The sequence below is a fragment of the Pleurodeles waltl genome, chromosome 3_1 (genome assembly GCF_031143425.1).
Source record: "Pleurodeles waltl isolate 20211129_DDA chromosome 3_1, aPleWal1.hap1.20221129, whole genome shotgun sequence".
Lineage (NCBI taxonomy): Eukaryota > Metazoa > Chordata > Amphibia > Caudata > Salamandridae > Pleurodeles > Pleurodeles waltl.
Window position 1 is genome coordinate 1,988,115,189 of NC_090440.1, and position 64,067 is coordinate 1,988,179,255.

At 44.8% G+C, this 64,067-nt stretch overlaps 10 non-coding genes and 3 pseudogenes across 10 annotated transcripts; all 13 read right to left on the bottom strand.

Annotated features, from left to right (window-relative positions):
* Positions 1-2,086: 2,086 nt before the first annotated feature.
* Positions 2,087-2,304, bottom strand: LOC138286153 (small nucleolar RNA U3). The gene has a single exon (XR_011201845.1). It is a non-coding gene; the product is annotated as a small nucleolar RNA U3 (small nucleolar RNA).
* Positions 2,305-6,425: 4,121 nt separating this feature from the next.
* On the bottom strand, positions 6,426-6,643 carry LOC138286158 (small nucleolar RNA U3). Its single transcript, XR_011201850.1, has one exon. It is a non-coding gene; the product is annotated as a small nucleolar RNA U3 (small nucleolar RNA).
* A 4,119-nt stretch (positions 6,644-10,762) lies between these two features.
* On the bottom strand, positions 10,763-10,980 carry LOC138286159 (small nucleolar RNA U3). The gene has a single exon (XR_011201851.1). It is a non-coding gene; the product is annotated as a small nucleolar RNA U3 (small nucleolar RNA).
* Positions 10,981-15,099: 4,119 nt separating this feature from the next.
* Positions 15,100-15,317, bottom strand: LOC138286117 (small nucleolar RNA U3). Its single transcript, XR_011201811.1, has one exon. It is a non-coding gene; the product is annotated as a small nucleolar RNA U3 (small nucleolar RNA).
* A 4,121-nt stretch (positions 15,318-19,438) lies between these two features.
* On the bottom strand, positions 19,439-19,656 carry LOC138285994 (small nucleolar RNA U3). Its single transcript, XR_011201694.1, has one exon. It is a non-coding gene; the product is annotated as a small nucleolar RNA U3 (small nucleolar RNA).
* Positions 19,657-25,577: 5,921 nt separating this feature from the next.
* Positions 25,578-25,771, bottom strand: LOC138286199 (small nucleolar RNA U3; annotated as a pseudogene).
* A 4,121-nt stretch (positions 25,772-29,892) lies between these two features.
* LOC138286050 (small nucleolar RNA U3) lies at positions 29,893-30,110 on the bottom strand. Its single transcript, XR_011201746.1, has one exon. It is a non-coding gene; the product is annotated as a small nucleolar RNA U3 (small nucleolar RNA).
* A 5,047-nt stretch (positions 30,111-35,157) lies between these two features.
* Positions 35,158-35,375, bottom strand: LOC138286051 (small nucleolar RNA U3). The gene has a single exon (XR_011201747.1). It is a non-coding gene; the product is annotated as a small nucleolar RNA U3 (small nucleolar RNA).
* Positions 35,376-41,338: 5,963 nt separating this feature from the next.
* On the bottom strand, positions 41,339-41,532 carry LOC138286188 (small nucleolar RNA U3; annotated as a pseudogene).
* A 4,121-nt stretch (positions 41,533-45,653) lies between these two features.
* Positions 45,654-45,871, bottom strand: LOC138286052 (small nucleolar RNA U3). The gene has a single exon (XR_011201748.1). It is a non-coding gene; the product is annotated as a small nucleolar RNA U3 (small nucleolar RNA).
* A 5,037-nt stretch (positions 45,872-50,908) lies between these two features.
* LOC138286189 (small nucleolar RNA U3) lies at positions 50,909-51,102 on the bottom strand (annotated as a pseudogene).
* Positions 51,103-56,129: 5,027 nt separating this feature from the next.
* Positions 56,130-56,347, bottom strand: LOC138286160 (small nucleolar RNA U3). Its single transcript, XR_011201852.1, has one exon. It is a non-coding gene; the product is annotated as a small nucleolar RNA U3 (small nucleolar RNA).
* A 4,121-nt stretch (positions 56,348-60,468) lies between these two features.
* LOC138286053 (small nucleolar RNA U3) lies at positions 60,469-60,686 on the bottom strand. The gene has a single exon (XR_011201749.1). It is a non-coding gene; the product is annotated as a small nucleolar RNA U3 (small nucleolar RNA).
* Positions 60,687-64,067: the final 3,381 nt, after the last annotated feature.

Here is a 64,067-nt window from a genome sequence, read left to right on the forward strand (position 1 = left end):
CTGCAAAGCCCTTGGATCGCCTCCCTAATGCAGAGTAAGCCAGCGCACCGCTTTACAATGCCTTGCCTTAATCACTATCTACGGGACTATTCAAAGCCACGCCAAGTGGCTTTGCGTGATCTCCTAGATATGGTTAAAAGGTCTGACCGCTGTTGCGTCACTAGAAGTCACGCAACTGCAGTGCAAGCCTCTCTTAAATATGCCCCACTAGTTCCAGTTTCTTTCTTCAGAAACTTTTTATAACGCTATGCCACTCTGTTCCAGTGGCACAGGAAGATGTCACAACAGCATTTTTGCTGCCATCTGGCTTAGCTCTCAGATGGTAAGTGATACAGACTTTAAAAACTGCTGCTGTGGTCTATGCCGCTAACTAAAGTATTGCTTCAGCACGACAGGCTCAAGTTGAAGGCGAAAAACAGTCCACATCCCCTCTTCCAGCAGGCTAGAGGGTACCACAATTTAGTCTTACTTTGTTTTTTGTTTTTATATTTACTTATCTATTTATTTCATTATTTTAAAAAAGGACATTGCTGGGAAGGCAGTCGGGCTACGCTCCTGGCTCCTATAAAGCCAAGATTAGGCAAAGTTTTGAAGCACTCAACTGGCCTGCCGCCAGAGCGGAACCTTCTCCAATTCACGCTCTGCCGCCAACCCACCCACCTCGTTTCCCCGGCATTGGGGCATGTTTGAACTCCAAAATGGCGGCCTCCGGGGTTCCACACATTGCAGCTTTACCATTTTCAAGGTACAGGGATTATTCTACTGTTTAAAAGCTGCTGGCATTCCGATTTTCTTCATGAGGCTATCAATCTTGCAGTGTTCTAATATAGCATACGAGAACATTATTAGGGGCCCAAAGGGATCATTAAACGTCTTCTGTTGAGAGTTATTGACAAAAGCGAGGGGACAGGGCATTTAACTAATGTGACAGCAGAGGAACGACGCCTATGCTGACAGCTCAACATTTCGTTCAATGAGGTAAGAATGCTTTAAATTAAACAGGAAAGCCAAAAAAACGACATTTGCTAGAATATTAGACCAGATGGCTTATTCCAACCATTATTTGATTGTTGCAACTTCACTGTCCCCAATGAATCTTAAAAAATTCCAATGTCCTAAGACATCTAGCCCTTGATGTACTAGAGGTTGTGCGAGCGTTCCTGGGAAGCTGAATGATTTTCTGCTGCGCCTACAGGCTTTTATGGTAAGTAATCAGATGCAATCCTTTACGCTTACGTTACTTTGTGCTATGCGAGTCCCCGTGCAACACCTTAGCAAATGCCCAAGACGGCGTTCTTTGTCCTCATCGGTCTAAGATCCTCAACAGCCTTATACATTTTAGGACCTGTGACCAGGGTGTTACTCTTGGTTTTAGTCTAAAAAGACTAACTAGCATTAGAAAGCCCCTTTTTCCCACGTCAATTCGACAGGGCGATAAGCCACTGAGCGGCACTAATTGTGTGGAAGATGTCTAAACTCTAAAAATAGATCAAACATAGAGGCCCAGATTTATGAAACGCTTGCGTTATCACAGCGTAAGGCAACACCAGGGCATCAGTGAGGTTTACTAAACCACGCAAGGCCACCTTGCGTGGCATTGCATGTCTTAATAAATCTAGAGTAACCCATGGCAGCGCAAGTCGCTGCCTTGCGTTACTGTTTGCCGGGAAGGCGTTCCATGGGTAGGGAGTGGGTGATCTTAGGCATCCACCCATGCTCTTTCATGCATTCCCAGATTTACTAAGAGTAGTAAACCTGGGAACGCGTACGCCTTCCCAACTGAGGAGCAACAAGGAGAAATATCTTTGTTTCTCTACGTTTTATCCTCAAGTTGTCCTGCTGAGTTGCGTAAAAGGTGAGTAAATCTTCCCCTTCCCCGGGTCCATTTGAAAAGACCCTCCTTACTTAAATGTACCAAATTACGATTAGAAAGACCGTTTGAAAAGCTCAGTTTATAAAAGAAAGCCCCAAAAAAGCCCAAAAGAGGTGATTGCAAATACAAGTCAAGTGAGAATCTGGCAACCATCAAATATCCAAGAAAAGAAGTTTAAAATGCTGTACTCTCTTAAACTGAAACAAGAAGCTAACCACTCAGTTTGTGTTTCCTTCCTCCAGTTCTTCGTAAAAGAAGAGAGGAACGTTCATCAATAGCAGACAGCAGCTGCACAAATGCAACACTGTCCACTGGCTTCGCACTCAGAAGAAAACACTACAACTCTTCCTCGTGGTTAGCGAAGACCAGACACTTTCGAACACATTTCCTCAGTTAAAAACTATAGAAATGATCCCTGAAAGTATAGTCTTGCCTGAACCACTTCCAGCTCACACAGACAGAAAAAGTGGAAACCCTTCTTACCTACAGTAAGCACCTGTTGGGCATCAAGTCAAAAAACATATAAATATATAGATAAGACCACAAAATAGCATTCAGCAGATGCGCGTGCATTTCTGTGCAAGAAAGAGTTCTCCCTAGAACTCGGGTGACACAATGCTTTAAAAATTTGCATATCAGAAATCAGCCACCAATCAAATTCAGCCTGCCTTTTCCCGGCCCTGTCTCACACACAGACACACACACACACACAGGTTACCTGTTGGCTGCTCCTGAAACAGACAGAGGACTACAGTATGAAAGTTAAAGTTCAAACAGGTAAAGAAACGGCAGCCATACTTTCCTTTCCTGCTCTCGTTTACCGCAACAAACACATTTTAACTTGTTTAAAAAGTAAGAGAAACAGTTGGTAAACTCACAAAAAAGACAGTCTACCGTTACTTCCAGAGCTTTCGGCACTGCACTAAATGACAATTATTACCATTTCAAGATGGCTACGCATTATCAGACTGCACGAAGTGGGTGAATTTTACTGGAGATCGGACAGAATCACCAGAGCGCTTACTCTGTTCAAGTAAAGCAGCACACACTTGCCCTCTGAGTTCACATCATACTGTGCTGAAAGTGTAGGTGGTGAAAACACTGGGAATTATTCTTGTTCACAGCCTTCATTTTGAAGCTCAAGCCAAGACATGGATTTCTCTGGTAGTGTCATCCTCAGATATCTTGGTGAGATGTTCAACTTCCTGACGCAAATCGATTTACATGTTAAGAGGCAGAGCATTAATTAGCACTCATTTGGACTACTGCAATGCCTTACACAAGGGAAAATGGGGAAAACTTGAAACAAAACGGCAGGTTCCACAGGATTTTGCAGGAAGACAGTTTTCAATCAGAATATTTGGTTCAGATTATGACCTTTCAATGTGCCGAAAGCGTGATACTGATTGCTAGTGAATGAGAAACGACCTGGTAGGTTTGCAAGTATGGAAACAAAAGGTGTAGCAAGCAACCTACCTTTACATTTTGAAAAGTTGCACCACAGATCAAATGTATGGCAATGTCTTCAATCAGTCTCCCCAAACAAAGTAACTCTCCCCCAGTTCACGTGTAAGACCCTTACAAGGCGATGGCATTCCGCAGGAACCACGGGTTACAACGGAACCTACCACTTTCAGATGAGCTCTGAATACCTGGACATCAAAGAAAGCCTTCACATCAGCAACACCTTGTCCTACCAGCCGCTTTGAACATATGCAGCTTTTCCAGGCCCCATGACTTTTAGGCATCTCTGTATTATAGAAGTATCCAAAACACGGTTTATTTTTCTTGTACAGAAGATTCCGTTCACCGGGGAGTGAATCCTTGTCGGGACAATTTTGATCCTAGTATTCTTCAGAATAGGAACCGAACATTTCAGTGAATGTATCCGTCATCCAGCCCTTCCTCAAATGAAGAAAGGAACAGCCATCAACAAAAGACAGTTGTTTCATAAATACAACTCTGCCCTTCCTTTCCAGATCAGGGCTTTTCTGCAACAACTCTCTGACACTTACAAACACTGGGGCAGATTTACGACATTTTGGCGCAGGGCAGCACAGCAAGTCACATTGCTGTGCCCTGTGTCAAAGAAAACGGGCAATAATGTGTTATATGTATGCAATACTGTCCTTTTCCACTGCGCTGGAGCCATTTTGACTGCCTAGAGCCAGCGCCGGCAACCTTGCACCATGGTGCAAGGTTGTCTGCGTTGTAGGCAAAATTGTTTTTGTGAAGGAAGAGGCACCTTCCTACACAAAAACAATCTTGGGAGGCTTTTCCCTTTTCCTATGCGTGCTGCAAAACGCAGCACACATAGAAAGGGGAAACAACAAAGAGAAATAAAGATATTTCTCCTCACTGACCCTCCCCTGGGGAGGGGTAAGGTGTTGGTGCATTCCCAGATTTACATGGCTCTGTAAATTTGGGGATGCGTCTAACAACATGGGTGTTGCGTTGGAACACACACTGCAAAGCCCTTGGATCGCCTCCCTAATGCAGAGTAAGCCAGCGCACCGCTTTACAATGCCTTGCCTTAATCACTATCTACGGGACTATTCAAAGCCACGCCAAGTGGCTTTGCGTGATCTCCTAGATATGGTTAAAAGGTCTGACCGCTGTTGCGTCACTAGAAGTCACGCAACTGCAGTGCAAGCCTCTCTTAAATATGCCCCACTAGTTCCAGTTTCTTTCTTCAGAAACTTTTTATAACGCTATGCCACTCTGTTCCAGTGGCACAGGAAGATGTCACAACAGCATTTTTGCTGCCATCTGGCTTAGCTCTCAGATGGTAAGTGATACAGACTTTAAAAACTGCTGCTGTGGTCTATGCCGCTAACTAAAGTATTGCTTCAGCACGACAGGCTCAAGTTGAAGGCGAAAAACAGTCCACATCCCCTCTTCCAGCAGGCTAGAGGGTACCACAATTTAGTCTTACTTTGTTTTTTGTTTTTATATTTACTTATCTATTTATTTCATTATTTTAAAAAAGGACATTGCTGGGAAGGCAGTCGGGCTACGCTCCTGGCTCCTATAAAGCCAAGATTAGGCAAAGTTTTGAAGCACTCAACTGGCCTGCCGCCAGAGCGGAACCTTCTCCAATTCACGCTCTGCCGCCAACCCACCCACCTCGTTTCCCCGGCATTGGGGCATGTTTGAACTCCAAAATGGCGGCCTCCGGGGTTCCACACATTGCAGCTTTACCATTTTCAAGGTACAGGGATTATTCTACTGTTTAAAAGCTGCTGGCATTCCGATTTTCTTCATGAGGCTATCAATCTTGCAGTGTTCTAATATAGCATACGAGAACATTATTAGGGGCCCAAAGGGATCATTAAACGTCTTCTGTTGAGAGTTATTGACAAAAGCGAGGGGACAGGGCATTTAACTAATGTGACAGCAGAGGAACGACGCCTATGCTGACAGCTCAACATTTCGTTCAATGAGGTAAGAATGCTTTAAATTAAACAGGAAAGCCAAAAAAACAACATTTGCTAGAATATTAGACCAGATGGCTTATTCCAACCATTATTTGATTGTTGCAACTTCACTGTCCCCAATGAATCTTAAAAAATTCCAATGTCCTAAGACATCTAGCCCTTGATGTACTAGAGGTTGTGCGAGCGTTCCTGGGAAGCTGAATGATTTTCTGCTGCGCCTACAGGCTTTTATGGTAAGTAATCAGATGCAATCCTTTACGCTTACGTTACTTTGTGCTATGCGAGTCCCCGTGCAACACCTTAGCAAATGCCCAAGACGGCGTTCTTTGTCCTCATCGGTCTAAGATCCTCAACAGCCTTATACATTTTAGGACCTGTGACCAGGGTGTTACTCTTGGTTTTAGTCTAAAAAGACTTACTAGCATTAGAAAGCCCCTTTTTCCCACGTCAATTCGACAGGGCGATAAGCCACTGAGCGGCACTAATTGTGTGGAAGATGTCTAAACTCTAAAAATAGATCAAACATAGAGGCCCAGATTTATGAAACGCTTGCGTTATCACAGCGTAAGGCAACACCAGGGCATCAGTGAGGTTTACTAAACCACGCAAGGCCACCTTGCGTGGCATTGCATGTCTTAATAAATCTAGAGTAACCCATGGCAGCGCAAGTCGCTGCCTTGCGTTACTGTTTGCCGGGAAGGCGTTCCATGGGTAGGGAGTGGGTGATCTTAGGCATCCACCCATGCTCTTTCATGCATTCCCAGATTTACTAAGAGTAGTAAACCTGGGAACGCGTACGCCTTCCCAACTGAGGAGCAACAAGGAGAAATATCTTTGTTTCTCTACGTTTTATCCTCAAGTTGTCCTGCTGAGTTGCGTAAAAGGTGAGTAAATCTTCCCCTTCCCCGGGTCCATTTGAAAAGACCCTCTTTACTTAAATGTACCAAATTACGATTAGAAAGACCGTTTGAAAAGCTCAGTTTATAAAAGAAAGCCCCCAAAAAGCTCAAAAGAGGTGATTGCAAATACAAGTCAAGTGAGAATCTGGCAACCATCAAATATCCAAGAAAAGAAGTTTAAAATGCTGTACTCTCTTAAACTGAAACAAGAAGCTAACCACTCAGTTTGTGTTTCCTTCCTCCAGTTCTTCGTAAAAGAAGAGAGGAACGTTCATCAATAGCAGACAGCAGCTGCACAAATGTAACACTGTCCACTGGCTTCGCGCTCAGAAGAAAACACTACAACTCTTCCTCGTGGTTAGCGAAGACCAGACACTTTCGAACACATTTCCTCAGTTAAAAACTATAGAAATGATCCCTGAAAGTATAGTCTTGCCTGAACCACTTCCAGCTCACACAGGCAGAAAAAGTGGAAACCCTTCTTACCTACAGTAAGCACCTGTTGGGCATCAAGTCAAAAAACATATAAATATATAGATAAGACCACAAAATAGCATTCAGCAGATGCGCGTGCATTTCTGTGCAAGAAAGAGTTCTCCCTAGAACTCGGGTGACACAATGCTTTACAAATTTGCATATCAGAAATCAGCCACCAATCAAATTCAGCCTGCCTTTTCCCGGCCCTGTCTCACACACAGACACACACACACACACAGGTTACCTGTTGGCTGCTCCTGAAACAGACAGAGGACTACAGTATGAAAGTTAAAGTTCAAACAGGTAAAGAAACGGCAGCCATACTTTCCTTTCCTGCTCTCGTTTACCGCAACAAACACATTTTAACTTGTTTAAAAAGTAAGAGAAACAGTTGGTAAACTCACAAAAAAGACAGTCTACCGTTACTTCCAGAGCTTTCGGCACTGCACTAAATGACAATTATTACCATTTCAAGATGGCTACGCATTATCAGACTGCACGAAGTGGGTGAATTTTACTGGAGATCGGACAGAATCACCAGAGCGCTTACTCTGTTCAAGTAAAGCAGCACACACTTGCCCTCTGAGTTCACATCATACTGTGCTGAAAGTGTAGGTGGTGAAAACACTGGGAATTATTCTTGTTCACAGCCTTCATTTTGAAGCTCAAGCCAAGACATGGATTTCTCTGGTAGTTTCATCCTCAGATATCTTGGTGAGATGTTCAACTTCCTGACGCAAATCGATTTACATGTTAAGAGGCAGAGCATTAATTAGCACTCATTTGGACTACTGCAATGCCTTACACAAGGGAAAATGGGGAAAACTTGAAACAAAACGGCAGGTTCCACAGGATTTTGCAGGAAGACAGTTTTCAATCAGAATATTTGGTTCAGATTATGACCTTTCAATGTGCCGAAAGCGTGATACTGATTGCTAGTGAATGAGAAACGACCTGGTAGGTTTGCAAGTATGGAAACAAAAGGTGTAGCAAGCAACCTACCTTTACATTTTGAAAAGTTGCACCACAGATCAAATGTATGGCAATGTCTTCAATCAGTCTCCCCAAACAAAGTAACTCTCCCCCAGTTCACGTGTAAGACCCTTACAAGGCGATGGCATTCCGCAGGAACCACGGGTTACAACGGAACCTACCACTTTCAGATGAGCTCTGAATACCTGACATCAAAGAAAGCCTTCACATCAGCAACACCTTGTCCTACCAGCCGCTTTGAACATATGCAGCTTTTCCAGGCCCCATGACTTTTAGGCATCTCTGTATTATAGAAGTATCCAAAACACGGTTTATTTTTCTTGTACAGAAGATTCCGTTCACCGGGGAGTGAATCCTTGTCGGGACAATTTTGATCCTAGTATTCTTCAGAATAGGAACCGAACATTTCAGTGAATGTATCCGTCATCCAGCCCTTCCTCAAATGAAGAAAGGAACAGCCATCAACAAAAGACAGTTGTTTCATAAATACAACTCTGCCCTTCCTTTCCAGATCAGGGCTTTTCTGCAACAACTCTCTGACACTTACAAACACTGGGGCAGATTTACGATATTTGGCGCAGGGCAGCACAGCAAGTCACATTGCTGTGCCCTGTGTCAAAGAAAACGGGCAATAATGTGTTATATGTATGCAATACTGTCCTTTTCCACTGCGCTGGAGCCATTTTGACTGCCTAGAGCCAGCGCCGGCAACCTTGCACCATGGTGCAAGGTTGTCTGCGTTGTAGGCAAAATTGTTTTTGTGAAGGAAGAGGCACCTTCCTACACAAAAACAATCTTGGGAGGCTTTTCCCTTTTCCTATGCGTGCTGCAAAACGCAGCACACATAGAAAGGGGAAACAACAAAGAGAAATAAAGATATTTCTCCTCACTGACCCTCCCCTGGGGAGGGGTAAGGTGTTGGTGCATTCCCAGATTTACATGGCTCTGTAAATTTGGGGATGCGTCTAACAATATGGGTGTTGCGTTGGAACACACACTGCAAAGCCCTTGGATCGCCTCCCTAATGCAGAGTAAGCCAGCGCACCGCTTTACAATGCCTTGCCTTAATCACTATCTACGGGACTATTCAAAGCCACGCCAAGTGGCTTTGCGTGATCTCCTAGATATGGTTAAAAGGTCTGACCGCTGTTGCGTCACTAGAAGTCACGCAACTGCAGTGCAAGCCTCTCTTAAATATGCCCCACTAGTTCCAGTTTCTTTCTTCAGAAACTTTTTATAACGCTATGCCACTCTGTTCCAGTGGCACAGGAAGATGTCACAACAGCATTTTTGCTGCCATCTGGCTTAGCTCTCAGATGGTAAGTGATACAGACTTTAAAAACTGCTGCTGTGGTCTATGCCGCTAACTAAAGTATTGCTTCAGCACGACAGGCTCAAGTTGAAGGCGAAAAACAGTCCACATCCCCTCTTCCAGCAGGCTAGAGGGTACCACAATTTAGTCTTACTTTGTTTTTTGTTTTTATATTTACTTATCTATTTATTTCATTATTTTAAAAAAGGACATTGCTGGGAAGGCAGTCGGGCTACGCTCCTGGCTCCTATAAAGCCAAGATTAGGCAAAGTTTTGAAGCACTCAACTGGCCTGCCGCCAGAGCGGAACCTTCTCCAATTCACGCTCTGCCGCCAACCCACCCACCTCGTTTCCCCGGCATTGGGGCATGTTTGAACTCCAAAATGGCGGCCTCCGGGGTTCCACACATTGCAGCTTTACCATTTTCAAGGTACAGGGATTATTCTACTGTTTAAAAGCTGCTGGCATTCCGATTTTCTTCATGAGGCTATCAATCTTGCAGTGTTCTAATATAGCATACGAGAACATTATTAGGGGCCCAAAGGGATCATTAAACGTCTTCTGTTGAGAGTTATTGACAAAAGCGAGGGGACAGGGCATTTAACTAATGTGACAGCAGAGGAACGACGCCTATGCTGACAGCTCAACATTTCGTTCAATGAGGTAAGAATGCTTTAAATTAAACAGGAAAGCCAAAAAAACGACATTTGCTAGAATATTAGACCAGATGGCTTATTCCAACCATTATTTGATTGTTGCAACTTCACTGTCCCCAATGAATCTTAAAAAATTCCAATGTCCTAAGACATCTAGCCCTTGATGTACTAGAGGTTGTGCGAGCGTTCCTGGGAAGCTGAATGATTTTCTGCTGCGCCTACAGGCTTTTATGGTAAGTAATCAGATGCAATCCTTTACGCTTACGTTACTTTGTGCTATGCGAGTCCCCGTGCAACACCTTAGCAAATGCCCAAGACGGCGTTCTTTGTCCTCATCGGTCTAAGATCCTCAACAGCCTTATACATTTTAGGACCTGTGACCAGGGTGTTACTCTTGGTTTTAGTCTAAAAAGACTAACTAGCATTAGAAAGCCCCTTTTTCCCACGTCAATTCGACAGGGCGATAAGCCACTGAGCGGCACTAATTGTGTGGAAGATGTCTAAACTCTAAAAATAGATCAAACATAGAGGCCCAGATTTATGAAACGCTTGCGTTATCACAGCGTAAGGCAACACCAGGGCATCAGTGAGGTTTACTAAACCACGCAAGGCCACCTTGCGTGGCATTGCATGTCTTAATAAATCTAGAGTAACCCATGGCAGCGCAAGTCGCTGCCTTGCGTTACTGTTTGCCGGGAAGGCGTTCCATGGGTAGGGAGTGGGTGATCTTAGGCATCCACCCATGCTCTTTCATGCATTCCCAGATTTACTAAGAGTAGTAAACCTGGGAACGCGTACGCCTTCCCAACTGAGGAGCAACAAGGAGAAATATCTTTGTTTCTCTACGTTTTATCCTCAAGTTGTCCTGCTGAGTTGCGTAAAAGGTGAGTAAATCTTCCCCTTCCCCGGGTCCATTTGAAAAGACCCTCTTTACTTAAATGTACCAAATTACGATTAGAAAGACCGTTTGAAAAGCTCAGTTTATAAAAGAAAGCCCCCAAAAAGCTCAAAAGAGGTGATTGCAAATACAAGTCAAGTGAGAATCTGGCAACCATCAAATATCCAAGAAAAGAAGTTTAAAATGCTGTACTCTCTTAAACTGAAACAAGAAGCTAACCACTCAGTTTGTGTTTCCTTCCTCCAGTTCTTCGTAAAAGAAGAGAGGAACGTTCATCAATAGCAGACAGCAGCTGCACAAATGTAACACTGTCCACTGGCTTCGCGCTCAGAAGAAAACACTACAACTCTTCCTCGTGGTTAGCGAAGACCAGACACTTTCGAACACATTTCCTCAGTTAAAAACTATAGAAATGATCCCTGAAAGTATAGTCTTGCCTGAACCACTTCCAGCTCACACAGGCAGAAAAAGTGGAAACCCTTCTTACCTACAGTAAGCACCTGTTGGGCATCAAGTCAAAAAACATATAAATATATAGATAAGACCACAAAATAGCATTCAGCAGATGCGCGTGCATTTCTGTGCAAGAAAGAGTTCTCCCTAGAACTCGGGTGACACAATGCTTTAAAAATTTGCATATCAGAAATCAGCCACCAATCAAATTCAGCCTGCCTTTTCCCGGCCCTGTCTCACACACAGACACACACACACACACAGGTTACCTGTTGGCTGCTCCTGAAACAGACAGAGGACTACAGTATGAAAGTTAAAGTTCAAACAGGTAAAGAAACGGCAGCCATACTTTCCTTTCCTGCTCTCGTTTACCGCAACAAACACATTTTAACTTGTTTAAAAAGTAAGAGAAACAGTTGGTAAACTCACAAAAAAGACAGTCTACCGTTACTTCCAGAGCTTTCGGCACTGCACTAAATGACAATTATTACCATTTCAAGATGGCTACGCATTATCAGACTGCACGAAGTGGGTGAATTTTACTGGAGATCGGACAGAATCACCAGAGCGCTTACTCTGTTCAAGTAAAGCAGCACACACTTGCCCTCTGAGTTCACATCATACTGTGCTGAAAGTGTAGGTGGTGAAAACACTGGGAATTATTCTTGTTCACAGCCTTCATTTTGAAGCTCAAGCCAAGACATGGATTTCTCTGGTAGTTTCATCCTCAGATATCTTGGTGAGATGTTCAACTTCCTGACGCAAATCGATTTACATGTTAAGAGGCAGAGCATTAATTAGCACTCATTTGGACTACTGCAATGCCTTACACAAGGGAAAATGGGGAAAACTTGAAACAAAACGGCAGGTTCCACAGGATTTTGCAGGAAGACAGTTTTCAATCAGAATATTTGGTTCAGATTATGACCTTTCAATGTGCCGAAAGCGTGATACTGATTGCTAGTGAATGAGAAACGACCTGGTAGGTTTGCAAGTATGGAAACAAAAGGTGTAGCAAGCAACCTACCTTTACATTTTGAAAAGTTGCACCACAGATCAAATGTATGGCAATGTCTTCAATCAGTCTCCCCAAACAAAGTAACTCTCCCCCAGTTCACGTGTAAGACCCTTACAAGGCGATGGCATTCCGCAGGAACCACGGGTTACAACGGAACCTACCACTTTCAGATGAGCTCTGAATACCTGACATCAAAGAAAGCCTTCACATCAGCAACACCTTGTCCTACCAGCCGCTTTGAACATATGCAGCTTTTCCAGGCCCCATGACTTTTAGGCATCTCTGTATTATAGAAGTATCCAAAACACGGTTTATTTTTCTTGTACAGAAGATTCCGTTCACCGGGGAGTGAATCCTTGTCGGGACAATTTTGATCCTAGTATTCTTCAGAATAGGAACCGAACATTTCAGTGAATGTATCCGTCATCCAGCCCTTCCTCAAATGAAGAAAGGAACAGCCATCAACAAAAGACAGTTGTTTCATAAATACAACTCTGCCCTTCCTTTCCAGATCAGGGCTTTTCTGCAACAACTCTCTGACACTTACAAACACTGGGGCAGATTTACGATATTTGGCGCAGGGCAGCACAGCAAGTCACATTGCTGTGCCCTGTGTCAAAGAAAACGGGCAATAATGTGTTATATGTATGCAATACTGTCCTTTTCCACTGCGCTGGAGCCATTTTGACTGCCTAGAGCCAGCGCCGGCAACCTTGCACCATGGTGCAAGGTTGTCTGCGTTGTAGGCAAAATTGTTTTTGTGAAGGAAGAGGCACCTTCCTACACAAAAACAATCTTGGGAGGCTTTTCCCTTTTCCTATGCGTGCTGCAAAACGCAGCACACATAGAAAGGGGAAACAACAAAGAGAAATAAAGATATTTCTCCTCACTGACCCTCCCCTGGGGAGGGGTAAGGTGTTGGTGCATTCCCAGATTTACATGGCTCTGTAAATTTGGGGATGCGTCTAACAATATGGGTGTTGCGTTGGAACACACACTGCAAAGCCCTTGGATCGCCTCCCTAATGCAGAGTAAGCCAGCGCACCGCTTTACAATGCCTTGCCTTAATCACTATCTACGGGACTATTCAAAGCCACGCCAAGTGGCTTTGCGTGATCTCCTAGATATGGTTAAAAGGTCTGACCGCTGTTGCGTCACTAGAAGTCACGCAACTGCAGTGCAAGCCTCTCTTAAATATGCCCCACTAGTTCCAGTTTCTTTCTTCAGAAACTTTTTATAACGCTATGCCACTCTGTTCCAGTGGCACAGGAAGATGTCACAACAGCATTTTTGCTGCCATCTGGCTTAGCTCTCAGATGGTAAGTGATACAGACTTTAAAAACTGCTGCTGTGGTCTATGCCGCTAACTAAAGTATTGCTTCAGCACGACAGGCTCAAGTTGAAGGCGAAAAACAGTCCACATCCCCTCTTCCAGCAGGCTAGAGGGTACCACAATTTAGTCTTACTTTGTTTTTTGTTTTTATATTTACTTATCTATTTATTTCATTATTTTAAAAAAGGACATTGCTGGGAAGGCAGTCGGGCTACGCTCCTGGCTCCTATAAAGCCAAGATTAGGCAAAGTTTTGAAGCACTCAACTGGCCTGCCGCCAGAGCGGAACCTTCTCCAATTCACGCTCTGCCGCCAACCCACCCACCTCGTTTCCCCGGCATTGGGGCATGTTTGAACTCCAAAATGGCGGCCTCCGGGGTTCCACACATTGCAGCTTTACCATTTTCAAGGTACAGGGATTATTCTACTGTTTAAAAGCTGCTGGCATTCCGATTTTCTTCATGAGGCTATCAATCTTGCAGTGTTCTAATATAGCATACGAGAACATTATTAGGGGCCCAAAGGGATCATTAAACGTCTTCTGTTGAGAGTTATTGACAAAAGCGAGGGGACAGGGCATTTAACTAATGTGACAGCAGAGGAACGACGCCTATGCTGACAGCTCAACATTTCGTTCAATGAGGTAAGAATGCTTTAAATTAAACAGGAAAGCCAAAAAAACGACATTTGCTAGAATATTAGACCAGATGGCTTATTCCAACCATTATTTGATTGTTGCAACTTCACTGTCCCCAATGAATCTTAAAAAATTCCAATGTCCTAAGACATCTAGCCCTTGATGTACTAGAGGTTGTGCGAGCGTTCCTGGGAAGCTGAATGATTTTCTGCTGCGCCTACAGGCTTTTATGGTAAGTAATCAGATGCAATCCTTTACGCTTACGTTACTTTGTGCTATGCGAGTCCCCGTGCAACACCTTAGCAAATGCCCAAGACGGCGTTCTTTGTCCTCATCGGTCTAAGATCCTCAACAGCCTTATACATTTTAGGACCTGTGACCAGGGTGTTACTCTTGGTTTTAGTCTAAAAAGACTAACTAGCATTAGAAAGCCCCTTTTTCCCACGTCAATTCGACAGGGCGATAAGCCACTGAGCGGCACTAATTGTGTGGAAGATGTCTAAACTCTAAAAATAGATCAAACATAGAGGCCCAGATTTATGAAACGCTTGCGTTATCACAGCGTAAGGCAACACCAGGGCATCAGTGAGGTTTACTAAACCACGCAAGGCCACCTTGCGTGGCATTGCATGTCTTAATAAATCTAGAGTAACCCATGGCAGCGCAAGTCGCTGCCTTGCGTTACTGTTTGCCGGGAAGGCGTTCCATGGGTAGGGAGTGGGTGATCTTAGGCATCCACCCATGCTCTTTCATGCATTCCCAGATTTACTAAGAGTAGTAAACCTGGGAACGCGTACGCCTTCCCAACTGAGGAGCAACAAGGAGAAATATCTTTGTTTCTCTACGTTTTATCCTCAAGTTGTCCTGCTGAGTTGCGTAAAAGGTGAATAAATCTTCCCCTTCCCCGGGTCCATTTGAAAAGACCCTCTTTACTTAAATGTACCAAATTACGATTAGAAAGACCGTTTGAAAAGCTCAGTTTATAAAAGAAAGCCCCCAAAAAGCTCAAAAGAGGTGATTGCAAATACAAGTCAAGTGAGAATCTGGCAACCATCAAATATCCAAGAAAAGAAGTTTAAAATGCTGTACTCTCTTAAACTGAAACAAGAAGCTAACCACTCAGTTTGTGTTTCCTTCCTCCAGTTCTTCGTAAAAGAAGAGAGGAACGTTCATCAATAGCAGACAGCAGCTGCACAAATGCAACACTGCCCACTGGCTTCGCGCTCAGAAGAAAACACTACAACTCTTCCTCGTGGTTAGCGAAGACCAGACACTTTCGAACACATTTCCTCAGTTAAAAACTATAGAAATGATCCCTGAAAGTATAGTCTTGCCTGAACCACTTCCAGCTCACACAGACAGAAAAAGTGGAAACCCTTCTTACCTACAGTAAGCACCTGTTGGGCATCAAGTCAAAAAACATATAAATATATAGATAAGACCACAAAATAGCATTCAGCAGATGCGCGTGCATTTCTGTGCAAGAAAGAGTTCTCCCTAGAACTCGGGTGACACAATGCTTTAAAAATTTGCATATCAGAAATCAGCCACCAATCAAATTCAGCCTGCCTTTTCCCGGCCCTGTCTCACACACAGACACACACACACACACAGGTTACCTGTTGGCTGCTCCTGAAACAGACAGAGGACTACAGTATGAAAGTTAAAGTTCAAACAGGTAAAGAAATGGCAGCCATACTTTCCTTTCCTGCTCTCGTTTACCGCAACAAACACATTTTAACTTGTTTAAAAAGTAAGAGAAACAGTTGGTAAACTCACAAAAAAGACAGTCTACCGTTACTTCCAGAGCTTTCGGCACTGCACTAAATGACAATTATTACCATTTCAAGATGGCTACGCATTATCAGACTGCACGAAGTGGGTGAATTTTACTGGAGATCGGACAGAATCACCAGAGCGCTTACTCTGTTCAAGTAAAGCAGCACACACTTGCCCTCTGAGTTCACATCATACTGTGCTGAAAGTGTAGGTGGTGAAAACACTGGGAATTATTCTTGTTCACAGCCTTCATTTTGAAGCTCAAGCCAAGACATGGATTTCTCTGGTAGTGTCATCCTCAGATATCTTGGTGAGATGTTCAACTTCCTGACGCAAATCGATTTACATGTTAAGAGGCAGAGCATTAATTAGCACTCATTTGGACTACTGCAATGCCTTACACAAGGGAAAATGGGGAAAACTTGAAACAAAACGGCAGGTTCCACAGGATTTTGCAGGAAGACAGTTTTCAATCAGAATATTTGGTTCAGATTATGACCTTTCAATGTGCCGAAAGCGTGATACTGATTGCTAGTGAATGAGAAACGACCTGGTAGGTTTGCAAGTATGGAAACAAAAGGTGTAGCAAGCAACCTACCTTTACATTTTGAAAAGTTGCACCACAGATCAAATGTATGGCAATGTCTTCAATCAGTCTCCCCAAACAAAGTAACTCTCCCCCAGTTCACGTGTAAGACCCTTACAAGGCGATGGCATTCCGCAGGAACCACGGGTTACAACGGAACCTACCACTTTCAGATGAGCTCTGAATACCTGGACATCAAAGAAAGCCTTCACATCAGCAACACCTTGTCCTACCAGCCGCTTTGAACATATGCAGCTTTTCCAGGCCCCATGACTTTTAGGCATCTCTGTATTATAGAAGTATCCAAAACACGGTTTATTTTTCTTGTACAGAAGATTCCGTTCACCGGGGAGTGAATCCTTGTCGGGACAATTTTGATCCTAGTATTCTTCAGAATAGGAACCGAACATTTCAGTGAATGTATCCGTCATCCAGCCCTTCCTCAAATGAAGAAAGGAACAGCCATCAACAAAAGACAGTTGTTTCATAAATACAACTCTGCCCTTCCTTTCCAGATCAGGGCTTTTCTGCAACAACTCTCTGACACTTACAAACACTGGGGCAGATTTACGACATTTTGGCGCAGGGCAGCACAGCAAGTCACATTGCTGTGCCCTGTGTCAAAGAAAACGGGCAATAATGTGTTATATGTATGCAATACTGTCCTTTTCCACTGCGCTGGAGCCATTTTGACTGCCTAGAGCCAGCGCCGGCAACCTTGCACCATGGTGCAAGGTTGTCTGCGTTGTAGGCAAAATTGTTTTTGTGAAGGAAGAGGCACCTTCCTACACAAAAACAATCTTGGGAGGCTTTTCCCTTTTCCTATGCGTGCTGCAAAACGCAGCACACATAGAAAGGGGAAACAACAAAGAGAAATAAAGATATTTCTCCTCACTGACCCTCCCCTGGGGAGGGGTAAGGTGTTGGTGCATTCCCAGATTTACATGGCTCTGTAAATTTGGGGATGCGTCTAACAACATGGGTGTTGCGTTGGAACACACACTGCAAAGCCCTTGGATCGCCTCCCTAATGCAGAGTAAGCCAGCGCACCGCTTTACAATGCCTTGCCTTAATCACTATCTACGGGACTATTCAAAGCCACGCCAAGTGGCTTTGCGTGATCTCCTAGATATGGTTAAAAGGTCTGACCGCTGTTGCGTCACTAGAAGTCACGCAACTGCAGTGCAAGCCTCTCTTAAATATGCCCCACTAGTTCCAGTTTCTTTCTTCAGAAACTTTTTATAACGCTATGCCACTCTGTTCCAGTGGCACAGGAAGATGTCACAACAGCATTTTTGCTGCCATCTGGCTTAGCTCTCAGATGGTAAGTGATACAGACTTTAAAAACTGCTGCTGTGGTCTATGCCGCTAACTAAAGTATTGCTTCAGCACGACAGGCTCAAGTTGAAGGCGAAAAACAGTCCACATCCCCTCTTCCAGCAGGCTAGAGGGTACCACAATTTAGTCTTACTTTGTTTTTTGTTTTTATATTTACTTATCTATTTATTTCATTATTTTAAAAAAGGACATTGCTGGGAAGGCAGTCGGGCTACGCTCCTGGCTCCTATAAAGCCAAGATTAGGCAAAGTTTTGAAGCACTCAACTGGCCTGCCGCCAGAGCGGAACCTTCTCCAATTCACGCTCTGCCGCCAACCCACCCACCTCGTTTCCCCGGCATTGGGGCATGTTTGAACTCCAAAATGGCGGCCTCCGGGGTTCCACACATTGCAGCTTTACCATTTTCAAGGTACAGGGATTATTCTACTGTTTAAAAGCTGCTGGCATTCCGATTTTCTTCATGAGGCTATCAATCTTGCAGTGTTCTAATATAGCATACGAGAACATTATTAGGGGCCCAAAGGGATCATTAAACGTCTTCTGTTGAGAGTTATTGACAAAAGCGAGGGGACAGGGCATTTAACTAATGTGACAGCAGAGGAACGACGCCTATGCTGACAGCTCAACATTTCGTTCAATGAGGTAAGAATGCTTTAAATTAAACAGGAAAGCCAAAAAAACGACATTTGCTAGAATATTAGACCAGATGGCTTATTCCAACCATTATTTGATTGTTGCAACTTCACTGTCCCCAATGAATCTTAAAAAATTCCAATGTCCTAAGACATCTAGCCCTTGATGTACTAGAGGTTGTGCGAGCGTTCCTGGGAAGCTGAATGATTTTCTGCTGCGCCTACAGGCTTTTATGGTAAGTAATCAGATGCAATCCTTTACGCTTACGTTACTTTGTGCTATGCGAGTCCCCGTGCAACACCTTAGCAAATGCCCAAGACGGCGTTCTTTGTCCTCATCGGTCTAAGATCCTCAACAGCCTTATACATTTTAGGACCTGTGACCAGGGTGTTACTCTTGGTTTTAGTCTAAAAAGACTAACTAGCATTAGAAAGCCCCTTTTTCCCACGTCAATTCGACAGGGCGATAAGCCACTGAGCGGCACTAATTGTGTGGAAGATGTCTAAACTCTAAAAATAGATCAAACATAGAGGCCCAGATTTATGAAACGCTTGCGTTATCACAGCGTAAGGCAACACCAGGGCATCAGTGAGGTTTACTAAACCACGCAAGGCCACCTTGCGTGGCATTGCATGTCTTAATAAATCTAGAGTAACCCATGGCAGCGCAAGTCGCTGCCTTGCGTTACTGTTTGCCGGGAAGGCGTTCCATGGGTAGGGAGTGGGTGATCTTAGGCATCCACCCATGCTCTTTCATGCATTCCCAGATTTACTAAGAGTAGTAAACCTGGGAACGCGTACGCCTTCCCAACTGAGGAGCAACAAGGAGAAATATCTTTGTTTCTCTACTTTTTATCCTCAAGTTGTCCTGCTGAGTTGCGTAAAAGGTGAGTAAATCTTCCCCTTCCCCGGGTCCATTTGAAAAGACCCTCTTTACTTAAATGTACCAAATTACGATTAGAAAGACCGTTTGAAAAGCTCAGTTTATAAAAGAAAGCCCCCAAAAAGCTCAAAAGAGGTGATTGCAAATACAAGTCAAGTGAGAATCTGGCAACCATCAAATATCCAAGAAAAAAAGTTTAAAATGCTGTACTCTCTTAAACTGAAACAAGAAGCTAACCACTCAGTTTGTGTTTCCTTCCTCCAGTTCTTCGTAAAAGAAGAGAGGAACGTTCATCAATAGCAGACAGCAGCTGCACAAATGCAACACTGTCCACTGGCTTCGCGCTCAGAAGAAAACACTACAACTCTTCCTCGTGGTTAGCGAAGACCAGACACTTTCGAACACATTTCATCAGTTAAAAACTATAGAAATGATCCCTGAAAGTATAGTCTTGCCTGAACCACTTCCAGCTCACACAGACAGAAAAAGTGGAAACCCTTCTTACCTACAGTAAGCACCTGTTGGGCATCAAGTCAAAAAACATATAAATATATAGATAAGACCACAAAATAGCATTCAGCAGATGCGCGTGCATTTCTGTGCAAGAAAGAGTTCTCCCTAGAACTCGGGTGACACAATGCTTTAAAAATTTGCATATCAGAAATCAGCCACCAATCAAATTCAGCCTGCCTTTTCCCGGCCCTGTCTCACACACAGACACACACACACACACAGGTTACCTGTTGGCTGCCCCTGAAACAGACAGAGGACTACAGTATGAAAGTTAAAGTTCAAACAGGTAAAGAAACGGCAGCCATACTTTCCTTTCCTGCTCTCGTTTACCGCAACAAACACATTTTAACTTGTTTAAAAAGTAAGAGAAACAGTTGGTAAACTCACAAAAAAGACAGTCTACCGTTACTTCCAGAGCTTTCGGCACTGCACTAAGGGGCATATTTATACTCCGTTTGCGCCGAAATTGCGTCGTTTTTTTTGACGCAATTTCGACGCAAAACTAACGCCAACTAACGCCATATTTATACTATGGCGTTAGAGGCGAATAGCGCCAAAGTTCCCGGAATGTGCGTCATTTTTTAGCGTGAACCCCTTCCTTGCGTTAATGATATGCAAGGGAGGCGTTCCCGTCTAAAAAATGACTCCCAGGCCTTTACGTGGTATTTATACTCCCGGGCAAAAGTGACGCCCGGGAGTGGGCGTGGCTAAAAACGGCGCATTTGCGCCGCTTTTTAACGCCTGGGTCAGGCATGGCGTTAAGGGACAAGTGGGCTCAAAATGAGCCCAGAGTGCCCTCCCCTGCCCCCAGGGACCCCCCCTGCCACCCTTGCCCACCCCAGGAGGACACCCAAGGCTGGAGGGACCCACCCCAGGGACATTCAGGTAAGTATTTTTTTTTTTTTTTTTCATAATTTTTTTTGGCATAGGGGGGCCTGATTTGTGCCCCCCTACATGCCACTATGCCCAATGACCATGCCCAGGGGACAGAAGTCCCCTGGGCATGGCCATTGGGCAAGGGGGCATGACTCCTATCTTTACAATGATAGGAGTCATGTTGATGGGGGATGGGCGTCGAAAATAAATGGCGCAAGTCGGGTTAAGACGATTTTTTCGACGTAACCTGACTTGCCCCATTTTAAGACGCCCATACGCCATTTTCCCCCTACGCCGGCGCTGTCTGGTCTACGTGGTTTTTTCCCACGCAAACCAGGCAGCGCCGGTCTGATTGCGCCGTCTAACGCCATTCCATAAATACGGCGCCCGCATGGCGCTTCAGAATGGCGTTAGACGGCGCAAAACTTTTTGACGCTAAACTGCGTTAGCGCAGTTTAGCGTCAAAAAGTATAAATATGGGCCTAAATGACAATTATTACCATTTCAAGATGGCTACGCATTATCAGACTGCACGAAGTGGGTGCATTTTACTGGAGATCGGACAGAATCACCAGAGCGCTTACTCTGTTCAAGTAAAGCAGCACACACTTGCCCTCTGAGTTCACATCATACTGTGCTGAAAGTGTAGGTGGTGAAAACACTGGGAATTATTCTTGTTCACAGCCTTCATTTTGAAGCTCAAGCCAAGACATGGATTTCTCTGGTAGTTTCATCCTCAGATATCTTGGTGAGATGTTCAACTTCCTGACGCAAATCGATTTACATGTTAAGAGGCAGAGCATTAATTAGCACTCATTTGGACTACTGCAATGCCTTACACAAGGGAAAATGGGGAAAACTTGAAACAAAACGGCAGGTTCCACAGGATTTTGCAGGAAGACAGTTTTCAATCAGAATATTTGGTTCAGATTATGACCTTTCAATGTGCCGAAAGCGTGATACTGATTGCTAGTGAATGAGAAACGACCTGGTAGGTTTGCAAGTATGGAAACAAAAGGTGTAGCAAGCAACCTACCTTTACATTTTGAAAAGTTGCACCACAGATCAAATGTATGGCAATGTCTTCAATCAGTCTCCCCAAACAAAGTAACTCTCCCCCAGTTCACGTGTAAGACCCTTACAAGGCGATGGCATTCCGCAGGAACCACGGGTTACAACGGAACCTACCACTTTCAGATGAGCTCTGAATACCTGGACATCAAAGAAAGCCTTCACATCAGCAACACCTTGTCCTACCAGCCGCTTTGAACATATGCAGCTTTTCCAGGCCCCATGACTTTTAGGCATCTCTGTATTATAGAAGTATCCAAAACACGGTTTATTTTTCTTGTACAGAAGATTCCGTTCACCGGGGAGTGAATCCTTGTCGGGACAATTTTGATCCTAGTATTCTTCAGAATAGGAACCGAACATTTCAGTGAATGTATCCGTCATCCAGCCCTTCCTCAAATGAAGAAAGGAACAGCCATCAACAAAAGACAGTTGTTTCATAAATACAACTCTGCCCTTCCTTTCCAGATCAGGGCTTTTCTGCAACAACTCTCTGACACTTACAAACACTGGGGCAGATTTACGACATTTTGGCGCAGGGCAGCACAGCAAGTCACATTGCTGTGCCCTGTGTCAAAGAAAACGGGCAATAATGTGTTATATGTATGCAATACTGTCCTTTTCCACTGCGCTGGAGCCATTTTGACTGCCTAGAGCCAGCGCCGGCAACCTTGCACCATGGTGCAAGGTTGTCTGCGTTGTAGGCAAAATTGTTTTTGTGAAGGAAGAGGCACCTTCCTACACAAAAACAATCTTGGGAGGCTTTTCCCTTTTCCTATGCGTGCTGCAAAACGCAGCACACATAGAAAGGGGAAACAACAAAGAGAAATAAAGATATTTCTCCTCACTGACCCTCCCCTGGGGAGGGGTAAGGTGTTGGTGCATTCCCAGATTTACATGGCTCTGTAAATTTGGGGATGCGTCTAACAACATGGGTGTTGCGTTGGAACACACACTGCAAAGCCCTTGGATCGCCTCCCTAATGCAGAGTAAGCCAGCGCACCGCTTTACAATGCCTTGCCTTAATCACTATCTACGGGACTATTCAAAGCCACGCCAAGTGGCTTTGCGTGATCTCCTAGATATGGTTAAAAGGTCTGACCGCTGTTGCGTCACTAGAAGTCACGCAACTGCAGTGCAAGCCTCTCTTAAATATGCCCCACTAGTTCCAGTTTCTTTCTTCAGAAACTTTTTATAACGCTATGCCACTCTGTTCCAGTGGCACAGGAAGATGTCACAACAGCATTTTTGCTGCCATCTGGCTTAGCTCTCAGATGGTAAGTGATACAGACTTTAAAAACTGCTGCTGTGGTCTATGCCGCTAACTAAAGTATTGCTTCAGCACGACAGGCTCAAGTTGAAGGCGAAAAACAGTCCACATCCCCTCTTCCAGCAGGCTAGAGGGTACCACAATTTAGTCTTACTTTGTTTTTTGTTTTTATATTTACTTATCTATTTATTTCATTATTTTAAAAAAGGACATTGCTGGGAAGGCAGTCGGGCTACGCTCCTGGCTCCTATAAAGCCAAGATTAGGCAAAGTTTTGAAGCACTCAACTGGCCTGCCGCCAGAGCGGAACCTTCTCCAATTCACGCTCTGCCGCCAACCCACCCACCTCGTTTCCCCGGCATTGGGGCATGTTTGAACTCCAAAATGGCGGCCTCCGGGGTTCCACACATTGCAGCTTTACCATTTTCAAGGTACAGGGATTATTCTACTGTTTAAAAGCTGCTGGCATTCCGATTTTCTTCATGAGGCTATCAATCTTGCAGTGTTCTAATATAGCATACGAGAACATTATTAGGGGCCCAAAGGGATCATTAAACGTCTTCTGTTGAGAGTTATTGACAAAAGCGAGGGGACAGGGCATTTAACTAATGTGACAGCAGAGGAACGACGCCTATGCTGACAGCTCAACATTTCGTTCAATGAGGTAAGAATGCTTTAAATTAAACAGGAAAGCCAAAAAAACGACATTTGCTAGAATATTAGACCAGATGGCTTATTCCAACCATTATTTGATTGTTGCAACTTCACTGTCCCCAATGAATCTTAAAAAATTCCAATGTCCTAAGACATCTAGCCCTTGATGTACTAGAGGTTGTGCGAGCGTTCCTGGGAAGCTGAATGATTTTCTGCTGCGCCTACAGGCTTTTATGGTAAGTAATCAGATGCAATCCTTTACGCTTACGTTACTTTGTGCTATGCGAGTCCCCGTGCAACACCTTAGCAAATGCCCAAGACGGCGTTCTTTGTCCTCATCGGTCTAAGATCCTCAACAGCCTTATACATTTTAGGACCTGTGACCAGGGTGTTACTCTTGGTTTTAGTCTAAAAAGACTAACTAGCATTAGAAAGCCCCTTTTCCCCACGTCAATTCGACAGGGCGATAAGCCACTGAGCGGCACTAATTGTGTGGAAGATGTCTAAACTCTAAAAATAGATCAAACATAGAGGCCCAGATTTATGAAACGCTTGCGTTATCACAGCGTAAGGCAACACCAGGGCATCAGTGAGGTTTACTAAACCACGCAAGGCCACCTTGCGTGGCATTGCATGTCTTAATAAATCTAGAGTAACCCATGGCAGCGCAAGTCGCTGCCTTGCGTTACTGTTTGCCGGGAAGGCGTTCCATGGGTAGGGAGTGGGTGATCTTAGGCATCCACCCATGCTCTTTCATGCATTCCCAGATTTACTAAGAGTAGTAAACCTGGGAACGCGTACGCCTTCCCAACTGAGGAGCAACAAGGAGAAATATCTTTGTTTCTCTACGTTTTATCCTCAAGTTGTCCTGCTGAGTTGCGTAAGAGGTGAGTAAATCTTCCCCTTCCCCGGGTCCATTTGAAAAGACCCTCCTTACTTAAATGTACCAAATTACGATTAGAAAGACCGTTTGAAAAGCTCAGTTTATAAAAGAAAGCCCCAAAAAAGCCCAAAAGAGGTGATTGCAAATACAAGTCAAGTGAGAATCTGGCAACCATCAAGGCCCATATTTATACTTTTTGACGCTAAACTGCGCTAACGCAGTTTAGCGTCAAAAAATTTTGCGCCGTCTAACGCCATTCTGAAGCGCCATGCGGGCGCCGTATTTATGGAATGGCGTTAGACGGCGCAATCAGACCGGCGCTGCCTGGTTTGCGTGGGAAAAAACCACGTAGACCAGACAGCGCCGGCGTAGGGGGAAAATGGCGTATGGGCGTCTTAAAATGGGGCAAGTCAGGTTACGTCGAAAAAATCGTCGTAACCCGACTTGCGCCATTTTTTTTCGACGCCCATCCCCCATCAACATGACTCCTATCATTGTAAAGATAGGAGTCATGCCCCCTTGCCCAATGGCCATGCCCAGGGGACTTCTGTCCCCTGGGCATGGTCATTGGGCATAGTGGCAAGTAGGGGGGCACAAATCAGGCCCCCCTATGCCACAAAAAATTAAAAAAAAAATACTTACCTGAACTTACCTTAATGTCCATGGGATGGGTCCCTCCGTCCTTGGGTGTCCTCCTGGGGTGGGCAAGGGTGGCAGGGGGGGTCCCTGGGGGCAGGGGAGGGCACTCTGGGCTCATTTTGAGCCCACTTGTCCCTTAACGCCATGCCTGACCCAGGCGTTAAAAAGCGGCGCAAATGCGCCGTTTTTAGCCACGCCCACTCCCGGGCGTCTCTTTTGCCCGGGAGTATAAATACCACGTAAAGGCCTGGGAGTCATTTTTTAGACGGGAACGCCTCCCTTGCATATCATTAACGCAAGGAAGGGGTTCACGCTAAAAAATGACGCACATTCCGGGAACTTTGGCGCTAGACGCCTCTAACGCCATAGTATAAATATGGCGTTAGTTGGCGTTAGTGAAATACGGCCCCAAATATCCAAGAAAAGAAGTTTAAAATGCTGTACTCTCTTAAACTGAAACAAGAAGCTAACCACTCAGTTTGTGTTTCCTTCCTCCAGTTCTTCGTAACAGAAGAGAGGAACGTTCATCAATAGCAGACAGCAGCTGCACAAATGCAACACTGTCCACTGGCTTCGCGCTCTCGTGGTTAGCGAAGACCAAACACTTTCGAACACATTTCCTCAGTTAAAAACTATAGAAATGATCCCTGAAAGTATAGTCTTGCCTGAACCACTTCCAGCTCACACAGACAGAAAAAGTGGAAACCCTTCTTACCTACAGTAAGCACCTGTTGGGCATCAAGTCAAAAAACATATAAATATATAGATAAGACCACAAAATAGCATTCAGCAGATGCGCGTGCATTTCTGTGTAAGAAAGAGTTCTCCCTAGAACTCGGGTGACACAATGCTTTAAAAATTTGCATATCAGAAATCAGCCACCAATCAAATTCAGCCTGCCTTTTCCCGGCCCTGTCTCACACACAGACACACACACACACACAGGTTACCTGTTGGCTGCTCCTGAAACAGACAGAGGACTACAGTATGAAAGTTAAAGTTCAAACAGGTAAAGAAACGGCAGCCATACTTTCCTTTCCTGCTCTCGTTTACCGCAACAAACACATTTTAACTTGTTTAAAAAGTAAGAGAAACAGTTGGTAAACTCACAAAAAAGACAGTCTACCGTTACTTCCAGAGCTTTCGGCACTGCACTAAATGACAATTATTACCATTTCAAGATGGCTACGCATTATCAGACTGCACGAAGTGGGTGAATTTTACTGGAGATCGGACAGAATCACCAGAGCGCTTACTCTGTTCAAGTAAAGCAGCACACACTTGCCCCCTGAGTTCACATCATACTGTGCTGAAAGTGTAGGTGGTGAAAACACTGGGAATTATTCTTGTTCACAGCCTTCATTTTGAAGCTCAAGCCAAGACATGGATTTCTCTGGTAGTTTCATCCTCAGATATCTTGGTGAGATGTTCAACTTCCTGACGCAAATCGATTTACATGTTAAGAGGCAGAGCATTAATTAGCACTCATTTGGACTACTGCAATGCCTTACACAAGGGAAAATGGGGAAAACTTGAAACAAAACGGCAGGTTCCACAGGATTTTGCAGGAAGACAGTTTTCAATCAGAATATTTGGTTCAGATTATGACCTTTCAATGTGCCGAAAGCGTGATACTGATTGCTAGTGAATGAGAAACGACCTGGTAGGTTTGCAAGTATGGAAACAAAAGGTGTAGCAAGCAACCTACCTTTACATTTTGAAAAGTTGCACCACAGATCAAATGTATGGCAATGTCTTCAATCAGTCTCCCCAAACAAAGTAACTCTCCCCCAGTTCACGTGTAAGACCCTTACAAGGCGATGGCATTCCGCAGGAACCACGGGTTACAACGGAACCTACCACTTTCAGATGAGCTCTGAATACCTGGACATCAAAGAAAGCCTTCACATCAGCAACACCTTGTCCTACCAGCCGCTTTGAACATATGCAGCTTATCCAGGCCCCATGACTTTTAGGCATCTCTGTATTATAGAAGTATCCAAAACACGGTTTATTTTTCTTGTACAGAAGATTCCGTTCACCGGGGAGTGAATCCTTGTCGGGCCAATTTTGATCCTAGTATTCTTCAGAATAGGAACCGAACATTTCAGTGAATGTATCCGTCATCCAGCCCTTCCTCAAATGAAGAAAGGAACAGCCATCAACAAAAGACAGTTGTTTCATAAATACAACTCTGCCCTTCCTTTCCAGATCAGGGCTTTTCTGCAACAACTCTCTGACACTTACAAACACTGGGGCAGATTTACGAAATTTTGGCGCAGGGCAGCACAGCAAGTCACATTGCTGTGCCCTGTGTCAAAGAAAACGGGCAATAATGTGTTATATGTATGCAATACTGTCCTTTTCCACTGCGCTGGAGCCATTTTGACTGCCTAGAGCCAGCGCCGGCAACCTTGCACCATGGTGCAAGGTTGTCTGCGTTGTAGGCAAAATTGTTTTTGTGAAGGAAGAGGCACCTTCCTACACAAAAACAATCTTGGGAGGCTTTTCCCTTTTCCTATGCGTGCTGCAAAACGCAGCACACATAGAAAGGGGAAACAACAAAGAGAAATAAAGATATTTCTCCTCACTGACCCTCCCCTGGGGAGGGGTAAGGTGTTGGTGCATTCCCAGATTTACATGGCTCTGTAAATTTGGGGATGCGTCTAACAATATGGGTGTTGCGTTGGAACACACACTGCAAAGCCCTTGGATCGCCTCCCTAATGCAGAGTAAGCCAGCGCACCGCTTTACAATGCCTTGCCTTAATCACTATCTACGGGACTATTCAAAGCCACGCCAAGTGGCTTTGCGTGATCTCCTAGATATGGTTAAAAGGTCTGACCGCTGTTGCGTCACTAGAAGTCACGCAACTGCAGTGCAAGCCTCTCTTAAATATGCCCCACTAGTTCCAGTTTCTTTCTTCAGAAACTTTTTATAACGCTATGCCACTCTGTTCCAGTGGCACAGGAAGATGTCACAACAGCATTTTTGCTGCCATCTGGCTTAGCTCTCAGATGGTAAGTGATACAGACTTTAAAAACTGCTGCTGTGGTCTATGCCGCTAACTAAAGTATTGCTTCAGCACGACAGGCTCAAGTTGAAGGCGAAAAACAGTCCACATCCCCTCTTCCAGCAGGCTAGAGGGTACCACAATTTAGTCTTACTTTGTTTTTTGTTTTTATATTTACTTATCTATTTATTTCATTATTTTAAAAAAGGACATTGCTGGGAAGGCAGTCGGGCTACGCTCCTGGCTCCTATAAAGCCAAGATTAGGCAAAGTTTTGAAGCACTCAACTGGCCTGCCGCCAGAGCGGAACCTTCTCCAATTCACGCTCTGCCGCCAACCCACCCACCTCGTTTCCCCGGCATTGGGGCATGTTTGAACTCCAAAATGGCGGCCTCCGGGGTTCCACACATTGCAGCTTTACCATTTTCAAGGTACAGGGATTATTCTACTGTTTAAAAGCTGCTGGCATTCCGATTTTCTTCATGAGGCTATCAATCTTGCAGTGTTCTAATATAGCATACGAGAACATTATTAGGGGCCCAAAGGGATCATTAAACGTCTTCTGTTGAGAGTTATTGACAAAAGCGAGGGGACAGGGCATTTAACTAATGTGACAGCAGAGGAACGACGCCTATGCTGACAGCTCAACATTTCGTTCAATGAGGTAAGAATGCTATAAATTAAACAGGAAAGCCAAAAAAACGACATTTGCTAGAATATTAGACCAGATGGCTTATTCCAACCATTATTTGATTGTTGCAACTTCACTGTCCCCAATGAATCTTAAAAAATTCCAATGTCCTAAGACATCTAGCCCTTGATGTACTAGAGGTTGTGCGAGCGTTCCTGGGAAGCTGAATGATTTTCTGCTGCGCCTACAGGCTTTTATGGTAAGTAATCAGATGCAATCCTTTACGCTTACGTTACTTTGTGCTATGCGAGTCCCCGTGCAACACCTTAGCAAATGCCCAAGACGGCGTTCTTTGTCCTCATCGGTCTAAGATCCTCAACAGCCTTATACATTTTAGGACCTGTGACCAGGGTGTTACTCTTGGTTTTAGTCTAAAAAGACTAACTAGCATTAGAAAGCCCCTTTTCCCCACGTCAATTCGACAGGGCGATAAGCCACTGAGCGGCACTAATTGTGTGGAAGATGTCTAAACTCTAAAAATAGATCAAACATAGAGGCCCAGATTTATGAAACGCTTGCGTTATCACAGCGTAAGGCAACACCAGGGCATCAGTGAGGTTTACTAAACCACGCAAGGCCACCTTGCGTGGCATTGCATGTCTTAATAAATCTAGAGTAACCCATGGCAGCGCAAGTCGCTGCCTTGCGTTACTGTTTGCCGGGAAGGCGTTCCATGGGTAGGGAGTGGGTGATCTTAGGCATCCACCCATGCTCTTTCATGCATTCCCAGATTTACTAAGAGTAGTAAACCTGGGAACGCGTACGCCTTCCCAACTGAGGAGCAACAAGGAGAAATATCTTTGTTTCTCTACGTTTTATCCTCAAGTTGTCCTGCTGAGTTGCGTAAAAGGTGAGTAAATCTTCCCCTTCCCCGGGTCCATTTGAAAAGACCCTCTTTACTTAAATGTACCAAATTACGATTAGAAAGACCGTTTGAAAAGCTCAGTTTATAAAAGAAAGCCCCCAAAAAGCTCAAAAGAGGTGATTGCAAATACAAGTCAAGTGAGAATCTGGCAACCATCAAATATCCAAGAAAAGAAGTTTAAAATGCTGTACTCTCTTAAACTGAAACAAGAAGCTAACCACTCAGTTTGTGTTTCCTTCCTCCAGTTCTTCGTAAAAGAAGAGAGGAACGTTCATCAATAGCAGACAGCAGCTGCACAAATGCAACACTGTCCACTGGCTTCGCGCTCAGAAGAAAACACTACAACTCTTCCTCGTGGTTAGCGAAGACCAGACACTTTCGAACACATTTCCTCAGTTAAAAACTATAGAAATGATCCCTGAAAGTATAGTCTTGCCTGAACCACTTCCAGCTCACACAGGCAGAAAAAGTGGAAACCCTTCTTACCTACAGTAAGCACCTGTTGGGCATCAAGTCAAAAAACATATAAATATATAGATAAGACCACAAAATAGCATTCAGCAGATGCGCGTGCATTTCTGTGCAAGAAAGAGTTCTCCCTAGAACTCGGGTGACACAATGCTTTAAAAATTTGCATATCAGAAATCAGCCACCAATCAAATTCAGCCTGCCTTTTCCCGGCCCTGTCTCACACACAGACACACACACACACACAGGTTACCTGTTGGCTGCCCCTGAAACAGACAGAGGACTACAGTATGAAAGTTAAAGTTCAAACAGGTAAAGAAACGGCAGCCATACTTTCCTTTCCTGCTCTCGTTTACCGCAACAAACACATTTTAACTTGTTTAAAAAGTAAGAGAAACAGTTGGTAAACTCACAAAAAAGACAGTCTACCGTTACTTCCAGAGCTTTCGGCACTGCACTAAGGGGCATATTTATACTCCGTTCGCGCCGAAATTGCGTCGTTTTTTTTGACGCAATTTCGACGCAAAACTAACGCCAACTAACGCCATATTTATACTATGGCGTTAGAGGCGAATAGCGCCAAAGTTCCCGGAATGTGCGTCATTTTTTAGCGTGAACCCCTTCCTTGCGTTAATGATATGCAAGGGAGGCGTTCCCGTCTAAAAAATGACTCCCAGGCCTTTACGTGGTATTTATACTCCCGGGCAAAAGTGACGCCCGGGAGTGGGCGTGGCTAAAAACGGCGCATTTGCGCCGCTTTTTAACGCCTGGGTCAGGCATGGCGTTAAGGGACAAGTGGGCTCAAAATGAGCCCAGAGTGCCCTCCCCTGCCCCCAGGGACCCCCCCTGCCACCCTTGCCCACCCCAGGAGGACACCCAAGGCTGGAGGGACCCACCCCAGGGACATTCAGGTAAGTATTTTTTTTTTTTTTTTCATAATTTTTTTTGGCATAGGGGGGCCTGATTTGTGCCCCCCTACATGCCACTATGCCCAATGACCATGCCCAGGGGACAGAAGTCCCCTGGGCATGGCCATTGGGCAAGGGGGCATGACTCCTATCTTTACAATGATAGGAGTCATGTTGATGGGGGATGGGCGTCGAAAATAAATGGCGCAAGTCGGGTTAAGACGATTTTTTCGACGTAACCTGACTTGCCCCATTTTAAGACGCCCATACGCCATTTTCCCCCTACGCCGGCGCTGTCTGGTCTACGTGGTTTTTTCCCACGCAAACCAGGCAGCGCCGGTCTGATTGCGCCGTCTAACGCCATTCCATAAATACGGCGCCCGCATGGCGCTTCAGAATGGCGTTAGACGGCGCAAAACTTTTTGACGCTAAACTGCGTTAGCGCAGTTTAGCGTCAAAAAGTATAAATATGGGCCTAAATGACAATTATTACCATTTCAAGATGGCTACGCATTATCAGACTGCACGAAGTGGGTGCATTTTACTGGAGATCGGACAGAATCACCAGAGCGCTTACTCTGTTCAAGTAAAGCAGCACACACTTGCCCTCTGAGTTCACATCATACTGTGCTGAAAGTGTAGGTGGTGAAAACACTGGGAATTATTCTTGTTCACAGCCTTCATTTTGAAGCTCAAGCCAAGACATGGATTTCTCTGGTAGTTTCATCCTCAGATATCTTGGTGAGATGTTCAACTTCCTGACGCAAATCGATTTACATGTTAAGAGGCAGAGCATTAATTAGCACTCATTTGGACTACTGCAATGCCTTACACAAGGGAAAATGGGGAAAACTTGAAACAAAACGGCAGGTTCCACAGGATTTTGCAGGAAGACAGTTTTCAATCAGAATATTTGGTTCAGATTATGACCTTTCAATGTGCCGAAAGCGTGATACTGATTGCTAGTGAATGAGAAACGACCTGGTAGGTTTGCAAGTATGGAAACAAAAGGTGTAGCAAGCAACCTACCTTTACATTTTGAAAAGTTGCACCACAGATCAAATGTATGGCAATGTCTTCAATCAGTCTCCCCAAACAAAGTAACTCTCCCCCAGTTCACGTGTAAGACCCTTACAAGGCGATGGCATTCCGCAGGAACCACGGGTTACAACGGAACCTACCACTTTCAGATGAGCTCTGAATACCTGGACATCAAAGAAAGCCTTCACATCAGCAACACCTTGTCCTACCAGCCGCTTTGAACATATGCAGCTTTTCCAGGCCCCATGACTTTTAGGCATCTCTGTATTATAGAAGTATCCAAAACACGGTTTATTTTTCTTGTACAGAAGATTCCGTTCACCGGGGAGTGAATCCTTGTCGGGACAATTTTGATCCTAGTATTCTTCAGAATAGGAACCGAACATTTCAGTGAATGTATCCGTCATCCAGCCCTTCCTCAAATGAAGAAAGGAACAGCCATCAACAAAAGACAGTTGTTTCATAAATACAACTCTGCCCTTCCTTTCCAGATCAGGGCTTTTCTGCAACAACTCTCTGACACTTACAAACACTGGGGCAGATTTACGAAATTTTGGCGCAGGGCAGCACAGCAAGTCACATTGCTGTGCCCTGTGTCAAAGAAAACGGGCAATAATGTGTTATATGTATGCAATACTGTCCTTTTCCACTGCGCTGGAGCCATTTTGACTGCCTAGAGCCAGCGCCGGCAACCTTGCACCATGGTGCAAGGTTGTCTGCGTTGTAGGCAAAATTGTTTTTGTGAAGGAAGAGGCACCTTCCTACACAAAAACAATCTTGGGAGGCTTTTCCCTTTTCCTATGCGTGCTGCAAAACGCAGCACACATAGAAAGGGGAAACAACAAAGAGAAATAAAGATATTTCTCCTCACTGACCCTCCCCTGGGGAGGGGTAAGGTGTTGGTGCATTCCCAGATTTACATGGCTCTGTAAATTTGGGGATGCGTCTAACAATATGGGTGTTGCGTTGGAACACACACTGCAAAGCCCTTGGATCGCCTCCCTAATGCAGAGTAAGCCAGCGCACCGCTTTACAATGCCTTGCCTTAATCACTATCTACGGGACTATTCAAAGCCACGCCAAGTGGCTTTGCGTGATCTCCTAGATATGGTTAAAAGGTCTGACCGCTGTTGCGTCACTAGAAGTCACGCAACTGCAGTGCAAGCCTCTCTTAAATATGCCCCACTAGTTCCAGTTTCTTTCTTCAGAAACTTTTTATAACGCTATGCCACTCTGTTCCAGTGGCACAGGAAGATGTCACAACAGCATTTTTGCTGCCATCTGGCTTAGCTCTCAGATGGTAAGTGATACAGACTTTAAAAACTGCTGCTGTGGTCTATGCCGCTAACTAAAGTATTGCTTCAGCACGACAGGCTCAAGTTGAAGGCGAAAAACAGTCCACATCCCCTCTTCCAGCAGGCTAGAGGGTACCACAATTTAGTCTTACTTTGTTTTTTGTTTTTATATTTACTTATCTATTTATTTCATTATTTTAAAAAAGGACATTGCTGGGAAGGCAGTCGGGCTACGCTCCTGGCTCCTATAAAGCCAAGATTAGGCAAAGTTTTGAAGCACTCAACTGGCCTGCCGCCAGAGCGGAACCTTCTCCAATTCACGCTCTGCCGCCAACCCACCCACCTCGTTTCCCCGGCATTGGGGCATGTTTGAACTCCAAAATGGCGGCCTCCGGGGTTCCACACATTGCAGCTTTACCATTTTCAAGGTACAGGGATTATTCTACTGTTTAAAAGCTGCTGGCATTCCGATTTTCTTCATGAGGCTATCAATCTTGCAGTGTTCTAATATAGCATACGAGAACATTATTAGGGGCCCAAAGGGATCATTAAACGTCTTCTGTTGAGAGTTATTGACAAAAGCGAGGGGACAGGGCATTTAACTAATGTGACAGCAGAGGAACGACGCCTATGCTGACAGCTCAACATTTCGTTCAATGAGGTAAGAATGCTTTAAATTAAACAGGAAAGCCAAAAAAACGACATTTGCTAGAATATTAGACCAGATGGCTTATTCCAACCATTATTTGATTGTTGCAACTTCACTGTCCCCAATGAATCTTAAAAAATTCCAATGTCCTAAGACATCTAGCCCTTGATGTACTAGAGGTTGTGCGAGCGTTCCTGGGAAGCTGAATGATTTTCTGCTGCGCCTACAGGCTTTTATGGTAAGTAATCAGATGCAATCCTTTACGCTTACGTTACTTTGTGCTATGCGAGTCCCCGTGCAACACCTTAGCAAATGCCCAAGACGGCGTTCTTTGTCCTCATCGGTCTAAGATCCTCAACAGCCTTATACATTTTAGGACCTGTGACCAGGGTGTTACTCTTGGTTTTAGTCTAAAAAGACTAACTAGCATTAGAAAGCCCCTTTTCCCCACGTCAATTCGACAGGGCGATAAGCCACTGAGCGGCACTAATTGTGTGGAAGATGTCTAAACTCTAAAAATAGATCAAACATAGAGGCCCAGATTTATGAAACGCTTGCGTTATCACAGCGTAAGGCAACACCAGGGCATCAGTGAGGTTTACTAAACCACGCAAGGCCACCTTGCGTGGCATTGCATGTCTTAATAAATCTAGAGTAACCCATGGCAGCGCAAGTCGCTGCCTTGCGTTACTGTTTGCCGGGAAGGCGTTCCATGGGTAGGGAGTGGGTGATCTTAGGCATCCACCCATGCTCTTTCATGCATTCCCAGATTTACTAAGAGTAGTAAACCTGGGAACGCGTACGCCTTCCCAACTGAGGAGCAACAAGGAGAAATATCTTTGTTTCTCTACGTTTTATCCTCAAGTTGTCCTGCTGAGTTGCGTAAAAGGTGAGTAAATCTTCCCCTTCCCCGGGTCCATTTGAAAAGACCCTCTTTACTTAAATGTACCAAATTACGATTAGAAAGACCGTTTGAAAAGCTCAGTTTATAAAAGAAAGCCCCCAAAAAGCTCAAAAGAGGTGATTGCAAATACAAGTCAAGTGAGAATCTGGCAACCATCAAATATCCAAGAAAAGAAGTTTAAAATGCTGTACTCTCTTAAACTGAAACAAGAAGCTAACCACTCAGTTTGTGTTTCCTTCCTCCAGTTCTTCGTAAAAGAAGAGAGGAACGTTCATCAATAGCAGACAGCAGCTGCACAAATGCAACACTGTCCACTGGCTTCGCGCTCAGAAGAAAACACTACAACTCTTCCTCGTGGTTAGCGAAGACCAGACACTTTCGAACACATTTCCTCAGTTAAAAACTATAGAAATGATCCCTGAAAGTATAGTCTTGCCTGAACCACTTCCAGCTCACACAGGCAGAAAAAGTGGAAACCCTTCTTACCTACAGTAAGCACCTGTTGGGCATCAAGTCAAAAAACATATAAATATATAGATAAGACCACAAAATAGCATTCAGCAGATGCGCGTGCATTTCTGTGCAAGAAAGAGTTCTCCCTAGAACTCGGGTGACACAATGCTTTAAAAATTTGCATATCAGAAATCAGCCACCAATCAAATTCAGCCTGCCTTTTCCCGGCCCTGTCTCACACACAGACACACACACACACACAGGTTACCTGTTGGCTGCCCCTGAAACAGACAGAGGACTACAGTATGAAAGTTAAAGTTCAAACAGGTAAAGAAACGGCAGCCATACTTTCCTTTCCTGCTCTCGTTTACCGCAACAAACACATTTTAACTTGTTTAAAAAGTAAGAGAAACAGTTGGTAAACTCACAAAAAAGACAGTCTACCGTTACTTCCAGAGCTTTCGGCACTGCACTAAGGGGCATATTTATACTCCGTTTGCGCCGAAATTGCGTCGTTTTTTTTGACGCAATTTCGACGCAAAACTAACGCCAACTAACGCCATATTTATACTATGGCGTTAGAGGCGAATAGCGCCAAAGTTCCCGGAATGTGCGTCATTTTTTAGCGTGAACCCCTTCCTTGCGTTAATGATATGCAAGGGAGGCGTTCCCGTCTAAAAAATGACTCCCAGGCCTTTACGTGGTATTTATACTCCCGGGCAAAAGTGACGCCCGGGAGTGGGCGTGGCTAAAAACGGCGCATTTGCGCCGCTTTTTAACGCCTGGGTCAGGCATGGCGTTAAGGGACAAGTGGGCTCAAAATGAGCCCAGAGTGCCCTCCCCTGCCCCCAGGGACCCCCCCTGCCACCCTTGCCCACCCCAGGAGGACACCCAAGGCTGGAGGGACCCACCCCAGGGACATTCAGGTAAGTATTTTTTTTTTTTTTTTCATAATTTTTTTTGGCATAGGGGGGCCTGATTTGTGCCCCCCTACATGCCACTATGCCCAATGACCATGCCCAGGGGACAGAAGTCCCCTGGGCATGGCCATTGGGCAAGGGGGCATGACTCCTATCTTTACAATGATAGGAGTCATGTTGATGGGGGATGGGCGTCGAAAATAAATGGCGCAAGTCGGGTTAAGACGATTTTTTCGACGTAACCTGACTTGCCCCATTTTAAGACGCCCATACGCCATTTTCCCCCTACGCCGGCGCTGTCTGGTCTACGTGGTTTTTTCCCACGCAAACCAGGCAGCGCCGGTCTGATTGCGCCGTCTAACGCCATTCCATAAATACGGCGCCCGCATGGCGCTTCAGAATGGCGTTAGACGGCGCAAAACTTTTTGACGCTAAACTGCGTTAGCGCAGTTTAGCGTCAAAAAGTATAAATATGGGCCTAAATGACAATTATTACCATTTCAAGATGGCTACGCATTATCAGACTGCACGAAGTGGGTGCATTTTACTGGAGATCGGACAGAATCACCAGAGCGCTTACTCTGTTCAAGTAAAGCAGCACACACTTGCCCTCTGAGTTCACATCATACTGTGCTGAAAGTGTAGGTGGTGAAAACACTGGGAATTATTCTTGTTCACAGCCTTCATTTTGAAGCTCAAGCCAAGACATGGATTTCTCTGGTAGTTTCATCCTCAGATATCTTGGTGAGATGTTCAACTTCCTGACGCAAATCGATTTACATGTTAAGAGGCAGAGCATTAATTAGCACTCATTTGGACTACTGCAATGCCTTACACAAGGGAAAATGGGGAAAACTTGAAACAAAACGGCAGGTTCCACAGGATTTTGCAGGAAGACAGTTTTCAATCAGAATATTTGGTTCAGATTATGACCTTTCAATGTGCCGAAAGCGTGATACTGATTGCTAGTGAATGAGAAACGAACTGGTAGGTTTGCAAGTATGGAAACAAAAGGTGTAGCAAGCAACCTACCTTTACATTTTGAAAAGTTGCACCACAGATCAAATGTATGGCAATGTCTTCAATCAGTCTCCCCAAACAAAGTAACTCTCCCCCAGTTCACGTGTAAGACCCTTACAAGGCGATGGCATTCCGCAGGAACCACGGGTTACAACGGAACCTACCACTTTCAGATGAGCTCTGAATACCTGGACATCAAAGAAAGCCTTCACATCAGCAACACCTTGTCCTACCAGCCGCTTTGAACATATGCAGCTTTTCCAGGCCCCATGACTTTTAGGCATCTCTGTATTATAGAAGTATCCAAAACACGGTTTATGTTTCTTGTACAGAAGATTCCGTTCACCGGGGAGTGAATCCTTGTCGGGACAATTTTGATCCTAGTATTCTTCAGAATAGGAACCGAACATTTCAGTGAATGTATCCGTCATCCAGCCCTTCCTCAAATGAAGAAAGGAACAGCCATCAACAAAAGACAGTTGTTTCATAAATACAACTCTGCCCTTCCTTTCCAGATCAGGGCTTTTCTGCAACAACTCTCTGACACTTACAAACACTGGGGCAGATTTACGAAATTTTGGCGCAGGGCAGCACAGCAAGTCACATTGCTGTGCCCTGTGTCAAAGAAAACGGGCAATAATGTGTTATATGTATGCAATACTGTCCTTTTCCACTGCGCTGGAGCCATTTTGACTGCCTAGAGCCAGCGCCGGCAACCTTGCACCATGGTGCAAGGTTGTCTGCGTTGTAGGCAAAATTGTTTTTGTGAAGGAAGAGGCACCTTCCTACACAAAAACAATCTTGGGAGGCTTTTCCCTTTTCCTATGCGTGCTGCAAAACGCAGCACACATAGAAAGGGGAAACAACAAAGAGAAATAAAGATATTTCTCCTCACTGACCCTCCCCTGGGGAGGGGTAAGGTGTTGGTGCATTCCCAGATTTACATGGCTCTGTAAATTTGGGGATGCGTCTAACAATATGGGTGTTGCGTTGGAACACACACTGCAAAGCCCTTGGATCGCCTCCCTAATGCAGAGTAAGCCAGCGCACCGCTTTACAATGCCTTGCCTTAATCACTATCTACGGGACTATTCAAAGCCACGCCAAGTGGCTTTGCGTGATCTCCTAGATATGGTTAAAAGGTCTGACCGCTGTTGCGTCACTAGAAGTCACGCAACTGCAGTGCAAGCCTCTCTTAAATATGCCCCACTAGTTCCAGTTTCTTTCTTCAGAAACTTTTTATAACGCTATGCCACTCTGTTCCAGTGGCACAGGAAGATGTCACAACAGCATTTTTGCTGCCATCTGGCTTAGCTCTCAGATGGTAAGTGATACAGACTTTAAAAACTGCTGCTGTGGTCTATGCCGCTAACTAAAGTATTGCTTCAGCACGACAGGCTCAAGTTGAAGGCGAAAAACAGTCCACATCCCCTCTTCCAGCAGGCTAGAGGGTACCACAATTTAGTCTTACTTTGTTTTTTGTTTTTATATTTACTTATCTATTTATTTCATTATTTTAAAAAAGGACATTGCTGGGAAGGCAGTCGGGCTACGCTCCTGGCTCCTATAAAGCCAAGATTAGGCAAAGTTTTGAAGCACTCAACTGGCCTGCCGCCAGAGCGGAACCTTCTCCAATTCACGCTCTGCCGCCAACCCACCCACCTCGTTTCCCCGGCATTGGGGCATGTTTGAACTCCAAAATGGCGGCCTCCGGGGTTCCACACATTGCAGCTTTACCATTTTCAAGGTACAGGGATTATTCTACTGTTTAAAAGCTGCTGGCATTCCGATTTTCTTCATGAGGCTATCAATCTTGCAGTGTTCTAATATAGCATACGAGAACATTATTAGGGGCCCAAAGGGATCATTAAACGTCTTCTGTTGAGAGTTATTGACAAAAGCGAGGGGACAGGGCATTTAACTAATGTGACAGCAGAGGAACGACGCCTATGCTGACAGCTCAACATTTCGTTCAATGAGGTAAGAATGCTTTAAATTAAACAGGAAAGCCAAAAAAACGACATTTGCTAGAATATTAGACCAGATGGCTTATTCCAACCATTATTTGATTGTTGCAACTTCACTGTCCCCAATGAATCTTAAAAAATTCCAATGTCCTAAGACATCTAGCCCTTGATGTACTAGAGGTTGTGCGAGCGTTCCTGGGAAGCTGAATGATTTTCTGCTGCGCCTACAGGCTTTTATGGTAAGTAATCAGATGCAATCCTTTACGCTTACGTTACTTTGTGCTATGCGAGTCCCCGTGCAACACCTTAGCAAATGCCCAAGACGGCGTTCTTTGTCCTCATCGGTCTAAGATCCTCAACAGCCTTATACATTTTAGGACCTGTGACCAGGGTGTTACTCTTGGTTTTAGTCTAAAAAGACTAACTAGCATTAGAAAGCCCCTTTTCCCCACGTCAATTCGACAGGGCGATAAGCCACTGAGCGGCACTAATTGTGTGGAAGATGTCTAAACTCTAAAAATAGATCAAACATAGAGGCCCAGATTTATGAAACGCTTGCGTTATCACAGCGTAAGGCAACACCAGGGCATCAGTGAGGTTTACTAAACCACGCAAGGCCACCTTGCGTGGCATTGCATGTCTTAATAAATCTAGAGTAACCCATGGCAGCGCAAGTCGCTGCCTTGCGTTACTGTTTGCCGGGAAGGCGTTCCATGGGTAGGGAGTGGGTGATCTTAGGCATCCACCCATGCTCTTTCATGCATTCCCAGATTTACTAAGAGTAGTAAACCTGGGAACGCGTACGCCTTCCCAACTGAGGAGCAACAAGGAGAAATATCTTTGTTTCTCTACGTTTTATCCTCAAGTTGTCCTGCTGAGTTGCGTAAGAGGTGAGTAAATCTTCCCCTTCCCCGGGTCCATTTGAAAAGACCCTCCTTACTTAAATGTACCAAATTACGATTAGAAAGACCGTTTGAAAAGCTCAGTTTATAAAAGAAAGCCCCAAAAAAGCCCAAAAGAGGTGATTGCAAATACAAGTCAAGTGAGAATCTGGCAACCATCAAGGCCCATATTTATACTTTTTGACGCTAAACTGCGCTAACGCAGTTTAGCGTCAAAAAATTTTGCGCCGTCTAACGCCATTCTGAAGCGCCATGCGGGCGCCGTATTTATGGAATGGCGTTAGACGGCGCAATCAGACCGGCGCTGCCTGGTTTGCGTGGGAAAAAACCACGTAGACCAGACAGCGCCGGCGTAGGGGGAAAATGGCGTATGGGCGTCTTAAAATGGGGCAAGTCAGGTTACGTCGAAAAAATCGTCGTAACCCGACTTGCGCCATTTTTTTTCGACGCCCATCCCCCATCAACATGACTCCTATCATTGTAAAGATAGGAGTCATGCCCCCTTGCCCAATGGCCATGCCCAGGGGACTTCTGTCCCCTGGGCATGGTCATTGGGCATAGTGGCATGTAGGGGGGCACAAATCAGGCCCCCCTATGCCACAAAAAATTAAAAAAAAAATACTTACCTGAACTTACCTTAATGTCCATGGGATGGGTCCCTCCGTCCTTGGGTGTCCTCCTGGGGTGGGCAAGGGTGGCAGGGGGGGTCCCTGGGGGCAGGGGAGGGCACTCTGGGCTCATTTTGAGCCCACTTGTCCCTTAACGCCATGCCTGACCCAGGCGTTAAAAAGCGGCGCAAATGCGCCGTTTTTAGCCACGCCCACTCCCGGGCGTCTCTTTTGCCCGGGAGTATAAATACCACGTAAAGGCCTGGGAGTCATTTTTTAGACGGGAACGCCTCCCTTGCATATCATTAACGCAAGGAAGGGGTTCACGCTAAAAAATGACGCACTTTCCGGGAACTTTGGCGCTAGACGCCTCTAACGCCATAGTATAAATATGGCGTTAGTTGGCGTTAGTTTAGCGTCGAAAAAAACGACGCAAATTCTGCGCAAACTGAGTATAAATACGGCCCCAAATATCCAAGAAAAGAAGTTTAAAATGCTGTACTCTCTTAAACTGAAACAAGAAGCTAACCACTCAGTTTGTGTTTCCTTCCTCCAGTTCTTCGTAAAAGAAGAGAGGAACGTTCATCAATAGCAGACAGCAGCTGCACAAATGCAACACTGTCCACTGGCTTCGCGCTCTCGTGGTTAGCGAAGACCAGACACTTTCGAACACATTTCCTCAGTTAAAAACTATAGAAATGATCCCTGAAAGTATAGTCTTGCCTGAACCACTTCCAGCTCACACAGACAGAAAAAGTGGAAACCCTTCTTACCTACAGTAAGCACCTGTTGGGCATCAAGTCAAAAAACATATAAATATATAGATAAGACCACAAAATAGCATTCAGCAGATGCGCGTGCATTTCTGTGTAAGAAAGAGTTCTCCCTAGAACTCGGGTGACACAATGCTTTAAAAATTTGCATATCAGAAATCAGCCACCAATCAAATTCAGCCTGCCTTTTCCCGGCCCTGTCTCACACACAGACACACACACACACACAGGTTACCTGTTGGCTGCTCCTGAAACAGACAGAGGACTACAGTATGAAAGTTAAAGTTCAAACAGGTAAAGAAACGGCAGCCATACTTTCCTTTCCTGCTCTCGTTTACCGCAACAAACACATTTTAACTTGTTTAAAAAGTAAGAGAAACAGTTGGTAAACTCACAAAAAAGACAGTCTACCGTTACTTCCAGAGCTTTCGGCACTGCACTAAATGACAATTATTACCATTTCAAGATGGCTACGCATTATCAGACTGCACGAAGTGGGTGAATTTTACTGGAGATCGGACAGAATCACCAGAGCGCTTACTCTGTTCAAGTAAAGCAGCACACACTTGCCCCCTGAGTTCACATCATACTGTGCTGAAAGTGTAGGTGGTGAAAACACTGGGAATTATTCTTGTTCACAGCCTTCATTTTGAAGCTCAAGCCAAGACATGGATTTCTCTGGTAGTTTCATCCTCAGATATCTTGGTGAGATGTTCAACTTCCTGACGCAAATCGATTTACATGTTAAGAGGCAGAGCATTAATTAGCACTCATTTGGACTACTGCAATGCCTTACACAAGGGAAAATGGGGAAAACTTGAAACAAAACGGCAGGTTCCACAGGATTTTGCAGGAAGACAGTTTTCAATCAGAATATTTGGTTCAGATTATGACCTTTCAATGTGCCGAAAGCGTGATACTGATTGCTAGTGAATGAGAAACGACCTGGTAGGTTTGCAAGTATGGAAACAAAAGGTGTAGCAAGCAACCTACCTTTACATTTTGAAAAGTTGCACCACAGATCAAATGTATGGCAATGTCTTCAATCAGTCTCCCCAAACAAAGTAACTCTCCCCCAGTTCACGTGTAAGACCCTTACAAGGCGATGGCATTCCGCAGGAACCACGGGTTACAACGGAACCTACCACTTTCAGATGAGCTCTGAATACCTGGACATCAAAGAAAGCCTTCACATCAGCAACACCTTGTCCTACCAGCCGCTTTGAACATATGCAGCTTTTCCAGGCCCCATGACTTTTAGGCATCTCTGTATTATAGAAGTATCCAAAACACGGTTTATTTTTCTTGTACAGAAGATTCCGTTCACCGGGGAGTGAATCCTTGTCGGGCCAATTTTGATCCTAGTATTCTTCAGAATAGGAACCGAACATTTCAGTGAATGTATCCGTCATCCAGCCCTTCCTCAAATGAAGAAAGGAACAGCCATCAACAAAAGACAGTTGTTTCATAAATACAACTCTGCCCTTCCTTTCCAGATCAGGGCTTTTCTGCAACAACTCTCTGACACTTACAAACACTGGGGCAGATTTACGAAATTTTGGCGCAGGGCAGCACAGCAAGTCACATTGCTGTGCCCTGTGTCAAAGAAAACGGGCAATAATGTGTTATATGTAGGCAATACTGTCCTTTTCCACTGCGCTGGAGCCATTTTGACTGCCTAGAGCCAGCGCCGGCAACCTTGCACCATGGTGCAAGGTTGTCTGCGTTGTAGGCAAAATTGTTTTTGTGAAGGAAGAGGCACCTTCCTACACAAAAACAATCTTGGGAGGCTTTTCCCTTTTCCTATGCGTGCTGCAAAACGCAGCACACATAGAAAGGGGAAACAACAAAGAGAAATAAAGATATTTCTCCTCACTGACCCTCCCCTGGGGAGGGGTAAGGTGTTGGTGCATTCCCAGATTTACATGGCTCTGTAAATTTGGGGATGCGTCTAACAATATGGGTGTTGCGTTGGAACACACACTGCAAAGCCCTTGGATCGCCTCCCTAATGCAGAGTAAGCCAGCGCACCGCTTTACAATGCCTTGCCTTAATCACTATCTACGGGACTATTCAAAGCCACGCCAAGTGGCTTTGCGTGATCTCCTAGATATGGTTAAAAGGTCTGACCGCTGTTGCGTCACTAGAAGTCACGCAACTGCAGTGCAAGCCTCTCTTAAATATGCCCCACTAGTTCCAGTTTCTTTCTTCAGAAACTTTTTATAACGCTATGCCACTCTGTTCCAGTGGCACAGGAAGATGTCACAACAGCATTTTTGCTGCCATCTGGCTTAGCTCTCAGATGGTAAGTGATACAGACTTTAAAAACTGCTGCTGTGGTCTATGCCGCTAACTAAAGTATTGCTTCAGCACGACAGGCTCAAGTTGAAGGCGAAAAACAGTCCACATCCCCTCTTCCAGCAGGCTAGAGGGTACCACAATTTAGTCTTACTTTGTTTTTTGTTTTTATATTTACTTATCTATTTATTTCATTATTTTAAAAAAGGACATTGCTGGGAAGGCAGTCGGGCTACGCTCCTGGCTCCTATAAAGCCAAGATTAGGCAAAGTTTTGAAGCACTCAACTGGCCTGCCGCCAGAGCGGAACCTTCTCCAATTCACGCTCTGCCGCCAACCCACCCACCTCGTTTCCCCGGCATTGGGGCATGTTTGAACTCCAAAATGGCGGCCTCCGGGGTTCCACACATTGCAGCTTTACCATTTTCAAGGTACAGGGATTATTCTACTGTTTAAAAGCTGCTGGCATTCCGATTTTCTTCATGAGGCTATCAATCTTGCAGTGTTCTAATATAGCATACGAGAACATTATTAGGGGCCCAAAGGGATCATTAAACGTCTTCTGTTGAGAGTTATTGACAAAAGCGAGGGGACAGGGCATTTAACTAATGTGACAGCAGAGGAACGACGCCTATGCTGACAGCTCAACATTTCGTTCAATGAGGTAAGAATGCTTTAAATTAAACAGGAAAGCCAAAAAAACGACATTTGCTAGAATATTAGACCAGATGGCTTATTCCAACCATTATTTGATTGTTGCAACTTCACTGTCCCCAATGAATCTTAAAAAATTCCAATGTCCTAAGACATCTAGCCCTTGATGTACTAGAGGTTGTGCGAGCGTTCCTGGGAAGCTGAATGATTTTCTGCTGCGCCTACAGGCTTTTATGGTAAGTAATCAGATGCAATCCTTTACGCTTACGTTACTTTGTGCTATGCGAGTCCCCGTGCAACACCTTAGCAAATGCCCAAGACGGCGTTCTTTGTCCTCATCGGTCTAAGATCCTCAACAGCCTTATACATTTTAGGACCTGTGACCAGGGTGTTACTCTTGGTTTTAGTCTAAAAAGACTAACTAGCATTAGAAAGCCCCTTTTTCCCACGTCAATTCGACAGGGCGATAAGCCACTGAGCGGCACTAATTGTGTGGAAGATGTCTAAACTCTAAAAATAGATCAAACATAGAGGCCCAGATTTATGAAACGCTTGCGTTATCACAGCGTAAGGCAACACCAGGGCATCAGTGAGGTTTACTAAACCACGCAAGGCCACCTTGCGTGGCATTGCATGTCTTAATAAATCTAGAGTAACCCATGGCAGCGCAAGTCGCTGCCTTGCGTTACTGTTTGCCGGGAAGGCGTTCCATGGGTAGGGAGTGGGTGATCTTAGGCATCCACCCATGCTCTTTCATGCATTCCCAGATTTACTAAGAGTAGTAAACCTGGGAACGCGTACGCCTTCCCAACTGAGGAGCAACAAGGAGAAATATCTTTGTTTCTCTACGTTTTATCCTCAAGTTGTCCTGCTGAGTTGCGTAAAAGGTGAGTAAATCTTCCCCTTCCCCGGGTCCATTTGAAAAGACCCTCTTTACTTAAATGTACCAAATTACGATTAGAAAGACCGTTTGAAAAGCTCAGTTTATAAAAGAAAGCCCCCAAAAAGCTCAAAAGAGGTGATTGCAAATACAAGTCAAGTGAGAATCTGGCAACCATCAAATATCCAAGAAAAGAAGTTTAAAATGCTGTACTCTCTTAAACTGAAACAAGAAGCTAACCACTCAGTTTGTGTTTCCTTCCTCCAGTTCTTCGTAAAAGAAGAGAGGAACGTTCATCAATAGCAGACAGCAGCTGCACAAATGCAACACTGTCCACTGGCTTCGCGCTCAGAAGAAAACACTACAACTCTTCCTCGTGGTTAGCGAAGACCAGACACTTTCGAACACATTTCCTCAGTTAAAAACTATAGAAATGATCCCTGAAAGTATAGTCTTGCCTGAACCACTTCCAGCTCACACAGGCAGAAAAAGTGGAAACCCTTCTTACCTACAGTAAGCACCTGTTGGGCATCAAGTCAAAAAACATATAAATATATAGATAAGACCACAAAATAGCATTCAGCAGATGCGCGTGCATTTCTGTGCAAGAAAGAGTTCTCCCTAGAACTCGGGTGACACAATGCTTTAAAAATGTGCATATCAGAAATCAGCCACCAATCAAATTCAGCCTGCCTTTTCCCGGCCCTGTCTCACACACAGACACACACACACACACAGGTTACCTGTTGGCTGCCCCTGAAACAGACAGAGGACTACAGTATGAAAGTTAAAGTTCAAACAGGTAAAGAAACGGCAGCCATACTTTCCTTTCCTGCTCTCGTTTACCGCAACAAACACATTTTAACTTGTTTAAAAAGTAAGAGAAACAGTTGGTAAACTCACAAAAAAGACAGTCTACCGTTACTTCCAGAGCTTTCGGCACTGCACTAAATGACAATTATTACCATTTCAAGATGGCTACGCATTATCAGACTGCACGAAGTGGGTGCATTTTACTGGAGATCGGACAGAATCACCAGAGCGCTTACTCTGTTTAAGTAAAGCAGCACACACTTGCCCTCTGAGTTCACATCATACTGTGCTGAAAGTGTAGGTGGTGAAAACACTGGGAATTATTCTTGTTCACAGCCTTCATTTTGAAGCTCAAGCCAAGACATGGATTTCTCTGGTAGTTTCATCCTCAGATATCTTGGTGAGATGTTCAACTTCCTGACGCAAATCGATTTACATGTTAAGAGGCAGAGCATTAATTAGCACTCATTTGGACTACTGCAATGCCTTACACAAGGGAAAATGGGGAAAACTTGAAACAAAACGGCAGGTTCCACAGGATTTTGCAGGAAGACAGTTTTCAATCAGAATATTTGGTTCAGATTATGACCTTTCAATGTGCCGAAAGCGTGATACTGATTGCTAGTGAATGAGAAACGACCTGGTAGGTTTGCAAGTATGGAAACAAAAGGTGTAGCAAGCAACCTACCTTTACATTTTGAAAAGTTGCACCACAGATCAAATGTATGGCAATGTCTTCAATCAGTCTCCCCAAACAAAGTAACTCTCCCCCAGTTCACGTGTAAGACCCTTACAAGGCGATGGCATTCCGCAGGAACCACGGGTTACAACGGAACCTACCACTTTCAGATGAGCTCTGAATACCTGGACATCAAAGAAAGCCTTCACATCAGCAACACCTTGTCCTACCAGCCGCTTTGAACATATGCAGCTTTTCCAGGCCCCATGACTTTTAGGCATCTCTGTATTATAGAAGTATCCAAAACACGGTTTATTTTTCTTGTACAGAAGATTCCGTTCACCGGGGAGTGAATCCTTGTCGGGCCAATTTTGATCCTAGTATTCTTCAGAATAGGAACCGAACATTTCAGTGAATGTATCCGTCATCCAGCCCTTCCTCAAATGAAGAAAGGAACAGCCATCAACAAAAGACAGTTGTTTCATAAATACAACTCTGCCCTTCCTTTCCAGATCAGGGCTTTTCTGCAACAACTCTCTGACACTTACAAACACTGGGGCAGATTTACGAAATTTTGGCGCAGGGCAGCACAGCAAGTCACATTGCTGTGCCCTGTGTCAAAGAAAACGGGCAATAATGTGTTATATGTATGCAATACTGTCCTTTTCCACTGCGCTGGAGCCATTTTGACTGCCTAGAGCCAGCGCCGGCAACCTTGCACCATGGTGCAAGGTTGTCTGCGTTGTAGGCAAAATTGTTTTTGTGAAGGAAGAGGCACCTTCCTACACAAAAACAATCTTGGGAGGCTTTTCCCTTTTCCTATGCGTGCTGCAAAACGCAGCACACATAGAAAGGGGAAACAACAAAGAGAAATAAAGATATTTCTCCTCACTGACCCTCCCCTGGGGAGGGGTAAGGTGTTGGTGCATTCCCAGATTTACATGGCTCTGTAAATTTGGGGATGCGTCTAACAATATGGGTGTTGCGTTGGAACACACACTGCAAAGCCCTTGGATCGCCTCCCTAATGCAGAGTAAGCCAGCGCACCGCTTTACAATGCCTTGCCTTAATCACTATCTACGGGACTATTCAAAGCCACGCCAAGTGGCTTTGCGTGATCTCCTAGATATGGTTAAAAGGTCTGACCGCTGTTGCGTCACTAGAAGTCACGCAACTGCAGTGCAAGCCTCTCTTAAATATGCCCCACTAGTTCCAGTTTCTTTCTTCAGAAACTTTTTATAACGCTATGCCACTCTGTTCCAGTGGCACAGGAAGATGTCACAACAGCATTTTTGCTGCCATCTGGCTTAGCTCTCAGATGGTAAGTGATACAGACTTTAAAAACTGCTGCTGTGGTCTATGCCGCTAACTAAAGTATTGCTTCAGCACGACAGGCTCAAGTTGAAGGCGAAAAACAGTCCACATCCCCTCTTCCAGCAGGCTAGAGGGTACCACAATTTAGTCTTACTTTGTTTTTTGTTTTTATATTTACTTATCTATTTATTTCATTATTTTAAAAAAGGACATTGCTGGGAAGGCAGTCGGGCTACGCTCCTGGCTCCTATAAAGCCAAGATTAGGCAAAGTTTTGAAGCACTCAACTGGCCTGCCGCCAGAGCGGAACCTTCTCCAATTCACGCTCTGCCGCCAACCCACCCACCTCGTTTCCCCGGCATTGGGGCATGTTTGAACTCCAAAATGGCGGCCTCCGGGGTTCCACACATTGCAGCTTTACCATTTTCAAGGTACAGGGATTATTCTACTGTTTAAAAGCTGCTGGCATTCCGATTTTCTTCATGAGGCTATCAATCTTGCAGTGTTCTAATATAGCATACGAGAACATTATTAGGGGCCCAAAGGGATCATTAAACGTCTTCTGTTGAGAGTTATTGACAAAAGCGAGGGGACAGGGCATTTAACTAATGTGACAGCAGAGGAACGACGCCTATGCTGACAGCTCAACATTTCGTTCAATGAGGTAAGAATGCTTTAAATTAAACAGGAAAGCCAAAAAAACGACATTTGCTAGAATATTAGACCAGATGGCTTATTCCAACCATTATTTGATTGTTGCAACTTCACTGTCCCCAATGAATCTTAAAAAATTCCAATGTCCTAAGACATCTAGCCCTTGATGTACTAGAGGTTGTGCGAGCGTTCCTGGGAAGCTGAATGATTTTCTGCTGCGCCTACAGGCTTTTATGGTAAGTAATCAGATGCAATCCTTTACGCTTACGTTACTTTGTGCTATGCGAGTCCCCGTGCAACACCTTAGCAAATGCCCAAGACGGCGTTCTTTGTCCTCATCGGTCTAAGATCCTCAACAGCCTTATACATTTTAGGACCTGTGACCAGGGTGTTACTCTTGGTTTTAGTCTAAAAAGACTAACTAGCATTAGAAAGCCCCTTTTCCCCACGTCAATTCGACAGGGCGATAAGCCACTGAGCGGCACTAATTGTGTGGAAGATGTCTAAACTCTAAAAATAGATCAAACATAGAGGCCCAGATTTATGAAACGCTTGCGTTATCACAGCGTAAGGCAACACCAGGGCATCAGTGAGGTTTACTAAACCACGCAAGGCCACCTTGCGTGGCATTGCATGTCTTAATAAATCTAGAGTAACCCATGGCAGCGCAAGTCGCTGCCTTGCGTTACTGTTTGCCGGGAAGGCGTTCCATGGGTAGGGAGTGGGTGATCTTAGGCATCCACCCATGCTCTTTCATGCATTCCCAGATTTACTAAGAGTAGTAAACCTGGGAACGCGTACGCCTTCCCAACTGAGGAGCAACAAGGAGAAATATCTTTGTTTCTCTACGTTTTATCCTCAAGTTGTCCTGCTGAGTTGCGTAAGAGGTGAGTAAATCTTCCCCTTCCCCGGGTCCATTTGAAAAGACCCTCCTTACTTAAATGTACCAAATTACGATTAGAAAGACCGTTTGAAAAGCTCAGTTTATAAAAGAAAGCCCCAAAAAAGCCCAAAAGAGGTGATTGCAAATACAAGTCAAGTGAGAATCTGGCAACCATCAAGGCCCATATTTATACTTTTTGACGCTAAACTGCGCTAACGCAGTTTAGCGTCAAAAAATTTTGCGCCGTCTAACGCCATTCTGAAGCGCCATGCGGGCGCCGTATTTATGGAATGGCGTTAGACGGCGCAATCAGACCGGCGCTGCCTGGTTTGCGTGGGAAAAAACCACGTAGACCAGACAGCGCCGGCGTAGGGGGAAAATGGCGTATGGGCGTCTTAAAATGGGGCAAGTCAGGTTACGTCGAAAAAATCGTCGTAACCCGACTTGCGCCATTTTTTTTCGACGCCCATCCCCCATCAACATGACTCCTATCATTGTAAAGATAGGAGTCATGCCCCCTTGCCCAATGGCCATGCCCAGGGGACTTCTGTCCCCTGGGCATGGTCATTGGGCATAGTGGCATGTAGGGGGGCACAAATCAGGCCCCCCTATGCCACAAAAAATTAAAAAAAAAATACTTACCTGAACTTACTTTAATGTCCATGGGATGGGTCCCTCCGTCCTTGGGTGTCCTCCTGGGGTGGGCAAGGGTGGCAGGGGGGGTCCCTGGGGGCAGGGGAGGGCACTCTGGGCTCATTTTGAGCCCACTTGTCCCTTAACGCCATGCCTGACCCAGGCGTTAAAAAGCGGCGCAAATGCGCCGTTTTTAGCCACGCCCACTCCCGGGCGTCTCTTTTGCCCGGGAGTATAAATACCACGTAAAGGCCTGGGAGTCATTTTTTAGACGGGAACGCCTCCCTTGCATATCATTAACGCAAGGAAGGGGTTCACGCTAAAAAATGACGCACATTCCGGGAACTTTGGCGCTAGACGCCTCTAACGCCATAGTATAAATATGGCGTTAGTTGGCGTTAGTTTAGCGTCGAAAAAAACGACGCAAATTCTGCGCAAACTGAGTATAAATACGGCCCCAAATATCCAAGAAAAGAAGTTTAAAATGCTGTACTCTCTTAAACTGAAACAAGAAGCTAACCACTCAGTTTGTGTTTCCTTCCTCCAGTTCTTCGTAAAAGAAGAGAGGAACGTTCATCAATAGCAGACAGCAGCTGCACAAATGCAACACTGTCCACTGGCTTCGCGCTCTCGTGGTTAGCGAAGACCAGACACTTTCGAACACATTTCCTCAGTTAAAAACTATAGAAATGATCCCTGAAAGTATAGTCTTGCCTGAACCACTTCCAGCTCACACAGACAGAAAAAGTGGAAACCCTTCTTACCTACAGTAAGCACCTGTTGGGCATCAAGTCAAAAAACATATAAATATATAGATAAGACCACAAAATAGCATTCAGCAGATGCGCGTGCATTTCTGTGTAAGAAAGAGTTCTCCCTAGAACTCGGGTGACACAATGCTTTAAAAATTTGCATATCAGAAATCAGCCACCAATCAAATTCAGCCTGCCTTTTCCCGGCCCTGTCTCACACACAGACACACACACACACACAGGTTACCTGTTGGCTGCTCCTGAAACAGACAGAGGACTACAGTATGAAAGTTAAAGTTCAAACAGGTAAAGAAACGGCAGCCATACTTTCCTTTCCTGCTCTCGTTTACCGCAACAAACACATTTTAACTTGTTTAAAAAGTAAGAGAAACAGTTGGTAAACTCACAAAAAAGACAGTCTACCGTTACTTCCAGAGCTTTCGGCACTGCACTAAATGACAATTATTACCATTTCAAGATGGCTACGCATTATCAGACTGCACGAAGTGGGTGCATTTTACTGGAGATCGGACAGAATCACCAGAGCGCTTACTCTGTTCAAGTAAAGCAGCACACACTTGCCCTCTGAGTTCACATCATACTGTGCTGAAAGTGTAGGTGGTGAAAACACTGGGAATTATTCTTGTTCACAGCCTTCATTTTGAAGCTCAAGCCAAGACATGGATTTCTCTGGTAGTTTCATCCTCAGATATCTTGGTGAGATGTTCAACTTCCTGACGCAAATCGATTTACATGTTAAGAGGCAGAGCATTAATTAGCACTCATTTGGACTACTGCAATGCCTTACACAAGGGAAAATGGGGAAAACTTGAAACAAAACGGCAGGTTCCACAGGATTTTGCAGGAAGACAGTTTTCAATCAGAATATTTGGTTCAGATTATGACCTTTCAATGTGCCGAAAGCGTGATACTGATTGCTAGTGAATGAGAAACGACCTGGTAGGTTTGCAAGTATGGAAACAAAAGGTGTAGCAAGCAACCTACCTTTACATTTTGAAAAGTTGCACCACAGATCAAATGTATGGCAATGTCTTCAATCAGTCTCCCCAAACAAAGTAACTCTCCCCCAGTTCACGTGTAAGACCCTTACAAGGCGATGGCATTCCGCAGGAACCACGGGTTACAACGGAACCTACCACTTTCAGATGAGCTCTGAATACCTGGACATCAAAGAAAGCCTTCACATCAGCAACACCTTGTCCTACCAGCCGCTTTGAACATATGCAGCTTTTCCAGGCCCCATGACTTTTAGGCATCTCTGTATTATAGAAGTATCCAAAACACGGTTTATTTTTCTTGTACAGAAGATTCCGTTCACCGGGGAGTGAATCCTTGTCGGGCCAATTTTGATCCTAGTATTCTTCAGAATAGGAACCGAACATTTCAGTGAATGTATCCGTCATCCAGCCCTTCCTCAAATGAAGAAAGGAACAGCCATCAACAAAAGACAGTTGTTTCATAAATACAACTCTGCCCTTCCTTTCCAGATCAGGGCTTTTCTGCAACAACTCTCTGACACTTACAAACACTGGGGCAGATTTACGAAATTTTGGCGCAGGGCAGCACAGCAAGTCACATTGCTGTGCCCTGTGTCAAAGAAAACGGGCAATAATGTGTTATATGTATGCAATACTGTCCTTTTCCACTGCGCTGGAGCCATTTTGACTGCCTAGAGCCAGCGCCGGCAACCTTGCACCATGGTGCAAGGTTGTCTGCGTTGTAGGCAAAATTGTTTTTGTGAAGGAAGAGGCACCTTCCTACACAAAAACAATCTTGGGAGGCTTTTCCCTTTTCCTATGCGTGCTGCAAAACGCAGCACACATAGAAAGGGGAAACAACAAAGAGAAATAAAGATATTTCTCCTCACTGACCCTCCCCTGGGGAGGGGTAAGGTGTTGGTGCATTCCCAGATTTACATGGCTCTGTAAATTTGGGGATGCGTCTAACAATATGGGTGTTGCGTTGGAACACACACTGCAAAGCCCTTGGATCGCCTCCCTAATGCAGAGTAAGCCAGCGCACCGCTTTACAATGCCTTGCCTTAATCACTATCTACGGGACTATTCAAAGCCACGCCAAGTGGCTTTGCGTGATCTCCTAGATATGGTTAAAAGGTCTGACCGCTGTTGCGTCACTAGAAGTCACGCAACTGCAGTGCAAGCCTCTCTTAAATATGCCCCACTAGTTCCAGTTTCTTTCTTCAGAAACTTTTTATAACGCTATGCCACTCTGTTCCAGTGGCACAGGAAGATGTCACAACAGCATTTTTGCTGCCATCTGGCTTAGCTCTCAGATGGTAAGTGATACAGACTTTAAAAACTGCTGCTGTGGTCTATGCCGCTAACTAAAGTATTGCTTCAGCACGACAGGCTCAAGTTGAAGGCGAAAAACAGTCCACATCCCCTCTTCCAGCAGGCTAGAGGGTACCACAATTTAGTCTTACTTTGTTTTTTGTTTTTATATTTACTTATCTATTTATTTCATTATTTTAAAAAAGGACATTGCTGGGAAGGCAGTCGGGCTACGCTCCTGGCTCCTATAAAGCCAAGATTAGGCAAAGTTTTGAAGCACTCAACTGGCCTGCCGCCAGAGCGGAACCTTCTCCAATTCACGCTCTGCCGCCAACCCACCCACCTCGTTTCCCCGGCATTGGGGCATGTTTGAACTCCAAAATGGCGGCCTCCGGGGTTCCACACATTGCAGCTTTACCATTTTCAAGGTACAGGGATTATTCTACTGTTTAAAAGCTGCTGGCATTCCGATTTTCTTCATGAGGCTATCAATCTTGCAGTGTTCTAATATAGCATACGAGAACATTATTAGGGGCCCAAAGGGATCATTAAACGTCTTCTGTTGAGAGTTATTGACAAAAGCGAGGGGACAGGGCATTTAACTAATGTGACAGCAGAGGAACGACGCCTATGCTGACAGCTCAACATTTCGTTCAATGAGGTAAGAATGCTTTAAATTAAACAGGAAAGCCAAAAAAACGACATTTGCTAGAATATTAGACCAGATGGCTTATTCCAACCATTATTTGATTGTTGCAACTTCACTGTCCCCAATGAATCTTAAAAAATTCCAATGTCCTAAGACATCTAGCCCTTGATGTACTAGAGGTTGTGCGAGCGTTCCTGGGAAGCTGAATGATTTTCTGCTGCGCCTACAGGCTTTTATGGTAAGTAATCAGATGCAATCCTTTACGCTTACGTTACTTTGTGCTATGCGAGTCCCCGTGCAACACCTTAGCAAATGCCCAAGACGGCGTTCTTTGTCCTCATCGGTCTAAGATCCTCAACAGCCTTATACATTTTAGGACCTGTGACCAGGGTGTTACTCTTGGTTTTAGTCTAAAAAGACTAACTAGCATTAGAAAGCCCCTTTTCCCCACGTCAATTCGACAGGGCGATAAGCCACTGAGCGGCACTAATTGTGTGGAAGATGTCTAAACTCTAAAAATAGATCAAACATAGAGGCCCAGATTTATGAAACGCTTGCGTTATCACAGCGTAAGGCAACACCAGGGCATCAGTGAGGTTTACTAAACCACGCAAGGCCACCTTGCGTGGCATTGCATGTCTTAATAAATCTAGAGTAACCCATGGCAGCGCAAGTCGCTGCCTTGCGTTACTGTTTGCCGGGAAGGCGTTCCATGGGTAGGGAGTGGGTGATCTTAGGCATCCACCCATGCTCTTTCATGCATTCCCAGATTTACTAAGAGTAGTAAACCTGGGAACGCGTACGCCTTCCCAACTGAGGAGCAACAAGGAGAAATATCTTTGTTTCTCTACGTTTTATCCTCAAGTTGTCCTGCTGAGTTGCGTAAGAGGTGAGTAAATCTTCCCCTTCCCCGGGTCCATTTGAAAAGACCCTCCTTACTTAAATGTACCAAATTACGATTAGAAAGACCGTTTGAAAAGCTCAGTTTATAAAAGAAAGCCCCAAAAAAGCCCAAAAGAGGTGATTGCAAATACAAGTCAAGTGAGAATCTGGCAACCATCAAGGCCCATATTTATACTTTTTGACGCTAAACTGCGCTAACGCAGTTTAGCGTCAAAAAATTTTGCGCCGTCTAACGCCATTCTGAAGCGCCATGCGGGCGCCGTATTTATGGAATGGCGTTAGACGGCGCAATCAGACCGGCGCTGCCTGGTTTGCGTGGGAAAAAACCACGTAGACCAGACAGCGCCGGCGTAGGGGGAAAATGGCGTATGGGCGTCTTAAAATGGGGCAAGTCAGGTTACGTCGAAAAAATCGTCGTAACCCGACTTGCGCCATTTTTTTTCGACGCCCATCCCCCATCAACATGACTCCTATCATTGTAAAGATAGGAGTCATGCCCCCTTGCCCAATGGCCATGCCCAGGGGACTTCTGTCCCCTGGGCATGGTCATTGGGCATAGTGGCATGTAGGGGGGCACAAATCAGGCCCCCCTATGCCACAAAAAATAAAAAAAAAAATACTTACCTGAACGTCCATGGGATGGGTCCCTCCGTCCTTGGGTGTCCTCCTGGGGTGGGCAAGGGTGGCAGGGGGGGTCCCTGGGGGCAGGGGAGGGCACTCTGGGCTCATTTTGAGCCCACTTGTCCCTTAACGCCATGCCTGACCCAGGCGTTAAAAAGCGGCGCAAATGCGCCGTTTTTAGCCACGCCCACTCCCGGGCGTCTCTTTTGCCCGGGAGTATAAATACCACGTAAAGGCCTGGGAGTCATTTTTTAGACGGGAACGCCTCCCTTGCATATCATTAACGCAAGGAAGGGGTTCACGCTAAAAAATGACGCACTTTGGCGCTAGACGCCTCTAACGCCATAGTATAAATATGGCGTTAGTTGGCGTTAGTTTAGCGTCGAATTTGCGTCGAAAAAAACGACGCAAATTCGGCGCAAATGGAGTATAAATACGGCCCCAAATATCCAAGAAAAGAAGTTTAAAATGCTGTACTCTCTGAAACTGAAACAAGAAGCTAACCACTCAGTTTGTGTTTCCTTCCTCCAGTTCTTCGTAAAAGAAGAGAGGAACGTTCATCAATAGCAGACAGCAGCTGCACAAATGCAACACTGTCCACTGGCTTCACGCTCAGAAGAAAACACTACAACTCTTCCTCGTGGTTAGCGAAGACCAGACACTTTCGAACACATTTCCTCACTTAAAAACTATAGAAATGATCCCTGAAAGTATAGTCTTGCCTGAACCACTTCCAGCTCACACAGACAGAAAAAGTGGAAACCCTTCTTACCTACAGTAAGCACCTGTTGGGCATCAAGTCAAAAAACATATAAATATATAGATAAGACCACAAAATAGCATTCAGCAGATGCGCGTGCATTTCTGTGCAAGAAAGAGTTCTCCCTAGAACTCGGGTGACACAATGCTTTAAAAATTTGCATATCAGAAATCAGCCACCAATCAAATTCAGCCTGCCTTTTCCCGGCCCGGTCTCACACACAGACACACACACACACACAGGTTACCTGTTGGCTGCTCCTGAAACAGACAGAGGACTACAGTATGAAAGTTAAAGTTCAAACAGGTAAAGAAACGGCAGCCATACTTTCCTTTCCTGCTCTCGTTTACCGCAACAAACACATTTTAACTTGTTTAAAAAGTAAGAGAAACAGTTGGTAAACTCACAAAAAAGACAGTCTACCGTTACTTCCAGAGCTTTCGGCACTGCACTAAATGACAATTATTACCATTTCAAGATGGCTACGCATTGTCAGACTGCACGAAGTGGGTGAATTTTACTGGAGATCGGACAGAATCACCAGAGCGCTTACTCTGTTCAAGTAAAGCAGCACACACTTGCCCCCTGAGTTCACATCATACTGTGCTGAAAGTGTAGGTGGTGAAAACACTGGGAATTATTCTTGTTCACAGCCTTCATTTTGAAGCTCAAGCCAAGACATGGATTTCTCTGGTAGTTTCATCCTCAGATATCTTGGTGAGATGTTCAACTTCCTGACGCAAATCGATTTACATGTTAAGAGGCAGAGCATTAATTAGCACTCATTTGGACTACTGCAATGCCTTACACAAGGGAAAATGGGGAAAACTTGAAACAAAACGGCAGGTTCCACAGGATTTTGCAGGAAGACAGTTTTCAATCAGAATATTTGGTTCAGATTATGACCTTTCAATGTGCCGAAAGCGTGATACTGATTGCTAGTGAATGAGAAACGACCTGGTAGGTTTGCAAGTATGGAAACAAAAGGTGTAGCAAGCAACCTACCTTTACATTTTGAAAAGTTGCACCACAGATCAAATGTATGGCAATGTCTTCAATCAGTCTCCCCAAACAAAGTAACTCTCCCCCAGTTCACGTGTAAGACCCTTACAAGGCGATGGCATTCCGCAGGAACCACGGGTTACAACGGAACCTACCACTTTCAGATGAGCTCTGAATACCTGGACATCAAAGAAAGCCTTCACATCAGCAACACCTTGTCCTACCAGCCGCTTTGAACATATGCAGCTTTTCCAGGCCCCATGACTTTTAGGCATCTCTGTATTATAGAAGTATCCAAAACACGGTTTATTTTTCTTGTACAGAAGATTCCGTTCACCGGGGAGTGAATCCTTGTCGGGACAATTTTGATCCTAGTATTCTTCAGAATAGGAACCGAACATTTCAGTGAATGTATCCGTCATCCAGCCCTTCCTCAAATGAAGAAAGGAACAGCCATCAACAAAAGACAGTTGTTTCATAAATACAACTCTGCCCTTCCTTTCCAGATCAGGGCTTTTCTGCAACAACTCTCTGACACTTACAAACACTGGGGCAGATTTACGAAATTTTGGCGCAGGGCAGCACAGCAAGTCACATTGCTGTGCCCTGTGTCAAAGAAAACGGGCAATAATGTGTTATATGTATGCAATACTGTCCTTTTCCACTGCGCTGGAGCCATTTTGACTGCCTAGAGCCAGCGCCGGCAACCTTGCACCATGGTGCAAGGTTGTCTGCGTTGTAGGCAAAATTGTTTTTGTGAAGGAAGAGGCACCTTCCTACACAAAAACAATCTTGGGAGGCTTTTCCCTTTTCCTATGCGTGCTGCAAAACGCAGCACACATAGAAAGGGGAAACAACAAAGAGAAATAAAGATATTTCTCCTCACTGACCCTCCCCTGGGGAGGGGTAAGGTGTTGGTGCATTCCCAGATTTACATGGCTCTGTAAATTTGGGGATGCGTCTAACAATATGGGTGTTGCGTTGGAACACACACTGCAAAGCCCTTGGATCGCCTCCCTAATGCAGAGTAAGCCAGCGCACCGCTTTACAATGCCTTGCCTTAATCACTATCTACGGGACTATTCAAAGCCACGCCAAGTGGCTTTGCGTGATCTCCTAGATATGGTTAAAAGGTCTGACCGCTGTTGCGTCACTAGAAGTCACGCAACTGCAGTGCAAGCCTCTCTTAAATATGCCCCACTAGTTCCAGTTTCTTTCTTCAGAAACTTTTTATAACGCTATGCCACTCTGTTCCAGTGGCACAGGAAGATGTCACAACAGCATTTTTGCTGCCATCTGGCTTAGCTCTCAGATGGTAAGTGATACAGACTTTAAAAACTGCTGCTGTGGTCTATGCCGCTAACTAAAGTATTGCTTCAGCACGACAGGCTCAAGTTGAAGGCGAAAAACAGTCCACATCCCCTCTTCCAGCAGGCTAGAGGGTACCACAATTTAGTCTTACTTTGTTTTTTGTTTTTATATTTACTTATCTATTTATTTCATTATTTTAAAAAAGGACATTGCTGGGAAGGCAGTCGGGCTACGCTCCTGGCTCCTATAAAGCCAAGATTAGGCAAAGTTTTGAAGCACTCAACTGGCCTGCCGCCAGAGCGGAACCTTCTCCAATTCACGCTCTGCCGCCAACCCACCCACCTCGTTTCCCCGGCATTGGGGCATGTTTGAACTCCAAAATGGCGGCCTCCGGGGTTCCACACATTGCAGCTTTACCATTTTCAAGGTACAGGGATTATTCTACTGTTTAAAAGCTGCTGGCATTCCGATTTTCTTCATGAGGCTATCAATCTTGCAGTGTTCTAATATAGCATACGAGAACATTATTAGGGGCCCAAAGGGATCATTAAACGTCTTCTGTTGAGAGTTATTGACAAAAGCGAGGGGACAGGGCATTTAACTAATGTGACAGCAGAGGAACGACGCCTATGCTGACAGCTCAACATTTCGTTCAATGAGGTAAGAATGCTTTAAATTAAACAGGAAAGCCAAAAAAACGACATTTGCTAGAATATTAGACCAGATGGCTTATTCCAACCATTATTTGATTGTTGCAACTTCACTGTCCCCAATGAATCTTAAAAAATTCCAATGTCCTAAGACATCTAGCCCTTGATGTACTAGAGGTTGTGCGAGCGTTCCTGGGAAGCTGAATGATTTTCTGCTGCGCCTACAGGCTTTTATGGTAAGTAATCAGATGCAATCCTTTATGCTTACGTTACTTTGTGCTATGCGAGTCCCCGTGCAACACCTTAGCAAATGCCCAAGACGGCGTTCTTTGTCCTCATCGGTCTAAGATCCTCAACAGCCTTATACATTTTAGGACCTGTGACCAGGGTGTTACTCTTGGTTTTAGTCTAAAAAGACTAACTAGCATTAGAAAGCCCCTTTTTCCCACGTCAATTCGACAGGGCGATAAGCCACTGAGCGGCACTAATTGTGTGGAAGATGTCTAAACTCTAAAAATAGATCAAACATAGAGGCCCAGATTTATGAAACGCTTGCGTTATCACAGCGTAAGGCAACACCAGGGCATCAGTGAGGTTTACTAAACCACGCAAGGCCACCTTGCGTGGCATTGCATGTCTTAATAAATCTAGAGTAACCCATGGCAGCGCAAGTCGCTGCCTTGCGTTACTGTTTGCCGGGAAGGCGTTCCATGGGTAGGGAGTGGGTGATCTTAGGCATCCACCCATGCTCTTTCATGCATTCCCAGATTTACTAAGAGTAGTAAACCTGGGAACGCGTACGCCTTCCCAACTGAGGAGCAACAAGGAGAAATATCTTTGTTTCTCTACGTTTTATCCTCAAGTTGTCCTGCTGAGTTGCGTAAAAGGTGAGTAAATCTTCCCCTTCCCCGGGTCCATTTGAAAAGACCCTCTTTACTTAAATGTACCAAATTACGATTAGAAAGACCGTTTGAAAAGCTCAGTTTATAAAAGAAAGCCCCCAAAAAGCTCAAAAGAGGTGATTGCAAATACAAGTCAAGTGAGAATCTGGCAACCATCAAATATCCAAGAAAAGAAGTTTAAAATGCTGTACTCTCTTAAACTGAAACAAGAAGCTAACCACTCAGTTTGTGTTTCCTTCCTCCAGTTCTTCGTAAAAGAAGAGAGGAACGTTCATCAATAGCAGACAGCAGCTGCACAAATGCAACACTGTCCACTGGCTTCGCGCTCAGAAGAAAACACTACAACTCTTCCTCGTGGTTAGCGAAGACCAGACACTTTCGAACACATTTCCTCAGTTAAAAACTATAGAAATGATCCCTGAAAGTATAGTCTTGCCTGAACCACTTCCAGCTCACACAGGCAGAAAAAGTGGAAACCCTTCTTACCTACAGTAAGCACCTGTTGGGCATCAAGTCAAAAAACATATAAATATATAGATAAGACCACAAAATAGCATTCAGCAGATGCGCGTGCATTTCTGTGCAAGAAAGAGTTCTCCCTAGAACTCGGGTGACACAATGCTTTAAAAATTTGCATATCAGAAATCAGCCACCAATCAAATTCAGCCTGCCTTTTCCCGGCCCTGTCTCACACACAGACACACACACACACACAGGTTACCTGTTGGCTGCTCCTGAAACAGACAGAGGACTACAGTATGAAAGTTAAAGTTCAAACAGGTAAAGAAACGGCAGCCATACTTTCCTTTCCTGCTCTCGTTTACCGCAACAAACACATTTTAACTTGTTTAAAAAGTAAGAGAAACAGTTGGTAAACTCACAAAAAAGACAGTCTACCGTTACTTCCAGAGCTTTCGGCACTGCACTAAATGACAATTATTACCATTTCAAGATGGCTACGCATTATCAGACTGCACGAAGTGGGTGAATTTTACTGGAGATCGGACAGAATCACCAGAGCGCTTACTCTGTTCAAGTAAAGCAGCACACACTTGCCCTCTGAGTTCACATCATACTGTGCTGAAAGTGTAGGTGGTGAAAACACTGGGAATTATTCTTGTTCACAGCCTTCATTTTGAAGCTCAAGCCAAGACATGGATTTCTCTGGTAGTTTCATCCTCAGATATCTTGGTGAGATGTTCAACTTCCTGACGCAAATCGATTTACATGTTAAGAGGCAGAGCATTAATTAGCACTCATTTGGACTACTGCAATGCCTTACACAAGGGAAAATGGGGAAAACTTGAAACAAAACGGCAGGTTCCACAGGATTTTGCAGGAAGACAGTTTTCAATCAGAATATTTGGTTCAGATTATGACCTTTCAATGTGCCGAAAGCGTGATACTGATTGCTAGTGAATGAGAAACGACCTGGTAGGTTTGCAAGTATGGAAACAAAAGGTGTAGCAAGCAACCTACCTTTACATTTTGAAAAGTTGCACCACAGATCAAATGTATGGCAATGTCTTCAATCAGTCTCCCCAAACAAAGTAACTCTCCCCCAGTTCACGTGTAAGACCCTTACAAGGCGATGGCATTCCGCAGGAACCACGGGTTACAACGGAACCTACCACTTTCAGATGAGCTCTGAATACCTGACATCAAAGAAAGCCTTCACATCAGCAACACCTTGTCCTACCAGCCGCTTTGAACATATGCAGCTTTTCCAGGCCCCATGACTTTTAGGCATCTCTGTATTATAGAAGTATCCAAAACACGGTTTATTTTTCTTGTACAGAAGATTCCGTTCACCGGGGAGTGAATCCTTGTCGGGACAATTTTGATCCTAGTATTCTTCAGAATAGGAACCGAACATTTCAGTGAATGTATCCGTCATCCAGCCCTTCCTCAAATGAAGAAAGGAACAGCCATCAACAAAAGACAGTTGTTTCATAAATACAACTCTGCCCTTCCTTTCCAGATCAGGGCTTTTCTGCAACAACTCTCTGACACTTACAAACACTGGGGCAGATTTACGATATTTGGCGCAGGGCAGCACAGCAAGTCACATTGCTGTGCCCTGTGTCAAAGAAAACGGGCAATAATGTGTTATATGTATGCAATACTGTCCTTTTCCACTGCGCTGGAGCCATTTTGACTGCCTAGAGCCAGCGCCGGCAACCTTGCACCATGGTGCAAGGTTGTCTGCGTTGTAGGCAAAATTGTTTTTGTGAAGGAAGAGGCACCTTCCTACACAAAAACAATCTTGGGAGGCTTTTCCCTTTTCCTATGCGTGCTGCAAAACGCAGCACACATAGAAAGGGGAAACAACAAAGAGAAATAAAGATATTTCTCCTCACTGACCCTCCCCTGGGGAGGGGTAAGGTGTTGGTGCATTCCCAGATTTACATGGCTCTGTAAATTTGGGGATGCGTCTAACAATATGGGTGTTGCGTTGGAACACACACTGCAAAGCCCTTGGATCGCCTCCCTAATGCAGAGTAAGCCAGCGCACCGCTTTACAATGCCTTGCCTTAATCACTATCTACGGGACTATTCAAAGCCACGCCAAGTGGCTTTGCGTGATCTCCTAGATATGGTTAAAAGGTCTGACCGCTGTTGCGTCACTAGAAGTCACGCAACTGCAGTGCAAGCCTCTCTTAAATATGCCCCACTAGTTCCAGTTTCTTTCTTCAGAAACTTTTTATAACGCTATGCCACTCTGTTCCAGTGGCACAGGAAGATGTCACAACAGCATTTTTGCTGCCATCTGGCTTAGCTCTCAGATGGTAAGTGATACAGACTTTAAAAACTGCTGCTGTGGTCTATGCCGCTAACTAAAGTATTGCTTCAGCACGACAGGCTCAAGTTGAAGGCGAAAAACAGTCCACATCCCCTCTTCCAGCAGGCTAGAGGGTACCACAATTTAGTCTTACTTTGTTTTTTGTTTTTATATTTACTTATCTATTTATTTCATTATTTTAAAAAAGGACATTGCTGGGAAGGCAGTCGGGCTACGCTCCTGGCTCCTATAAAGCCAAGATTAGGCAAAGTTTTGAAGCACTCAACTGGCCTGCCGCCAGAGCGGAACCTTCTCCAATTCACGCTCTGCCGCCAACCCACCCACCTCGTTTCCCCGGCATTGGGGCATGTTTGAACTCCAAAATGGCGGCCTCCGGGGTTCCACACATTGCAGCTTTACCATTTTCAAGGTACAGGGATTATTCTACTGTTTAAAAGCTGCTGGCATTCCGATTTTCTTCATGAGGCTATCAATCTTGCAGTGTTCTAATATAGCATACGAGAACATTATTAGGGGCCCAAAGGGATCATTAAACGTCTTCTGTTGAGAGTTATTGACAAAAGCGAGGGGACAGGGCATTTAACTAATGTGACAGCAGAGGAACGACGCCTATGCTGACAGCTCAACATTTCGTTCAATGAGGTAAGAATGCTTTAAATTAAACAGGAAAGCCAAAAAAACGACATTTGCTAGAATATTAGACCAGATGGCTTATTCCAACCATTATTTGATTGTTGCAACTTCACTGTCCCCAATGAATCTTAAAAAATTCCAATGTCCTAAGACATCTAGCCCTTGATGTACTAGAGGTTGTGCGAGCGTTCCTGGGAAGCTGAATGATTTTCTGCTGCGCCTACAGGCTTTTATGGTAAGTAATCAGATGCAATCCTTTACGCTTACGTTACTTTGTGCTATGCGAGTCCCCGTGCAACACCTTAGCAAATGCCCAAGACGGCGTTCTTTGTCCTCATCGGTCTAAGATCCTCAACAGCCTTATACATTTTAGGACCTG